At 42.5% G+C, this 71,030-nt stretch overlaps 7 protein-coding genes across 10 annotated transcripts in view; 6 read left to right on the plus strand and 1 right to left on the minus strand.

Moving 5' to 3' along the window:
- LOC308324067 (Na(+)/H(+) exchange regulatory cofactor NHE-RF2) overlaps positions 1 to 960 on the minus strand; it is a 49,948-nt gene extending 48,988 nt beyond the window's left edge. For 2 of the 3 annotated variants that reach the window (XR_013964872.1, XM_080775980.1), the window contains exon 1: positions 56 to 957. Coding sequence is in view for 2 of the 3 variants with exons in the window: in XM_080775980.1 (XP_080632106.1) it covers positions 56 to 262 (207 nt within the window). In the remaining variant the exon portion in view is untranslated. Of the gene's footprint in view, positions 1 to 55 lie in introns of all 3 variants that reach the window. The other variant, XM_080775981.1, reaches the window with a different exon arrangement.
- A 1,209-nt stretch (positions 961 to 2,169) lies between these two features.
- LOC308324059 (heat shock 70 kDa protein 1) lies at positions 2,170 to 6,050 on the plus strand. 2 transcript variants are annotated; one of them, XM_080775966.1, is made up of 2 exons: positions 2,170 to 2,360; positions 3,911 to 6,050. In XM_080775966.1, the coding sequence occupies exon 2, from the start codon at positions 3,924 to 3,926 to the stop codon at positions 5,841 to 5,843; it is 1,920 nt and encodes a 639-aa protein (XP_080632092.1). In that variant the 5' UTR covers positions 2,170 to 2,360; positions 3,911 to 3,923; the 3' UTR covers positions 5,844 to 6,050. The 2 variants fall into 2 exon arrangements, with proteins under 2 accessions (XP_080632092.1, XP_080632093.1); XM_080775967.1 differs by lacking the exon at positions 2,170 to 2,360 and adding an exon at positions 2,580 to 2,595.
- Positions 6,051 to 8,528: 2,478 nt separating this feature from the next.
- Positions 8,529 to 19,810, plus strand: arl6ip1 (ARL6 interacting reticulophagy regulator 1). The gene is made up of 6 exons (XM_080775990.1): positions 8,529 to 8,732; positions 11,136 to 11,269; positions 12,577 to 12,696; positions 14,334 to 14,451; positions 16,307 to 16,391; positions 18,392 to 19,810. Exons 1-6 carry the CDS (start codon positions 8,679 to 8,681, stop codon positions 18,508 to 18,510), a joined length of 630 nt encoding a protein of 209 aa, XP_080632116.1. The 5' UTR covers positions 8,529 to 8,678; the 3' UTR covers positions 18,511 to 19,810.
- Positions 19,811 to 36,895: 17,085 nt separating this feature from the next.
- rnf25 (ring finger protein 25) lies at positions 36,896 to 47,202 on the plus strand. The gene is made up of 10 exons (XM_080775973.1): positions 36,896 to 36,941; positions 37,549 to 37,620; positions 42,504 to 42,600; positions 43,187 to 43,254; positions 43,442 to 43,511; positions 44,063 to 44,134; positions 44,372 to 44,515; positions 44,643 to 44,732; positions 45,332 to 45,469; positions 45,553 to 47,202. The coding sequence occupies exons 1-10, from the start codon at positions 36,925 to 36,927 to the stop codon at positions 46,336 to 46,338; spliced, it is 1,554 nt and encodes a 517-aa protein (XP_080632099.1). The 5' UTR covers positions 36,896 to 36,924; the 3' UTR covers positions 46,339 to 47,202.
- A 326-nt stretch (positions 47,203 to 47,528) lies between these two features.
- kat8 (K(lysine) acetyltransferase 8) lies at positions 47,529 to 60,011 on the plus strand. Its single transcript, XM_080775978.1, has 11 exons — positions 47,529 to 47,933; positions 50,407 to 50,481; positions 51,106 to 51,284; positions 52,641 to 52,694; positions 54,006 to 54,170; positions 54,695 to 54,784; positions 55,322 to 55,462; positions 55,552 to 55,645; positions 56,113 to 56,263; positions 57,761 to 57,915; positions 59,220 to 60,011. The coding sequence occupies exons 1-11, from the start codon at positions 47,666 to 47,668 to the stop codon at positions 59,282 to 59,284; spliced, it is 1,437 nt and encodes a 478-aa protein (XP_080632104.1). The 5' UTR covers positions 47,529 to 47,665; the 3' UTR covers positions 59,285 to 60,011.
- A 1,056-nt stretch (positions 60,012 to 61,067) lies between these two features.
- Positions 61,068 to 64,934, plus strand: LOC308323313 (serine protease 27; the record flags this gene model as incomplete). The annotated part of the gene is made up of 6 exons (XM_080775034.1): positions 61,068 to 61,104; positions 61,227 to 61,250; positions 61,581 to 61,746; positions 62,035 to 62,306; positions 63,834 to 64,000; positions 64,298 to 64,934. The coding sequence occupies 6 exons, from the start codon at positions 61,068 to 61,070 to the stop codon at positions 64,544 to 64,546; spliced, it is 915 nt and encodes a 304-aa protein (XP_080631160.1). The 3' UTR covers positions 64,547 to 64,934.
- A 1,285-nt stretch (positions 64,935 to 66,219) lies between these two features.
- fus (FUS RNA binding protein) overlaps positions 66,220 to 71,030 on the plus strand; it is a gene marked incomplete at its 5' end in the record, with an annotated part of 23,692 nt that continues 18,881 nt past the window's right edge. Inside the window, 5 exons of the mRNA XM_080775035.1 lie at positions 66,220 to 66,272; positions 67,254 to 67,474; positions 67,951 to 68,125; positions 69,094 to 69,311; positions 69,662 to 69,863. Coding sequence (XP_080631161.1) covers positions 66,220 to 66,272; positions 67,254 to 67,474; positions 67,951 to 68,125; positions 69,094 to 69,311; positions 69,662 to 69,863 — 869 coding nt within the window. The remainder of the gene's footprint in view (positions 66,273 to 67,253; positions 67,475 to 67,950; positions 68,126 to 69,093; positions 69,312 to 69,661; positions 69,864 to 71,030) is intronic.

The following is a 71,030-nucleotide window of genomic DNA, read 5'->3' on the forward strand; positions in this document are numbered from 1 at the left end:
CACACACACACACACGCGCGCGCGCGCGCCATACACGCGCACGCGGTGCTCTCACCTGGTGGTGCGTCTCTTTCTCCACATTGTCCCCGTTCACCTCCACCACACGGTCCCCGGCGCGGAGCCCCGCCGCCTCTGCAGGACTGGCGGGCTCCACTTTACGGATATACTGTCCGCTCTTCCCCTTCTCGCCGTGCAAGTGAAACCCATACCCGTTGTCCCCTTTTGTCATGAGACAAAGCCGCGGTTTCAAGACGCTGGCCATTATATCCACGCTTGTTGTTGCGTTCAACTTTCCACAGCCGTGCAGGAAAAAAAGGAAGAAAAAAAAAGATAATCCAAATGCAGTGTTTTACAGGCGGTCGCACACTAAACTTTCACGCAGTGGAAACACCATATCGATTCGATGTGCGCACACTTTTTTCCCATGAAAGTCGGGATCACACGCACTACTCGCATAGAACCAGACGCAGTAGATATTCTCCAGGAGCGTAACTCCCAGCTCAGAGGTTAATGAAGGAAGAAAAAAATCAACAACCATTTAAAATAAATACGACGAGCAACAAGTCCCGCGCTCGTGCCTTTGTAGCCAAGCTGGATGGAGCGCTGTGCTCTGCTGTGCTGCTCTGTATGGAGGACTCTCCAAAGCGGATCCCTCGGGCGCGCAGAACTCAGTGCGTGCAACAGCCCATCCTTACAACGGGAGACCCCCCTCACAGTGCACTGGACTAGAGAAAGGCAACAGAGCGCTGGCTATATGCTATGGTCACGACGTTTATCCATTACAACCGGTTGGGGAATATGGATTCAATTACCATCGCATCGGAGCGGTGTTGGCGCTGGCTGTTGTGCGCAATAGCACCACCTCTCAGTTAGCCCTGGCTTTTCCCTGCAACTTCGAGGGAGTTGCTTGGTAAATGCTGCAGCACCGTCCCCAGGTGGTCATACATCGACGGTGACTTAAATGCATTTAAGTTATTTTTTGTGTGACATTTTCATACGTTTTTATTGTGCTTTTATTATGCTTTCTTCATTTTACATTGAGTTTTGATTGATTGATTGACGTGTATTAACAGTTTGCAGAATTACAGTACATTTCATTGATTTCAAGCACAACTCAATACAATGACTATTAACTGTGAGTGGACAACCCAATAAAGCATTACACTTGAGCAACTCACACTCACAACTCACACAATGGTTACAACTAAAAAGACGTTTTACAAAATTAACATATAACAACATAGGCTGTACATACATGGCTGACCACATAAATAGCAATAGAAATTGTAAGAGTAAAAAGATTATAATATTGTGCTTTGACCTTTTCTATACGTGTATGCATCAATAGATTGCCCTTTGGCCCCATTTTATTCCAACCCTAAAACATTCAGAAATGATAGTTTCCTTCTTCTTCTTGTTATATAACAGAAAGGAAGAGTGGTGGTTTCCATCTAGACACAAGGACATTTTTTCCCCAGTAATAATTCCAGCAAAGAATATACTTTAAAAAATATGGTAAGGAGAGTGTGGAGTCATCATTTAGCTACAAAATCTGATGAAGATTCTATTCTATTTTTGAATGAAATGAAGCCTATCTGACTGCTACCAACACAGTAACACTGCTACTCTCCTGGCTTTACTAGCCTATTTAAACACATCCCACAGGCTAACACTTTCTAATATTAAACCTTTTTACAGTCTATTGATGTAGTGTCACACGTAAACACAATCACATGCGTCCTTTTTATTGATTGAGAATCGTTGTGCATAGTGTTAAAATAAAATGTATAATGACAATGCACTAATAGCATTGGGCCTATAACACAATTTCAAATTGGGCTGCATTGTGACGTCCTTTGGTGGTCAATCAAAACACTACACAGTCACATAGCCTACACATCACATATACATACACTACTGCATATATTGTGTTAAGTATGCCTATTCATAGCCTATAAAGGAAACAATTCCAATGCCCTGTCAGAATAAGATCCTGTTTGTTGTACTTTGTTGTACTTTGTTGTACTTGCAGGTATCACTTCTTAAATTATTCAGCACTGTTCTCCATGTTTCTGGAACTTTTGAGAAAGAGCGGACGTTATGTACATACGTCATCACGCCGGAAGCTAAATGTACGCTGAATGCTCTCATTGGTCAATGATGTCTGAAACGACGAGAAACATCCACAGAGTTGTGGAAATATCCAGAAAGCTTTTTACAAATATATATATATGAGTAGTGCGTCAGACACACAGACATTATCTTCACCAGATCCGAGGAGCACAACACTTTAGGAACCAGTGAATAGCGAGGAGCGACCACTGTAGGCCTATACTTTTACACAGAAACTTCTCAGCACAGTAAGTACCAGCCTGTTTCGGTCACTTTTAATTTACAGGCTATCAACGGAATATGGGTGTATAACTGTACAGAGATAAAATCTGCATCAGTTCCGTGTGTATTCAATTTCAAGAAAGCCATTGAGTAGGATTGTAGTAGAAACTGTAGAACTATTTTAAGACATAATCTGAAACATATACATTATAAAATACCCAAATAGAATCAAATCAATATACACAGAAACTTCTCAGCACAGTAAGTACCACTAGCTTGTTTCTGATGCTACATTTACAGGCGGAAGGAAAGGTGTAAATGAATTAATTTGAATAAAGTGAAATAACTTCAAGGCTATTATCCACACTTTTCCTGGGCTGTGTGTGCTCCAGTTCCTGTTGATTTCATTGGATATCTGACCAGTTTCATTGGCTTTCATTGGATCAAATCGACAGGAACTGGAGCACACACAGCCCAGGAAAAGTGTGGACTGTGGATAGTACTAGCCGCAATTTGCAACTCTAGATTTTTTTTACAATTGGTTGAAATCTAGAGTTGCAATAACCTCCATCGACTTCCTATGCATTGTTTTGGTTTTGCATTGGTTTGTGACCTCCTGGTCTTAAATTACGTTAAACTCACCAACATTGCAGCTGTAGTCCAAGCTTGAATTATCCTCTTTCGATCTGGTGTCGCTTGTTTATCATAAAAGTCCCCCGTAAAGATGTTATGAGCTACTTTCTGTCCAAAATATTCCAAGAGTGACAATATCGAGCTGCCATTTTGATTTTTGCAACGTGCCATAAAACAAGATGTGAGGGGGAGTGCTTGTTTAATAGCGTCCCTCCCTCCCTAGGGCGTCGGCCTCTTCTTTGGGTGTCTTACCTGCGCAGGTAAGATTCTATTAAACAAGCGCTCCCCCTCACATCTTGTTTTATGGCACGTTGCAAAAATCAAAATGGCGGCTCGATATTGTCACTCTTGGAATATTTTGGACAGAAAGTAGCTCATAACATCTTTACGGGGGACTTTTATGATAAACAAGCGACACCAGATCGAAAGAGGATAATTCAAGCTTGGACTACAGCTGCAGTGTTGGTGAGTTTAACGTAATTTAAGACCAGGAGGTCACAAACCAATGCAAAACCAAAACAATGCATAGGAAGTCGATGGAGGTTATTGCAACTCTAGATTCAGCCAATTGTAAAAAAATCTAGAGTTGCAAATTGCGGCTAGGATAGTACATGCTTTTCCAGGAAACGAACAAATTAATTTAAATTACAGCATGTGATAAAATATGCATCATCAGTTATTCAATGTGAATGAAATACAGGAAGCCATTAGGAGGAACTGTTGAAAGACGTATTCTGAAACCTAAAAATTATAACATTCCCAGTAAATATAATATTGGTGTATTCAATTTTACATTATTTGATATAGATAATATAATCAATTAACTAATACTTATATTATATTTCTTATTATATTAGGCTACATATAAATTATAATTTCAACAATAATTTATACATATATTGTTTCATGTTTGTAAAATTTACCTTTGTTCATTTATTTCTAGGTAATTATTCAAAATGTCTGCAGTAAAAGGTGTCGCTATTGGCATTGACCTGGGAACCACCTATTCCTGTGTGGGGGTTTACCAGCATGGCAAAGTAGAAATCATTGCCAATGACCAGGGCAACAGAACCACCCCCAGCTACGTGGCTTTCACTGACACTGAGAGACTCATTGGAGACGCAGCCAAGAACCAGGTGGCTATGAACCCCTCCAACACTGTGTTTGATGCCAAGAGACTGATTGGTCGGAAGTTTGATGATGCAGTGGTGCAGTCAGACATGAAGCACTGGCCCTTTAGGGTGGTGAGTGATGGAGGAAAGCCCAAAGTTCAGGTGGAATACAAGGGGGAGAACAAATGCTTCAACCCAGAGGAGATCTCCTCCATGGTCCTGGTAAAGATGAAAGAGATTGCTGAGGCCTACCTTGGCCAGAAGGTGAACAATGCTGTCATCACAGTCCCAGCTTACTTCAATGACTCACAGAGGCAGGCTACAAAGGATGCTGGCACCATTGCAGGGCTGAATATACTGAGAATAGTCAATGAGCCAACTGCAGCCGCCATCGCCTACGGACTAGACAAAGGCAAGTCAGGAGAACACAACGTCCTAATCTTTGACCTGGGTGGGGGCACCTTTGATGTGTCAATCCTGACGATCGAGGACGGTATCTTTGAGGTGAAGGCTACAGCTGGAGACACTCACCTGGGTGGGGAGGACTTTGACAATCGCATGGTCAACCACTTTGTGGAGGAGTTTAAGAGGAAATGCAAGAAGGACATCAGCCAAAACAAGAGATCTCTGAGGAGGTTGCGCACAGCTTGTGAGAGAGCTAAGAGAACCCTGTCCTCCAGCACTCAGGCTAACATTGAAATTGACTCTCTTTTTGAGGGCATTGACTTCTACACCTCCATCACCAGGGCTCGCTTTGAGGAGATGTGCTCTGACCTCTTCAGGGGAACATTAGAGCCTGTGGAAAAAGCCCTTAGCGATGCCAAGATGGACAAGGCGCACATTAACGACATTGTCCTGGTTGGAGGCTCCACCAGAATCCCCAAAATCCAGAAACTCCTGCAGGATTTCTTCAACGGCAGGGAGCTAAACAAGAGTATCAACCCAGATGAGGCCGTGGCTTATGGAGCTGCTGTCCAGGCTGCCATTCTGTCAGGCGATACATCAGGAAACGTTCAAGACCTGCTGCTGCTGGATGTGGCACCTCTCTCTCTGGGTCTTGAGACAGCTGGAGGAGTTATGACAGCCCTCATTAAACGGAACACTACCATCCCCACTAAACAAACCCAGACCTTCAGCACTTACTCTGACAACCAGCCTGGGGTCCTCATCCAGGTGTTTGAAGGAGAGCGAGCCATGACCAAGGACAACAATCTGCTGGGCAAGTTTGAGCTGTCAGGAATCCCACCTGCTCCTAGAGGGGTTCCTCAGATCGAGGTCACCTTTGACATTGATGCTAATGGTATCTTGAAAGTGTCTGCAGTGGATAAAAGCACAGGCAAAGAGAACAAGATCACCATTACCAACGATAAGGGTCGGCTCAGCAAAGAAGAGATCGAGAGGATGGTGCAGGATGCTGACAAATACAAAGTTGAAGACGACCTTCAGAGGGACAGGATCACTGCCAAGAGCTCCCTGGAATCCTACGCCTTCAACATGAAGAGCAGTGTACAAGATGACAACATGAAGGGGAAGATCAGTGAAGAGGACCAGAAGAAGGTCATTGAGCAGTGTGATCAGGCCATAGCCTGGCTGGAGAACAACCAGTTGGCTGATAAAGAGGAATATCAGCATCAACAGAAAGAGCTGGAGAAAGTGTGTAGCTCCATCATCAGCAAGTTGTATCAGGGAGGAATGCCAGCAGGCAGCTGCAGACAGCAGGCACAAGGCAACTCCCAGGGCCCAACCATTGAGGAGGTTGACTAATTTAATATTTGTTAATGGACTTTAAAAAAGGAATAAAAAAGAGATGATAATGCTTACTGTACTTACACTTTAATCTATGTGTGACTATAGGTCATTTGTGTTTTTGTTGATCATGTACATAATGTACAGTGCATTCACTGTATATTCATTACTTTTATTTGTATTTTATTTACAGTATGCAGTGCTGGACATTGCAGTAAAATGTTGGTGGCTTTGTATCTTTTAAATAAAATAATATGTAAATATCATCATTCATCATAATAATCTGTCCCGAGTTATTCACATTTACAATTAGGTAGGTACATTGATGGCATTTTCTTTATTTGGAAAGTATCTGAAACCCATCTGAAGGAGTTCAAGAGTAACTCAACATTAACATTTGCCATTTGAAATTCACCACTGAATGTGATGACCACAAGATGAAGAGTGACTCTAGCAGACTTCATTCCAACATCTTAAGCGTACTGACAGAAACTGTGTTACATAAACAAACTTTCCATCCTTTTCCATTCAAGAGAAGTCTGCAAATATCCCAGTTTAAATTCCGCCACATCTGTATTTCTGATATAGATACATGTTATTATCAAAGTATCAACACTGGTTGACAGTCATACAACTGTGATGCAGTATTTCTAGTTCAGAAGTGGCACCTTGAACTAAGTAACCAGGTGGGGAGAGAAGATCTAGTATAGGCTAGATATATACCCACAACAATTAACTTATAATATACAAGACCAATACAATACCATGTCTTCATTCATTCAAACTGGTCCATTACACTGTCTATTAAATTGACCCTGAGGATTTTACTTGCAATGTTTTGGCAACGTGAGTTTATGTAAGACTGGGGAGACTACACAGTTTTAATGTGTCCATGTGTACTCTCAGGCCCCTTTTCCACTGGGGTTGAACCGGTTTGGTTATTTTTTCCCACGGCCGCTTATTTAACCAGTTCAGAGTGTTTCCACTGAACATGAGTTGGTTCAGAACCTTAAAAGTTGGTTTGGAACTGGAACGAAACAATGGCTGTCGGTTCTGTGGAAGCACCAAGGTTCCAAGAATCTAGAACGGAACCAGTTCTAGAACCAAAGTTATTTTGGTGGAAAAGGGGCCTCAGTGTTACATTTGCACAGATGGTTTTACTGTATAGTGAAAGTAATCATATCAAAGTGTCAGTTCAACTGTGATGTTTAAGTGGCAAGTGCTGTCTGAGAAAAGTCCATTATCATTCTCTAGTCTAAAGTGTCCTGGCCCACAGCTCAGACAGGAATGTGGTCTACTCTAGATACAAAATAATGATTTGTCAACACACAACAGCAAAGGCTCTTAACCTGGCTCTTAGATGAAGCCCTTTGGTAAATTGTGTTTGTGTGCTGTGTATGTGTATGAGTCTATGACTATGATATAATGTCTGCTCTGCCTCCATCCATCCATCTTCAATCACGTATCCGTAGTCGGGTCCCGGGGCAACAGCTCCACCATGCAGAGAGCTCCAGACTTTCCTCTCCAGAGCAACATTAGTAACCGAGGTGGTCCCGGCAGATATTGGAGATATAAACCCTCCAACTCATGGAGTTGGAGGGTCCAGCATAGAGGGTCTGCCTCGGGGTCTTCTTCCAGCAGACTGCATCGAGGACCTCCCTATAGGGAGACGCTCGAGAGGCTCCTTTCCAAGCGAAAGCTCTGCTCTGCCTGCTGTCTGCTCTGCCTGCTCTGCCTCTCAAACAAATATATACTATACTCTCAAATACATATACACTATACGGGACAAATATGTCGTTGTTGTTCAGATTAAGAGCATGATGAGACATTCATATTGTTGGTTTTATGGAGAGGGTTAAAAGATCCGCACACTGGTTTAAAGCTCCCCAAAACCTATTTCATTTAATGGTGCTTTACGTTTCGTCCTCATAGAAATGTTGCGCTTAAATAATATACATTTTGGGAGCTTTAAACAAGTGTGCAAATGTTTTACCCTTTTATCCATGATTCTTGTCTTGATGTCCAGCCCCTGGCCTTGATAGAGGCACTGGGCTGCCAACTTGCCAAGTCTCACGCTTAAGAGTCACGCAATTTGACCTTTTACCACGCACCACGCCACACCTCCCATTGGTATGACCAATAGGAGACTGACCATCTCTCTTCACCTGGTTCAACTCTTTCACTCATTTTGTTAAATGCTACTATTCAAAAGGTGGGTTATTATTCAGCATCATATGCTAGCTATCATTTTCTTTTGCAGTTTAAGCAAATATAATATATATAGACAGGTGTCATGTCAGGAAAGTAACATCATAATATGTATAATATGATAGTTGATTAGCTGACTTCCATAATTATAATATAATGGAAGTCAGCTAATCAACTATCCTTTTGTGACATAATGCAGTAACTAAAAACAACCACCAGGTGTCCTCATTCATCCATTGTGAGGATCTGAGGATTTCACATTTTACAATCACGTTCTTTTTCTTTTGTTTTCTAACCGTTTGAAATCATATGAACTTTATATATGAACGTTTTTTCTTCTTCATTTTACATAGTACTTTGTATTTCATTAAAGTAGGTCACTTGAGTCTGGACTTGAAGTTGACCAGTTGATTTCAATCTACGAAAGGAGCTGGGCCTACACTACCCATAATTCCGTCTGGGAGTTTTGACGCAAATTTTGAGATAAAAAAAAAACACCCGGACCAACCGTTAGTGACGCCGAAGGAAGGAAGAAGGAGGTGTGTGGCTGCTGCTGACTGTGCTTCTGGGTCGTTTCTTATTTTAAATAATAATAATAATCATCACCATTCTGAATAGATACAGACAACAAACAGCGTTCTAATTATGGCTGAGGGATCTGTGACCGCTGTTGTAGACAACAAAAGCGCCAATCTACTTGTGAGTATATTTCTCTGATGCTAGCAAACAGGTGAACTTTAACGTTAGCATGTTAGCCCTAGCTCTGGCCTGTCCTCGGCCCTAATGAGGATTAAAGCCTCTTTTTATATACCCAGTAGAGTCGACAGTAGTACGACGGTGTCGCTTCCCGAAATTAACTGATCTACAAGCTGCGACTCGTTGTTGGCTTGTATATACGTCTTGTACGAGCAATTCATATTAGCGCTGGTTAATATGTAGCTGATCGCTCTCTTCAGTCTCATCCTTGTGTAATACCTGACCCTGGGTTTGTATGCATATTACATTAGCCTACTGCTACGTATTTCTTAATGGTCTACATCTAGGTATTACCATTTTATTTTATTAGAATTGTTTATTGATTATTGCAGCTTCCCTGGTTTGTCTGTGTAAAGAAGTGGTGAAATTCAAGTTCTTCAGAAGGGGAGAATATAGGCGGGTGCGGGCCGGGGTAGCCCCTCTCGGAACCCAGTATAAATCTAGGCTAGCCTAAGATTATCTACGATAGTTTAAATCTTAGGCTAGTATATATTTTGTACCGTATTACCGCCATCCCAAATACAAAGATGTTTTTGGGGGGAGTGGGTGGAAGCTGTACAGGTGGTCTTGACTCTTGCCCCTTTCCTTTTATATTTAATTTAATGTGTGTGTGTGTGTGTGTGTGTGTGTGTGTGTGTGTGTGTGTGTGTGTGTGTGTATATGTGTATATATATTTGTGATTGTGTTTGTTTATTGTGTTTACCTATTTATTTTGCACTTTTATGCTGCTAATTGTAGTGGATTGATGCCAAACTAAGTTGTTGTTATGCAATGATGACGATAACTAATTCAATCTAATCCGAAATCTTTGGTTAATAATCTTTGGTTTTAATCGGGTAATTTAAACTAGAGCTCAGATTCCTCTCCAAGACCGTAAGTAGGGAAGTGTAAAAGGTCACATGTTGCAGAGAACAGCATGAAATGGCAAGTGGCGACATCACTCTTAAGGCCAGTCCCCACCAATGCAACCGTTATCTCCAATGGCAGTTGTAACAAAATGGTTTTAAGGTTTTAAGGCCAGTCAACACAAATTAAACTTGTTGCAACTATAGTTGTATTTGTGCGGTCTGTCCTTTACCCTTCAAATATTACGGTCCTGTTCCAATGACATCATCGATGGGGAATGCAAGCTAATAAAAACTGCGGGCTTTCTAGTCCTGAAAAGTGTGAAAATGGAAGCCATCTTTCTCACGATAATGAAAATCTAAAAAGAAATGTTTTGTTTAAAAAAGATTCTGCCTAATGATTATGTCACTGGAAGACTGTTTCTAAACTGCCCACAGCCCTCCTTTGAGACGCAGACTGAGTAGAAAGAAATTGTGCCATTTTTTCATGATTATTAGTGAGTACCTATTATATGAAGATACATTAAAGTGGTGAAGTGGTCTTTTAACAAGTGGTGCCTGTTGGCCTGCCGCCTGCATCAGTGGATCTCATAGTCCAGTTTTAGGTGATAAGGTGACCACCGAAATGGTGGTTAGTAAAAACAGATGTGTTCGGGTGAGCAGTGAGTCCCTATCACCGTGACGTCATGTTTTCCCAACCACACTGGTGTGACCACATCACAGTATGAATAGGCCTTTAAATGTTTCCATGTCAGGGACCAGTCACCCCCAAATTTATATTTGGCCCTCATCTGAAAATGTTTTGTTAGATGGTGTGCAATTTTAACGCTTTGCATCACTAACGCTTTGTGGGCTTGTAGATCAGCTATTCTCAAATAACAGAGGTATAGTGTTAAACTGATAATGGTGCCATTTTAACAAAATTTCCTGTGGACCAGTCACCCACTGCAACCCCCCGGACCCCACTTTGATAACCAGTGGCCTACAGAAAGCTATCCTACTACACGCCTGAGCTTCAGTCGTCATTTTGGCTGAGTCGCAATTATTTTCATGGATGACATGGTATTGTGGCTCATTATCAGATGTAACGAACAAGGCTACCATAGTCCTAGTAGTATTTATTCTGTAGTACATGATTCTCTTCAAAATGAGTACAGCCATAGAGAGGACTAGTAGAATTAGAGCCCCCCCAGCTGTTCATTTCAAGTTGGCAGTTGCTCACTGTCGCCTGAAGCTCCCGGAAGAACGTTCTACTTCTGCATTTTGTGCCCAAAATGCGGAAGTGGTAACTCTATGAACGTGCCTGAATTTATTCATGAACAAGCCGCGAACGCTCTGTTAAACCTGTGCTCCTTTGCTCGTGCATGCATTTCACCCGCCTTCAGTTCCAGCTTTGGCCAGTAGGGCAGTGTGGCTTCAGTTTCCCAGCCGCTCTGTGGGCCTGAGTGCAGGCCTGTCCACCTGTGCTTATGAGTTTTTCGTGTGTGTTTTGGGTGTCCAGGCACAGGAAACGGCCCAGCTGGAAGAGCAGCTGCAGGGTTGGGGAGAGGTGATCCTGGCTGGGGACCAGGTGCTGCGCTGGGAGAGGCCCTGGTTCCCTGGGGCGTTGATGGGTGCCACCACTCTGCTCTTCATGTGAGTTTCTGTTTTTGAACTTGGATGATGATGCCATCATCTGGATGGATGCTTTTGGTATTTGTTTTTAGGGGACCCATGTTTTACAGTTTGTTAACCCAGATTACATCACTAGGCACATATTTGGCATAGCCACATCAGCTGCCATTTGGTCAGGTCTGCATGTAGTGCACTAAACAAGATGGTTAAAAGCTATCGTATCAACACGAAATAAAATGTTTATGCATTATTATTATGCACTTTCATTTAAATTGCCACCTACCTGTATGTTTTTTTTTTTACTAGCTTAAAGATGATTAATATTCCATTAATAAGTTAAGCTAATATAACTCCAACACAAACATTAAACGCCATTAACAATAAAGAGACAATATGACGTGTTCCCTTCATTGTCCTGTTTATAGGAGGGGCTAGTACCCCTCAAAAACAGATGGGACTTTTTCATTTGTGATAGTTGGTGACAAATTCCGTGTGCTGTTTCTGGACACAAATTATATCAGAACCCAGAGGCTGTTTTTGATGGACGGTACTGGTGCAATAAAGATTTGTTTCCACTTTCCAGGCAATATGGCATTGTTCTTTAGTGCCCTCACTATGCAGAGGGTTGGCTACATTATCTGATTCTGAAGTGGAAAAGAAAGCATGTTGTACCAAAGCCAGTAGAGTGGTGTTGAGCTCTGTCTATGCAGTGAAAAGTGCCCTAAGCTGTTTTGGAAGATAATGTAATCATTGTACAACAAAATACTTTTGTGCAAGTGCCAGCCTTTGTCTAATGCAGTAGTTTTCAACCAGTGGTCCTTGATGGGGTTCCAGGTGGTCCCCAGCTAAGTGATGGAGAGGTGTAACCAAATGGACCCTTATTAGATCTTTAACTATTGAGAGTGTAAACTGAAACCAAATGGACCCTTACAGGTCCATTTGGTTTAATTTTATGCTTAAAGTTGGGAGTTAAATTGTTAAACATCTGCATTACTTAATTTACAAAAAGTCTACACTACTGTATTTAAATTTTGACAAAAGATAATAGTGAAATGTGATAACTGGCTGTGATAAGTGATATACTGCACTGGTTCTCATTATGGTGTTACCAGGTCCTTTGCGGAGTAGTTCCAGAGGGGCCCACTCCCCAACTGAATGATTGATGGTTAGGAACCAAAATAAGTTAAATTGATACAGGGGACACGGAGATAAAAAATGAGTGCTAAGTTAATCAATGGTGATCTGTGGCTTAATGCATATTAAATGGGGGATCATGTTGAGAATCACATACTGGATTGTTAAACGTGTCTCTCTCTCTATCCTGACAGGATGATTTACTACCTGGACCCCTCTGTGCTGACTGGACTCTCCTGCACAGTCATGCTGCTGTGTCTGTCTGACTACCTGGTGCCCACGCTTGCCCCGCGGATCTTCGGCGACAACAAGTGGTGAGACGCTGTCTTCTAAATAAAGAGTTGAATCGCTGTCAAGTCGGAGCCCAACCCCGATTTATCGGTCATTATTTGACAACATCAGTATATCGGCCCAATTTGTAACGTCTTCCATCCTGGTGTCCCTGGCTATCTACAAGCTCACAAATGTGTCACGATGAAATATGGTATCAGGAGTTAGTTGGTTACCATAGTTATCATATTTAGTAATCTATATTTCTGACAATTTATAAAGTTGACACCCGGGACTAGCACTACGTGTCCTGTTGGTGTACACACTTCACAGCCATAAGGTGCTCCAGGCAGTTCTCGTGTTGCCTCCTCTTGTAGAAGACATTTGGAGCAGGATTGAGTGACAGTCTCCAGGTGCTGCGTGTTGGGTGTCTGGCCATGACTGTGACAGTGCTGACTGTGTAACGTTACATCAGCAGAGCGTGACTCATCTGCCTTTTTTTTCCTCTTTGTCCTGTTCGCAGCACCTTCCATACATTTGGCCTTCCCTGCAAGAATATCGTTTTGTAAATGGCAACGCGTATGCCTTAACGGCAAATTCTGCAGTTTAGTTAAAATAGTTCATGGTGGTGGTCAGGATTTATCTAGATTAACATATTGCCATGGCATGGGAAGGCATCGCTGAAAATGTTATTTAAAAGCGGGAAAAGAGCTTTAGTGGGCGGGTGAACAAACTGGACATCGTGGAAACGACAATGTAGTCCTGTCTGTTATGTGCTAAGATTGCACCTGGCATTTGAATGCGGCAAGTCTATTCTTAGTTGAGCCAGTAAGGGTGTGGCTATTGATCCATGCAGTCTGCTCGCAACGCAGATGTGTCCTGCAGAAAGTGCTCGCTTAACCTGGATCCTCACAAGGCCAGTGATTGGGAGGAAAGTAAAAGCAGTGTGTGAGAGAGGCTATTTGGGTATCTGGTCTTGATGTCCTTTCAGGGCCGCTAATGGGAACAAGTCCCATGGCTTGAAATAGGGGGTGATGGTTAAGCCGAAGAGAACAGCACGTTCTGAAAGATACCCCCCCCCCGCACACGACTCCGAAGCGGTTTGCTTTACTCCCTGTCAGCACTATATAGCACCGTTTCAATGTATATGGGTGTGTGGTAATCATGTCCTTACTGAGGCAACTGCACTGTACAGATTGTGAGACTGATGTTTCTCGTTGAGAACAATGATGTATCTAATAATCTTGGCTCCTGTATCGATGTGCTTGCATCATGCACAACTGGTTTGCTTATTCATCATTAGTCACTGTGGCCTAGTTTGTCTTCACTTGGTGATTTGTAGTTTTGTACACACTGAGTGGCAGTTTGAAATTTGACAACACAAGATGATTAATGCCAATTTCCTACAGAAAACTGTGCCAAGCATGAGCAGACAGTACCGTATACTGTTGTGTTAAATGGACAAAGCACCAATTAGAATTCGGTTTTTTTGGGCTCGACACAGTCGACAGTAAAAAATCTCTTAAACGTTGCAGTTTGTTGCTTTCCAGCTTGCTTACTGTTCTTTGTGCTCCTGAATCAATCAAATGTTGCTTTCCAGCTTGCTTACTGTTCTTTGTGCTCCTGAATCAATCAATGCACCAATTGTTATAAAAATAATTCTCCCCTCCTTCCCCTCCAGGACCTCAGAGCAACAGCAACGCTTCCATGAGATCTGTGGCAACCTCGTGAAGACCCAGCGCCGTGTGTTTGGCTGGTGGACACGTCTTTTTACCCTCAAGGAGGAGAAACCTAAGATGGTATTCCATTTGATTTTTTGAGGGGCACTAGCTCCTCCTATTTCCAGCTTTGAGGGTGTGTGTAAACACAAACATTGTCCTAAAACAAACATTAAATGCCATTGATAAAGAATGGCCAGTTTTGAGTGTTTGTGTAAACACAAACCTTGTAGACGAAGGTGAGGACACAAATTGTCATTGGCCAGAAAATGTGTCTTATGTATACGAGCAAATCGGCTATTTTTGTCCTAAACAATTGACAATTCCCATTGACAATGAAAGGAGAATTTAGGTCAAATGTCTGCCAAAGCTTGTCCGCAAACGTCAATATTTGCCAATGAAAGGAGAAATTGGTAATGTCTGCCAAATATGACGTAAAGTTGTGGCCAGTATGAGATGATGCAAGATGATGTACGATGATAAGAGCGTCCCTCACTTCACACAGGTGTGATTTTTAAATATATATTTAACTGACCCACACTACTGCCAAAAATAAACTATGCATAATATACTACATATTCAATAAACAATACTTCTTGAGGTAAATTAGTAGTGCCAGTGGTTGTTCATTAGATTTGTGTCATGAGGAGAGAATGCTCTTTCTCTAGGCTACAGATAAATGTGTCCCCAGTCAGCTGATATGATTCTGCTGCCCCACTTTAGTAGGCCATTAACTTGGCTTCGTGCCGCCTAACAGCTCATAAAGGCACTTGCAGGCTTGTCTTTGATGATAGACACGCACATAATTAATTTGCACGGTCAATGAGGGCTTTGTCAGACGTTTGGCAAGGACACAGCCAGGCATGGACTCCGCTCATGTAAGGTTTAAAGCTCCAATCTGGAATTTATTTTAATGAATACAATTTTCAGTGTTTGGAGGGTTGCTGTTCCATTGATAGTAGGATACCTACCTACTGGTAGACATGTAGTACTGCCTGAAGTTCATAAGACTATCTCCTCTGGAATAGTGGGAGTTGCTCTTGCATGAGAGGGCTAGATCCCTGTCCGGATCCTGGGTAGGACATAAAAGTTGCGGACTGCAACTTGTTTTTCACCACCTGGGTGCAACCTAACACACACGCACATATTAACTGTATGATTTCTGGTGTGCCAGTACAGTGACAGTACAGTACAGTACACAGGTCTTAAAGTTCTCAGTCATGGGTTACGGATTTTGCACCACTCACTTCACACGGGTGTGATTGTTTTTTTTATATATATGATTATGGCAAAAAATCACAATGTGTTGAGAGACATGCAGTTGCTGTATACTCCTGCAGTTGCTCTATACATCTGCTTACAACAGTGTTTTACTGGATATTGCCGTTTGTGTTAAATAATACCATAAATCTGCCATTACCCTTTTCATGTCACGCACCCCCTAGACTCTAGGGGGTGCGTGACATGAAAAGGGTAATGGCTAGAGGATGTTCACGCACCACAAGGAACACTAGGGTACACTCTGAGTTAGATTTTACGATATAAAATAATAAACTAATGCAGGTCAAACTGGGGGTCCCTGAAATAAAAATGGTTGAGAATCACTGCACCCACACAGGCAGTGGGTCTGACCCAAAAGTGGGCCTGTGAAGCTGCGACAAAGACACGAGGACCATTTGAGCATGAGCACTGCTACCTATGCAGCCTGTGGCAAATGGGAGTAAAAAAAGAATCCTCCATGTTGATGTAACTCGAGAGTGCTTACATGGACCCGCCGGCATGGTCAATTTGGTTCCATTTGTGCACTCTTCGGAGTTTAAAGAACGCTGCAGGTTTTACTGCAGTGTGTAGTGTGGCTGTGGAACAGTTTGTACTGTGAAGGTCCTTATCAGTGCCGTCTCTTGTGGACCCTCCCTGTCCTGTGTTCTATCTGCAGTACTTTGCCTCGGTGATCAGCAGTCTGCTGGCGGTGGCCTGGATTGGACAGCAGGTCCACAACCTGTTTCTCACCTACCTGATTGGTGAGTACAAAACACACACAGCAATTTGTTTTCATAATTTTGTAACTTTGTTAACCAATGGGTTTTACGGAAACCTCATCAGTGATACTTGTCTATCCTCTGCTTGCCTTAGAGCAAGCAGAGGAATGACATTTCTTTAATGATTAAGATGCTAGGAAACGGGAAGTGGTGGCTGTTTGTCTAAACAACACCAGCTTCCTGTTTAGAAACTCACGCCTGTTGCCCTAGACTAGAGCATGCCGGACAAATCAGCAGCCCCGTTGGCTGCGTCTGGCCCAGGAGCAACAGCTGTGATCTAATTTAAATTGTATTTTATTAAAAGTATCCATCTTGATGGTAGCTGAGCATGGTCTAAAATCTGTAATCTGGAGCATCTTGTTTGCCAGCGAGAAACCAATTCTGCCAATCGCACCATCCTCAGTCTAGTTTAACTCTGAAAGCGTACAAAATAACTAAATGGACCCTACCAGCAGCTGGCAAGTCATCTGCACTGTGAAATTGTACACTCTAGTTGGCACCGTGATGCAATTCTCACCATGCTGTAAGGTAGAGACCATTGTCTTCAGTATGTTTGGATCAACATTCACAAGCTTTTGTGTACTATATACACAGTATAATACAAGATACCTCTCTCTAATCATAGACATATTTCGTTGGCTTTTTTTTGTCTTCGTGCTTTGAAGACATTTGTGTGTGTTACATGACTGCTCTGATGCAACGTATACTAACATGTTACTTCCTCTTAGTCTGATTCAGTACTACAGTAGAAGTCTGTCTTTTAACGGCAACGCACACTCGCGAAACACAGGCAAAACAATTCGCCTACTGCTGGAATAAAAATAAAAGTTGCCAAAATGTTACACACACACACACACACACACACACACACACTAGTATCAACCCTATAGATGTATAATTATCCCTTAGGGAGTGTTAGTGAATCATCATTCTTGGAAGATGAGTTGTCAACAGGGTGAGACTGACATGTCTGTTCCCATCCCTCACGTCACCCCTTCCCCACAGCAATGGATGACGGGGTACAAATCATGGCGAAATCCTTTGTTCTGAAGCATTCAGTGAAACGTGACCTTTCATGTATTCCTGTTTTGGGACATCGACTGTTATGAAATGGTCGCGATGAAACCATTTTAAGCTAGAGTATTTTTTTTGTCATTGTATGATACTCGTCACGCATGAAAATATCTGATCTGCAAGCTCACAACTCATTGCTTATGTGACGTGTTGAGTTTTAGATCTACTCTTTTCTGAGTGCAACGCCATTGTATGATGGAGCATAAATTAAGCATGCGATTTCGCATCGGTCTGAATTTTCCTCCTAGACTCGAGTCATGCCAGTAACTGTGGCATGTGTTCTTGTAATTAATTCCCCAAATGTATTCTTTTAAGCTTGGTTAGGTTGTCCAATTAAATACATTTCCACCATTATGCACCGTGCAATACTCATTGTGTGGCTCAGGAGGTAGAGCAGGTCGTCCAATGATCCGTCGGTTGGCGGTATGAATCCCGGCTCCTCCTGTCCACATGTCGAAGTGTCCTTCAGCAAGACACTGAACCCCACCTTGCCTCCAGTGGGCGTCACCATTGGTGTGTGAATGTGGGAGTGGGAAGTGAGGATGCTGGCGTTGACTGTTCGCCGCTTCACCGACCAATGTATGAATGGATGGACCATTGCAAAGAGCTTTGAGTAAGCACGTAGTGCATAGAAAAGGTAATCTATTATTGTTAAAGGGAAACTTCTCCTGACACTCTGATGTGAAACACGTTTGGTATGTTGGCAATGTAAATGTTTAGTGGAAAATGCATAGAACATAGGGAGGGTATTTCTTTAGCCATGTTATAGTATATTATTTATCTTCTCATAATAACAATGGGATTTAATTTAGGTTTGTAGCACTGACTGACAATATACATAATTATAATGTAACCAAAGGTACAGGAAAACATTGTCAGGAACACTTTTCTTTTTCTGCCCCCTGCAGTGAGCTTCCTGCTGCTTCTTCCTGGCCTCAACCAGCATGGTATCATCACCAAGTACGCTGGTATGGCCAAGAGGGAGATCAACAAACTGCTGAAACAGAAGGAGAAGAAGAATGAGTAGGAATGGAAAGCACTGCACAGTGCAATCCTCAATGTTCATTTAACTTGTAGAGCTTGCAACCAAATGGACCTATTGGGTCTATTTGCACACTCTGAGTTAAATTAACACTGGGGGTTTTACTTGTGTCGAGAGCGACTCTGAAAGACGGACTGCGGAACAAAGTTGAAGATGGAAATATTTACAAGAGAAGAAACCAGTAGAGCGACTGGGAAGAGAGAAGAAAATAAATAAGCACCCTGGGCTCCCTCAATTTCTCTCTCTGTCACAGAGATAAGACCAATTTGTCACACGTGGAAGAACGTGTCATCGCTCCTTCCCTCCCGACCGCCCCTTGACATTTCAGGCCCAGTCAAATAGTGGGATTATTATTAATTTTTTTCTATTGTGTTTTTGTTATTCATTTAAGTGCATGCAGTCACCACATGGATTTTGATTGTTGCTTTTCCTCACCATGTCATTAAGTCATGTTCATGAACCAAATGGCAGATATACAAGCTCATTGTGAGCTTAGAATTAGTAATAGGGCTTAGGTGGTTAATTAAAATTGTTCTGTGCACTGAAATGTTCACCATAATTCACTCATACACACGCCTCCTATTGTTTCTTAGTTTGATGAAAACAATTAAGATGCCAGTAAAGCTTGTTAAAGCCATTCCCTATTTATTTTCCACAGAATTGGCGACTACTGAGTGTTTAGTTTTTCTCTGGCATTGTAGCATCAATTCTTTCAGCCACACGTAGATCGCTCACAGGCAAGATGTCACAGGAGAAATTGTTTACTTTTTTCGTTTAGTTACTACTCTTTGCTTTAGATGTATTTAAATGGAGTACTGAATGAAACTGGAGTCATACACAGGAAATCCTTTTAATTTAACTCATGTGACACTGAGTGTACAAATGGAACCAGATACTTAGACGGGTACATCTGTTTTCTTTTTGTACACTTTCTGGGTTAAATTAACCCTCAGGATTTTGTCAGTGTACGCTGTGCTGTGTGTTTGTGTACATGTTTGGAAAGAGAACAGAGCCGTCTCTTTAGAAGCAAGCCTGCTGCTGCTAGGCTGAGCATCGCCGGTCCCTGTAGCTCTTGCTCCTACCCCCACAATACACTTTTTGTTTATCGTCTGGGGTGCCTGTCTGTAAATAGGCCTGTCCCTTTATTATATGTGTCTACCCTGCTGTCTCCCATCTACTGTGATGTCTTATTCTGTCCCCTCTTTAGTCTGTTTGACCCCTGTCCTGAATTTATCCTCCCCGATGGAGGTCTGTAAAAAGAATAAATAAGTCTGATTTAAATTAAGTTGGTATTTTTCCTTTCTTGGGGCAAGGTTCCTGTGATATGTCTTTTATAATCTTGTTGGATTAAGGCTTCATTCATACTTTTTTACATGGGGGTGTCGTATCGAAAATAGCCGATGCAAGGGGGGGTGGGGGGGCACACAACTTAAAAATCAGGAAATGCTGAGCCAGGCAGCAGCATCATCCCTTGGAAGTCTCACTTTTGTCAACGTTTCCAGCAAAGGTGGTTGAGTTGCTACATTACAACATTCAAGTTAGTACCATGGAAGTTCTAAGATGAACTTGACAAACTTGAATGTTGTAATGTAGCACCTAAGCCACGTGGTATCTTTCTGCGCCTGTGTGATTGCTCAGACAGCCGTGCAGATGTAAAGTATAGGAACATTTTCATTCCCATACTTGAGAGCTCTGGAATCTCTTGCACTCCCTTTGAGTTATGTCAAGTATGAAGCTCATATCTCCAACAAGGTTCATAGCACACATGACTGACCAACCATTTGCCTGCAGGGCACCTCCCCAGATTTATTTGATGCCGTCAATGAGAAGTCTGTCTGGTAGCATACCATGCATTCCCTGTACTCTGGTGTCATCTGCACCTTTAACCATTTTCAACCTATTTTGGGCATCATACGGGGCGGCCAATCAATTTGGGGGACCTTGAGATGAAAAGGTTTGAGAACCACTGGTTTATGGTCTGTGCTCAGCTGTAGGTGTGATTGCAGATGACAGTACTGTACATGTACAGTATGTTGTGTAGCTAGCTAGTACAGTCTGAGAGCACAGCAGTCAGTCTCCCTGCGTCGTGTGGCCCATAGCACCCTGTCCCCCGACTGCCTCCTTGGATCCTGTGGACCAGCTGCATTTGACTTCTGCTCACCTGTAGCCCACAACACACACACACAAAAACATGAACCTAGCGGCCCTATATAATTATATTTTGGGCCTTTTTCTGCCTTTATTGATAGGTTGAAAGTAGATTGACAGGAAATGGGGAGAGAGATGAGGGGGAAGACACGTGGCAAGGGCCGTTGGGATCGGGAGTTGAGCCTGCGGCACACCGTCAGGCTGGCTCAGCAGCTCAGACGGTTGAGCTAACCGTCCGGGCCCTACAAGCTGTTTTTGGTAAAGGTATTTGGTGTAGAGAATTTATGGGTTTGGTGGTAAGGAACTCTAAAACATTTTAATTTTGATTATCCAGTTTGATATGCATTAGGCCACAGACCCCCATTGGATTATTTTTATACAGTATCCCTCTATAACTGGGACCCCAATCTGCACTGTAAAATCCACTGTTTTGTTGAACTCTGAGAGTGAACAAATGATTTACGGGGCCATTTGGTTCCAATTGTACACTCTGAGATACAGGATCGTAAGGTCAATTATTTAGCTCAGGAGTAGGCTACACCTGCCCCCCCCCGACCCCACATAAACCAGTGCTGTATGTATAGGATTAGCTGTTTTCAAGATTATTTTTGTAGGCCTACTTATGTGATTGTTGAGTGGTACATTTTGATTATTGGGGTTTTTTAGAACATCAAATAAATTTTATACTGTTGTTTGGTTTGCGTAATTTGCATAATTAGATAATTATTGGCCAAAAACTAGAAATCGCTATAATTTTGCTTCTATTAAACTTAGAAAAGCAATCCAAGAGACTAAGACCATGTTTGTGATGTCCAGAAATTAATCTATTACCATGGTGCAGTCTTGCAAAGTCTCCTCATTAACTATACAAATCAGGAAATTACTGCATTCTTCACATTTTCCAATTTAGAGATTATCTCAGACTCTCATAGACTAAGTCTATGTTACATGTCCAGACATAATTACCTTGACATGACGATATTATGCAACCATGTCATTAGTATATTGGTATACATGATGTAATAAATTAGCTGAAACCAGGAAATAGCTACAGTATATTGCCAGCACACGCTGGAGTCCAATCTGAAATAAACTATTGGCCCTATAGTTCACCATCACCACCCACCTACGTGTAACGTGCCCTCTTCATAGTCCAATCTGAAATAAACTATTGGCTCTAGTTCACCACCCACCTACGTGTAACGTGCCCTCTTCATAGTCCAATCTGAAATAAACTATTGGCCCTAGTTCACCACCCACCTACGTGTAACGTGCCCTCTTCATAGTCCAATCTGAAATAAACTATTGGCTCTAGTTCACCACCCACCTACGTGTAACGTGCCCTCTTCATAGTCCAATCTGAAATAAACTATTGGCTCTAGTTCACCACCCACCTACGTGTAACGTGCCCTCTTCATAGTCCAATCTGAAATAAACTATTGGCTCTAGTTCACCACCCACCTACGTGTAACGTGCCCTCTTCATAGTCCAATCTGAAATAAACTATTGGCTCTAGTTCACCACCCACCTACGTGTAACGTGCCCTCTTCATAGTCCAATCTGAAATAAACTATTGGCCCTAGTTCACCACCCACCTACGTGTAACGTGCCCTCTTCATAGTCCAATCTGAAATAAACTATTGGCCCTAGTTCACCACCCACCTACGTGTAACGTGCCCTCTTCATAGTCCAATCTGAAATAAACTATTGGCTCTAGTTCACCACCCACCTACGTGTAACGTGCCCTCTTCATAGTCCAATCTGAAATAAACTATTGGCTCTAGTTCACCACCCACCTACGTGTAACGTGCCCTCTTCATAGTCCAATCTGAAATAAACTATTGGCTCTAGTTCACCACCCACCTACGTGTAACGTGCCCTCTTCATAGTCCAATCTGAAATAAACTATTGGCTCTAGTTCACCACCCACCTACGTGTAACGTGCCCTCTTCATAGTCCAATCTGAAATAAACTATTGGCCCTAGTTCACCACCCACCTACGTGTAACGTGCCCTCTTCATAGTCCAATCTGAAATAAACTATTGGCCCTAGTTCACCACCCACCTACCTGTAACGTGCCCTCTTCATAACCTGCTATGCACAGACAAGATCAGCTCATGACTATCTACTCAAGAAACTGCCTGACCAGGAGAGGATTATTGATGGCTTTGGCGATGCTGATCAGCAACCACAAAATACTACCTATCCCCTGTAAACTAAGAAGGTAACTCTCATGGATGGAATGGTAGTTCTACAGGGAATTGGAATTAAGCCATCATGTGCCCAGCAGACTGAACACTTCACAGCCACACTGGACAGCAAGTCCAAATAGTATAGGGAAATCAATGTGGTGTATGACCTCTTCAATCTGACAATCTCCCATCCATACTGAAGGAGGCCACGGAAGAGATTCCAGGGTGGAAAACACCGGAACGTTTCAGCAAAACAGTTCCCGTCAAACATGACTTAAATTAAAAGGAGCTGACTGTCTATCTCATTAAGGAGGCCACACGGAAGAGATTCCAGGGTGGCAAGCCTGCAACAAGGGGAAGGTTTCAGCTAAACAGTTAGATCAAACATGATCTAAAAGGAGCTGACTGTCTATGACTCTATCTCATCAAGGAGGCCACAGGAAGAGATTCCAGAGTGGCAAGCTGCCAACTACTTACCATATTGTTGACTGCACACCATTCAGGAAAGTATCAGCAAAACAGTTCCTGTCAAACAGCATCAAACATGTCTATCTTGCCAAGAAAGCCCTATAGTATACTCTATACGGTGGACACTCTAACCAACCACAAGGCCACTGAGAGGGGAAACTAATCTCTGGATTGAGTTCACACTCTTTTGTCTTGCAACCCGATGGGGTTATGAAAGCACGTGCACCGACATACTGTACTTCATCAGCAACAAGAAACCTTTATGTGCACTACCCGTATGCAGTTTAAAATAAACTTAATCTAGGAAGTATGTGACCATTTCTTATATTCTTTATTTTTACTTGATATTTTTTCCATAATGTATGCAAATGATACTAAAATGGACAATCTGCATAACTTAGTAATTAGAAGAGATTAATTGATGAACATCCGAACAGACTCTCAGATCACCTATATCCATTATTATCAAAAATACTAATTCTAATGATGAAAGGTTACATGACTGCAGATTTTTCTGGACATCACAAACATGGATTTAGACTCATCGATTACCTTAATTAATAAAAGTAAACTAATATCGGCAAATATATAATATATACAGTAGCTAATTATGCAAACTAAAAATACAACGTTAGAAAATGGAAATATCTTTATTTGACTTTCTAAGAGAACCAACAAAATATACCGCTCAACAAGGATAAATTGTGACAATTACGGGCCAACACAACTCCTGTTGTCTATTGGCGAGTGCAAAGCCTTTTTTGAGTGACATGAGGACGAGGAGCCTGCCAGGGAGTAGTAGAATATATGCTATACGTTTCATGTGGTTAAGTTAAAACATCATTTAGGCCAAATTGTGATATCTTAGGGCCCATGTCATCCAGTGTCCCTTGGGTTTTGGTCCCTATTTAATGCCTGCAACTGAAAAATTCAGCGCTGATCCAGTTTCCTCACTGAATGTCAGGTTACACCAGACATATTAATATTGATGCAATGGTTCCAACATCCAACTGTATGGATCTACCTGTGAGAACGTTGTGCTGGTGCCACTGTGTGGGTCTGCCACTGGGGCAGGGTGCTGCTGAGCAGGCAGCCACCGGCGGTAGGTGTGTGGGTCTGCCACTGGGGCAGGGTGCTGCTGAGCAGGCAGCCACCGGCGGTAGGTGTGTGGGTCTGCCACTGGGGCAGGGTGCTGATGAGCAGGCAGCCATCGGTGGTAGGTGTGTGGGTCTGCCACTGGGGCAGGGTGCTGCTGAGCAGGCAGCCATCGGTGGTAGGTGCTCTCTCTGGTAGGTTGTCCAGTACGAGCTGAGCTCATGCGGGTTCAGGACCTCTTGTAGTGCCTGACCCCCGCGGCAGCGTTTCCAGTTTTCCTGACTCATGTCAGCTCTCTGGAGAGAATACAGAAGAGATGGAAGGAGAGAGGATGCTTCTTGGCTGCCTCAATCTATGTGTATTATTATTATTATTATTATTATTATTATTATGTGAGAACTGGTGCTTTCTGAATAGTCATCTGATTGCACTGAAAATGGAGCTACAGTGCCATCTATTGTGGATATAGAGTAGGGGCCTACTGTAGACAGCTACAGGAAAGCTACACAGCTTTCCTAATTCATCATGCACCACCGCCAGCATTAATTGTGATTTATAAAGGAAAAATCTAATATATGCATAAACAAAAATAGAAAAAAATAGACTTAGTAAAGTTAAAAATATTATTATATGACATTTTAATTATAGTTATAAGCAATCATACATAATCATAATGCTTTATAGCAATAGTTATACCACTTTATAAAGTGGTATATTAAGCACTGTCTAATGCTTTATAAACTGAATTATAATCTATGCACGGTATAATGCTGTTGTCACTCTTTATACCAATAATCATATCTTATAGCTATCTTACCCCCTCCATCCTACTACTCCTGTTTTCCTTACTGACAAGCATGTATTAATAATCAAAATATCATACCCTTTTGGTCAGCATCTCAGCAATTCATTAAACCAACATGTTTCGACATACTGGTCTACATCAGGGCTGATGAAGACGTATAGGTCGAAACATGTTGGTTTAATAAAGATTCTAAAGTTGGGGAGTGACACGTGGAAGGGGCCGTCGGCCTCAGGAGTCAAACCCGCGGCACGCCATCCGGCTGGCTTGGCAGCCTAGGTGCCCAGGCGGTTGAGCTAACCGTCCGGGCCGATTCTTCTCCTTTTTAACTACTTTGTGTGCCCGGATCTCCACCTTTTTTCATTCTACACATGGATGAAGGTGGCATTGACTTACTGGGGTGACATATTTGGGTCCGTGCACCTCTTTGGTGTGTGACTGGAACAGGCAAGATGCACCATTACTCAGATCCAACTGGCTGAGATGCTGGGACTGGAAACTGGAATGCGGCAGATGGAACATGAGCGGCTGTCCATTGGCCAGCCTGCTGGAATAACTCTACAATGCATTGATAGGAAAGCAATATTGAAAAAGAGAGCACCATGTTATGCCTGATTTGTGCTTTGATGCGTGCTGGTGTCACACATCAAAAATAGCAGATCTACAAGCTTACAATGCGTATAAATGAAGGCGAACCTGGGTGTGTGTGGTGGTGTAGCAGTCCATGGAGCTTTGGTCGCCGAAGGTCAGCGTACTCTGGTGCATTGGACGTACCGACCTTGAAGCCTGGGGCAGGCCCCGGTGCTCTCTGGTCTGGACCCTTCTGCTGCCACTGACTACCGACCTACTGTTCATCTGGCTAGCAGGTTCCAAGGTCAAGGGCTCTCCAACAGGCATCCTGGTTGTATCTAGTCAAGCACCTAATCACAAAGAAAGAAAGAAACAATATAAATCCAAGTTAGTTATAAATCCGGTAGTTTGGAACCAAATTGACCCTAAAAGGTCAGTGTACAAATGTAGTTAAACAGTGTACAATAATGTACACTCATGTCATGTGGGTCTATGACCAAAATTTGCATATCAAACTGGGGTTCCTTGAATATAAAAAAGTTTGAGAACCTCTGGGCTATATATGTCCAAATAGAGAATCTACAGTAAGTACCCACCTGAATAATTCCTTTATCCATGTTCAGAGTGAATAACAGGCATTTGTTTCATATCTAATAAGAGACCTTGAGCTCTATACTATGAAAGAGTGTTTATCTTCATTTGAAAGGGAGTCTGTCTGTCTCCAGATATTCCTTTTGAACCTTTTAATGAACTAAATATCGCCTTTGTACAACATTCAAGGATGAGGCCAGCACAAAATTACCCCACGCATACCGATTTGCACCTGTAACAGTTACGATTACACACACAGTTATATAAGTACTGTATGTCGTTTTTTTCTTACTTTTATAACAACAGCATTTGCATAAGATGGTCAGTCAAAGTTCCAGTTCTTAATTAACTATTGATTATGTTCTGACCCACAATCTAATGTCTTAATAAAACTGTCCTGACGCCTTTTAAGCAGTGACGTCATGTGGTAGCCACAGCAGGCGCCCCTCACTTCACACGAGTGTGATTTAGTTGTTGGGAAATGGGAATAATATTGTATTTATTACATAATAATATTAATAAATGTATGGAACCTACATACGTTCTTGATTGTGTAATCATAAAGCATAAAAGAGATAAAATAAAAATGGTATTCAGACATAATAAGCTAAGACTTCAGCATACACATCTGTCTTGTGTCACACATGAAGTGTCATTGTGATTAATTTAATTTAATTCATTATTTTATGTTTTATTTATTTGTAGGCCTACAACCAAACTAAACAGGCAAAAAACTGATTTAAATTAAGAGGTTGCAAGTGTAGTCAAAGCTATAGTGTGACTTACCCAAGCTAAAGCCAGACATGCATGAAAGACAGAGTGCAGTCTAATCCATTGCTGAGCATGTGTTGTTATGGTAACACGCAAACAATCACAGTTGTACAGCATAAATGTAGAATTATAAAATGTATATTTCCGATGTTAGTTATACACTGACTGCAGATGTGTGGGTTAACCTGGTTATTTGTTCACGTTTTTCTCATTTTGTTGTTCTTAAGATTTGTTCTGCTTGACCACAAAAGTTCCGTAATTTAAATAGATTTGTTTTGTATATTTCTTCCTCAATGCGAAAATATACCTTGTTGTTTGTTGACTGGTTCATGCATACTCTGATCCAGCATGTCGCTCTGAAAAAGAACATCTGCCAAATGCCTATTTTGACTATTATTGACAGGTTTTTAAAGAATGTTTGCTCAAAATGGAGACGCAAGGGTTAATGGGGTTGGGGTTGAAAAAGTCTAGGACAAAATCTAGGTGAAGGGAAAAACTATTCGCTCATATCCAGGTGGACTGGAAAATATACTGAGGCATGCACTGTACTGAGTGGTAGGTTACCAATCTATTTGTCCGAACATGCATTTTGCCATAGCCATGTCCCTTTCAAAACAGTCAAACTCTTCATGTCAAGGACCCCCAAATTGTCACTAATTAGCCCGCAGACCCCCATTTGAAAAGATATGCCAGGGACCCCCATAAGAGAAGATTTTTACAGTTCTAGCAGTGATTCTCAACCCGTTTAATTTCAAGGACCCCCAGTTTGACATGGATTAGTCTACGGACCCCCATTTAATGGCATTTCTATCTCTGGGACCCCCAATGTTGATTGTAAAATCAATGTTAATTTAACTCTGAGTTCATTTAACTCTGAGAACAAAATGTACACTCTCAGAGTTACAGACCCATAAGGGTCCAAACTATCATTTAGCTGGGGACCACCTGGACCCCACTTTGGGAACCACTGTTGTACAGGACACAGGATGCTGTACGTCCGTCCTACACAGAATCCGACAGAGACACTGAGGAGTCATTATGAACAGAGTGGTCTGCAGTGAATGTTGTAGACTTGCGACACTGTCATTAATTTACACATAATCTTCTTGGTTGAACATCTAGGCATATATGGGAACTTTCTATATGGAATGTGATGCTTGTAATCCGGAAATGATGATTTCAATCACTGCTCTGTCATACCACGTCCCTCTGAGAATGTCTCAACCTCACTGGGGCTGCTGCTGTCATCCATGGCTGTCTCTCCCTCAGCACTGTAATTCCTCTAATGTTTGGAGCATCTGTATTTATCACTTCATCTGATTCAACCCTTTAAGACCTGATTCTACAAATGCCTTCTCACAGTTCTCACAGTTAAGATGTTTCAAAATTTGTATTTGTTATTTTGGTTGGACATCTGGCAATTTGACATTACTGTGTCAGACAAATTTGTCTATTTTACAAATCTTCGCTTATAAGGCACAACATTGACATCTGGGGGTCCTTGACATAAACATGTTACCACTGGTGAAAATATTATTGGGGCGTGCCTCTTCGCTGAGATTTGTGCTCGACTGAGCAGGTACGTAGTTAGTTATTCAGTTAACATTCAGGCTTCAAGAAAGTGTCACATGTTCTGCAAATAATATATAGGCCGCCTAATATACAAGGGGTAATACAAGTAAACATCACACTCGTGTGAAGTCACATCATCATATATCATCATACATCACATTCCGTTCTCAGCCAATAAAATCATCACAAACTGGCCAATCACTTTTGGCGTCTTCACTTTTCTGCCCTCACTTTTTATCCTCAATATGTACTTTGCTCAGCCAATCAAATCATTGCTATCATCGTGTTTGTGTTCACACAAGCAGAGAAAGCTGTGCATAGGAGGGGGCTAGCGCCTCTCAAAAACCAAGCAGCAATAATAATAAAGTAATTAAGTGGAGAGTCTATCAACCATGTAGATTGTAGAATGAGTAGAGAAAATGATAAAACACTGGTGTGCAAAAAAACGATACAATTTGTTTGGAATTGCAATATCTTTACAGCAACCAGGATATACAGACTATACACAAACAATATACTGTATATTACACTACATGTGGCAGCAACATACATAAGAATATTATGTCCAGGAGGTTTAAAAAAAATGTTACAGTTGAAGATGAAATTTGACAGGGCTTTGATAGCCTGAGGTAAAAAAAAGACTCTCTGTTGAGACTTTGTGACATCACAGGCATTTGCCTGACTGTATACAAACAACTTAAGGGGGCGTGAGGTGCAACTCCACAGCAGAGTGGATTTCTACAACACAATATTTTGGCTATAGGGATGGCGCTTGAGAAAGTTTGGTCACAAAAATGTGTTGACTTGAACCAAATGTTCGTAACGTCCCCAGTTTGATTCAAGCTGTTAAGTGTTACATGTCTTATAACCTCTGACCTCAGTTTCCTTACTTGCTAAACTCGCCTATATCTAAATAAAGAAAAACTACTGGGGGCATCTGGATTGTGTTGACTTAAAGCAGTCACCCACTACTAGAGTTCCATGCATTCGGTAGAGTGCAACTGGATGGGATTTCTTGATTGGTAGCTGAAATTGCATACAGCAGTGACCTAAGTACACTAAGACTTAAGGTCACCCATTTGTCATAACTAGAAAAACTGCCACCACTGGAGTCACGGACTTAAGTAGATAACCTATGTCAGTGAAAGTAGCAACCAATACCGCACTGGTCATTTAAACTTTGGTTGTAGGCCATACATACAATGAACTAACAATTTCATCAATCCATCCATCTTCAACTGCTTATCCGTAGTCGGGTCACGGGGGCAACAACTCCACCAGAGAGCTCTAGTCTTCCCTCTCCAGAGCAACATTTGTAACTTCATTGTGGGGGATCCTGAATGCGTTCCCAGACCATTTGAGATATGATCCTTCCATCTGATCCTTGGACTGCCGGGGGGTCTCCTTCCAGTGGGATTTGAATCGATGACCTACCTAGCGTGACGTGAGAGGCATCCTTACCAGATGCCCAAACCACCTAAGCTGGCTCCTTTGCAATCGAAGCAGCATGGTCTACTTCGAGTCTCTCTCGCGTGACCGAACCTCTCAATCTATCTCTAAGAGAGATGCCAGCCGGCCGTCTGAGAACTCGATTGTATCCACAACCTTATTCTTTCGGTCTTGACCCACACTTAATGACCATAGATGAATTTCAATTGAGACTAAATTGGAACACAGAAAAAAGCAACAAAAATCCCAACAAAAACCCTTAAAAATACTAGTCTATCACATCTTCACGTGGATTGCAACCTTCCAATCCACGTGGAACCTTCCATGTGGATCTCCGACTTCATGTAGCCTGTCTCTATTGCAGCTTTCCAGCTGTTTGTGGAGGTCATTAATCTGGTATAGTAGGTTTCTGATGTTGGAGGTCTTTAATCTCTGTGAACTGTTACTGTTCCACTCTCTGTTTCAAGAAACTTTCAATCAGGTTCATCTGCTCTCTCAAGTCTTTCTCTCCTTCAGATTCCAAATCTGAGCAAGGGTTCAGCTCGATCCGGCACCTACAACTTCTATATTATGAAATTAAAGTCAAATATATATATATATATAAAAAAGCTGTATGTGACAAGCGGTACTTCTTTGGCTTACTTAGCATGTGCACTAGATAGTAAATGCTGATCGGACCAACAGTTTGCGAGATGTATCTCCAGACAAACACAGACACAGACCCGTGGATGGCTAGCCTCCTACAGAGCCACGCTGTAAAAAAAACACTGGTCTTGGTAATTTCATGTAGTTCCCGTGCATAGTACCTAGCCTAAAACCAGCTAAACTTATCAAAAATGCTGCAATCAAAGAAGCAATCAAACCAACAGTTTGGATGCTGCTTTGTTTGCAGTATTGAAGATAACAATGGAAGCCGATTCTTTCAATTTCTAACATTTTTACACCATAGACTCTCCTCATATGTCTTGCCTGTAGCTCCGTAGTGACTTTGAACCATATCTGGGACTCGCATCTGTCCATCTGTCTTTTGCGGATTTCCTGATGAGGCGCTCCTCAAAGTTTTTCCTCTCCTTGGCCCAAAGCCGCTCTTGCTCTCGCCTGTCTCTATTGGAGCTTTCCAGCTGTTTGTGGAGGTCATTAATCTGGTATAGTAGGTTTCTATTCTGATGTTGGAGGTCTTTAATCTCTGTGAACTGCTCCACTCTTTGTTTCAAGAAACTTTCAATCAGGTTCATCTGCTCTCTCAAGTCTTTCTCTCCTTCAGATGTCACGGTCTTAGCCCTCGGTACGTAGAGAAGACTGCTTCTGAAGTCGCTTTTCGTTCTCATTTGTGGCTTTATCTTTTCCTCCATATCCATGATCTTATGCTGTGCAGATAGGAGCTTTCCATTCAAAGACTCCTTTTCTTCAAGCAGTTTGTTAATCTTTTTTCTGTCCTCTTGCATGGTCTCCTCTAGTCTCCGGTTCCACACTTCTTCAAGCAAATCCATCTTCTCTTTCCAGGCTTTCTCTCTCTCATTCATAAACTTCTCTACGCATTCTTGCTCATGGAAGATTCTTTCTCGCAGTGCAGTGTGTGCCTGTGCTTTATATCTTTTCTCTTCCAGCAAGCGCTCTTGGATGAACATCAGTTCGTTTTCATAATTCTGGACCCTGGTCCTTAACCACTCATTCTCCTGCCTGTTCCTGTTTATCATGGGTTCCATTTCCTGGAGAGTTATGGCTTGGCTGTGATCCTTTTTGCTGAGTTTGTTGTTCTCCACTCTCAGGCTGTTCTTCTCAGCCTCTAATTGCGTTACTGTCAGAAATACCTGTCTCAGACCTGTGCTTAACTGCTCCATGTCTGAGAACTTCTGCTGGTCAACAACATGCTTGAGCCTGTTGACTAACTCTTCCTCCGACTCGGCTTCAGACGTGTCTTTCACTCTCCTGCCAAAGACACCCTTTCTAGCACTTTTGCCGAGGCGCTCCTCCAAAGCATACCTCTCTTTGGCCCAAAGAATTTCTTTGTTGGTCCAAATAGCCACTTGGTCTTTCCATTCATTGTTGATGCGGTTCAGCTTTCGTTGGAGATCGCTATTATGGAATTGGAGATCTTTCAACTGTTCCTCCAAGGCCTCACGCTTGTTCCTATCTTCATGCATTGTCAAAGTAAGTACATTATACTAACAAGTGCCAACACAGATATTTATACAAGTACATTTGTACGTCATCATAGCTGCCCACTGATTGGACAGAGTATTTTGACGTCATCACGATTGCTATTGTAACAGGGATGAGGGGAGTGAGATATTGTAAGTAAATCCAAGCCTTTTATAGAGATACAGTATACGGTAGAGGGCGGCCCCCGTTATTTATTTCAATAGAAGTTGCTCAGTGGCATTTTGAAGGATCCGGAAGACTGACAAAGTCCTCCGGGTAGTACCCCTCATCCGTCGAGCATCGATATGATTGGTTGGCTCCTATGAGAGTGCACCTTGCGCTGTTCTTGTGTTGCCTCTACGTCATGTCACCTCACGCGTTCACAAGACCCATCGGCTCACCCTCTTGCTCATGTATGTATTTTGCTCACCTGCAATTCTAGCTTTGACCAGTAGGGCCGAAGACTTCAAAGTTGGCATGTCGTTCTGGGGGCTTGAAGCCTAAGGACGCGCTGTGATTGGCCAGTGTGCTTGTGCAAGGACACGCTGTGATTGGTCAGTAGCCACTTTGAGTGGCAGTGTGGGAAAAGACGCTCTCGCCAGAACATTATCTATACTATTCTCTGCCTATCGGGTCACACCTCGAACGGCCCTGAGTCGGCTCAATCGAACATCGCAACGTTTGGCACAGCAACTCGCTCACTTTAGCTTGCTCGGTGATTCCTCATGTGGCTCAAGTTTGTTTGAGACGGCGTGGCGGCGTTTCTGACCGTCGCGGTCAGAAACTATACTTTAGGCAAGAGGCATTTCCGTGTTGGCCACAGAAGCAGGGTGTGGTTATAAGCACAACCGCTATAGACATTCAAATGTCGCAAATAAATAGAATCACTCATATAGTAATCTAAAATACTGGTTCTCAATGTTGGGTTCAGAACAAATGGAAATGGAACCATAAGGCAGTTTTTTGAGGGGTGGTAGACCCAAACATTGGCTGATCACCCCATAGCGATGATTTCATTGGCTGAGAAAAGTACCAAGTCCAATCCGGCTAATCATTTAGGATTTTTTTGTCCTCACTTTCAATACGCACTTTGGTCAGCCAATCATATCATCACTATCGGGTGCTCAGCCAATCAAATAATTTCTTTGAGGTACACACAAACACACAAAGCTTGGCATAGGAGGGCCCTCAAACATCCTGGCATATCCGAACAAGCCAATAATAAACCAATGGAGTTTATCCAGGCACTGCTTCCGAAACACTCTCATAGGCCTATAACAAACCGTCATTACACCTAGGAAAAACTGAATCCATTACTTATCGGTCTAAAATCAACCTCAGTAAAGTCCAATGACTTACCGACTATGGTTAGAGTTTGTGACCATGTAATCTCTGTAAGTAAGGTAAGGTAAGTATAAGGTAACCTACACCATTTGGGTTGTACTTGGGATAACAAACTTGCCAAAAAAAAATGCCATCAAAGGTGATTATGAAAGTCAACCAAAAAACAATATTTTTGAGCAGGATCAGTGGATCAGTGCTCCGATATGGGGGGTATACATTAGTCCGACATACAAATAATCTGACATACATGGCTGGTTAAGACTCACCCACCCATGGCTATGACATGCGTTTAAGCCACATACATGGCTGTTTAAGACTAACCCGTGGATCCGACATGTGTTGCCGCCGGTTGAGACTTTGGCTTCTACGTGTGGTTAGGGTTAGATTAGGGTTTGGGGTATAGGGTGTCGGACTATTGCATGTTGGACTGTTTTCTACAGTTAGCTCATGGGCATAACACCCGAAGGAGATCAACTGACCTCGTTCCCCAAAACTTCAGGTCAAACTAGGGGGGAAATGCATTCTGCTATGCTGCCACCATAATGTGGAATGAACAACCAAAACTAAAAGAATGGCTGACCTCGAAATAGTGAGCATATAGTTTAACTCCTTGAACCCCTTGCTTACCATCCTCTGCCCCCACCCCTCCTTTCTCTGTAAATATACTACTGCGTTGTCTACCAATATGCAAGTGTTTGTTGTATAATTGTATTGTATTACTGATGAATTGAGTACATCAGACCACAATCTTTTCATGTTATCCTTTTAGCATAACCTTTGACTGTACTACTTATACTGTTAACAAACATGCTAATAAAGTATTCAATCAATCAACAAATAGTTTGATTGAATACTTTATTAACAGGTATGTTCCAATCATCTGTGATTATATCGACCAGGTGTACCATGGTGTCTCCCTGTGTATTGGAGGAGACGGGCCAACACAACAGTGGAGGTTAACAACTAGAAATGATGAGCTGACAATGATTGACAATGACTAAATGGAAAATAATAACAAAAACTCAAACAAAAAAACAAACAAAAAACAGTCAGCTTCATGCAGATTGCAGCCTCTCATATGCTCCATCATGGACATCCGGCACGATTCCCACCTGCCGTGCGTGTCTTGTTGCAGCTGCAATCTGCCTTTACGATTTATATTTTAAACATTTCAGGAATATTTGTGTATCTGGTCTTGTCTGTCTGTCTGCCTGGTTGGCTGGCTGGGGCTCCAGCACTATGTTCACGTCCATGATGGAGGATTTAAGGATTTAAGCCATTCTTCCACCAATCTGAAACCTTTTCTGCCTCTGTCTAGGATTCACGTATTTCTTTTTATTTCGCAGGGCCTGTCTATCCTTCAACTCCATCAACTAATGCGTTCCGTGGTGAGGTATTTATTCTGGTATTTGAGGTATTTTATCTCCATGAACTTCTCCAATTCTCTATAGGGGCCTATCAGGTTCATCTGCTCTCAAGTATTCTCTCTTCCTCAGAATCCATCCCTCTTGCTTCTCGATTGGAAGAGAATGTCTTAAACTTTTTCTCCATGTCTGTGTCGTGAGCTTTCCAGGCAAAGCCTCCTTTCTTCAAGCAGTGTGCTTATCTTCTGTCTGTCTCTCCTTTTCCACTTCTCTAGTTTCTTGTTACTAACATTCACAGGTCAGGCTTTCTCTCTGACACAAACAGCCCTGTGCTTTCTGACTCACGGCAGATTCTCCTCTCTCAGGGTGGTGTTTGTCTTCTCTTCATACAGCCTTTCTTGGGAGGAAAAGCTGGTTATTTTGGGGTTTTGGTTTTTGAATTGCCTGGTGGGAGTTGATGCAATCCTTGTTGGTAAGTTTGGCATTTCTTCTCTCTGAGCATTCTTCTCAGACACTATGTGTGCTGCTATCAGACAGACCATGTCTCAGGTCTATGCAGTTGATCATATATGTCTGAGACAAGGTCTGCTGTGCAATTCATTTATTTGGGTAACTGCCCTCTTCCTCTGCCTCCAGGGGTACAATGCTAGTAGTTCTTTTGATCTAGACATTATTTTTAGCATTTTCTGTTAATGCGCTCCTCCAAAGAATTCCTCTCTTTGGCCCAAATTATGTATTTGTTGGTCCAACAGTCTCTTACTCTCTCCAGTTTCTTTCTTTCTCATTCTAGGGATTGTTAATTTCTCAGTTTATTTCTGTAAAATATGCTGGATTTAGACCATAGGTATAAAGCTGCCAGCCAAAATCTTATACTCCAAATATTCCAAACAACAAGCCGAGCAAACCAACACAAATAGCCATGGCAGTCGATTCTTTCCATCTCAACAACCATTCTTTCATGACACGACTCTTAACCCTCTCCCATAACGTCAACTTCGGACTTTCCTCCTGCATGGCCCAACTAACTAAACACTCTATAGTGCAGACAGAATTTATATCGAAAAACTCAATGTGTACGTCACAACTGCATGTTGACTACATTCATTTATTAGTAATTTGACGACGTCATAGTTGCTATGGTAGCAGAGATAAGTGTGTGTGACAGGCTGGAAGGGCCCTGACGGTTGACAATGCCCAACCAAGATGTATTTTTATATATTGGCCACATCTCACACAATATCATTTAGTGCCCTAAACAAACATTAACATTATTAAAAGTCAATAGACATGGCTGGCAAAGTTATTTTTTTGCTATTTCAAAAGCCATGCATTAGAGGCTAGAGGGGCCACTTAATTGGCACAGGCCCAGTCAATTGAGATCTTGTCTAACTTCTGAAATACTGGGGCGAAAAAACAAGAAAAGCAACAAAATATAGCCTACATTAGCAGTAATCTCTCGTCACCAGACTTTCTAGTGACATTGGCAGCCAGCCCCACACACCCTGTGCTGTGTATGCACATTTCTGTTCGTAGCCAACGTGTCCAAAATTAAATCACACAACGGTGACCAACCACAGCAAGCCGCCTTTGAGTTCTGCAGAACCACGGGATAAAAAGAATACCCTATGGACTTATGCCCATTCCAGACCAGAGCCATAGCGTACAGTTGTTGCGATATTGATGGGGCAGAAAACAGCCCGGTCACGTGGCTCATCGACTCCGATCATGCACATTCCGTAAACTTACGGTTGTCCCTGAAGTAGAAGAGCCTGGCCCAATGAAGTGAACGGAGTTGTCGTACCTCTGTCTTCTATGGCTCTGGCTGCTGTGTCTGGCCGTTTCTGTTTAGGGGTTAAAAAGTACCCTATGCGTCAGTGGATCGTTGGACATCATGGCTGCGGAGTGCGAGTGAGTTGTTGACACTGACAGCGTGTGAAATCATTGAAATCAAGATTCTCTGTTAATTTCTGAATGACACATCTCGGCCATTTGTTGTACAGCTTTACACAAACGGTGGCTATGTTGTTTTGAGCAAATCATATTGATCTTGCTTTAGTTTGTGTGTAGCAACAGCAGGACTCAGCTAAGCTAGCGACTGCTAACACCGATAGCTGATGTGTGTGATTATTTTCTGATAAAGGGTTTCATATTGTGAGCTGGTTGTATAAATGCTGTTTTCGGTAACTAGTCTAGGACACCAGTGCACTAATCAGGCTGGCTGCTTTTATGTAAAAACTGGCCTTGCATCATAAGCATAGGGTTAGCCCTGAAACATGACTGCCATGATGACTCTCGTCATGAATCATGGCTAGCATAGGGTATTATAACTACATAACGAGTACGTTGTCACTGACTTGGAGGCCACTCTGACGCCTGCACTCATCGATGACGTCATTAATGGCATCTCCATATTTGGACAAAAAGCGATGACCGACACAGATTACGTGAATATTGTACGGTGATGCTGATGGATAAGTTGAATGAACACTGGGCACTTTTCTACTACTCCGTATAGTGTGCTGGGTGAAATTGAGGTGCTCCAGTCCATCTACCTGGATGAGCTGCATGTCACCAGGACAGGTGACGGGTGAGAAACTGCTTTTTGCACCATAAACAAAGCCATAATTGAACTCCCAAGAGTGTACGTAAGGGAACCAATAGCCCCGCAAGCAGAACCCGAATGTAGTAAAGTTTCTGATACTTTTAGGACTTTACTGCATTGGGTCCTGCTTCACGCTGGGCTGTCGCCAGTTACGCACAAACAAATACAATGTAAACACGCCATGAGACGGACTTCTGCGCGCTTTTACCATGTTTATTCATGTATTGACTTACGAATGTGCGAACTATAAGTACATACCATACCGACACATCTCCTGTGTCGCGGAAGCCGTTAAGTATTTTTAATCCATGATTGATTAAAAATGTCGCTTCTTCCTACCTTGTTTATTGACACCTCATTGTACCGCCTATCTGGCTAGCTAGTGGTGCTACAGCTATGACGGAGCAGATCAAAGGCAGGGACGTAGCCCGCAAAGCCAACCGCACATCGGGAGGCGGTACAATAAACGGTAAATAAACAAGAAGAAATCAAAGCGACATTTTTAATCAAACATGGATTAAAAATACTTAAAGGAGAACTGACACGCCCCTCGGGAGCTAATAACTGCTATCAAACAATGCTATCATGATTCTGACGTCAGGGTGGCGAAAGCTTTCCCCAACGACTTCTATGCGGGCTCGCCGGGCTTGGTGGCCGTGGTAGCATAGCAACTTATGCTACTATTTTGGTGTCACATTTAGCTTGAATACTGGGTGAAAGTCTCATTCAAAAAAATAATTTTTCGCAACATTGTTCAGGTGAACTGTGTGTTTATGCTTGTTCATTGTAATAATCAATATCGCTATGATTATTTTATTTATCGCCGCGTCGCTCCGCATGACAACATACAGTCTAGCCCGTCTCAGATGCAGGCTGCACACACACGGACGGACGGACGGACGGACACACACACACACACACACACACACACACACGCAATGGCACGGAATCTGCCTCGGGCGTCTGTAGCTCTCTTCCCCGCTGTCATGCACTATAGCCGTGTGTGTGTGTGTGCGTACACACATGCCCAGTTCAATGCGGGGACCTGACCAGAGACTATACGTCCGTCCGTCCGTCCGTGTGTGTGCAGCCTGCATCTGAGACGGGCTAGACTGTATGTTGTCATGCGGAGCGACGCGGCGATAAATAAAATAATCATAGCGATATTGATTATTACAATGAACAAGCATAAACACACAGTTCACCTGAACAATGTTGCGAAAAATTAATTTTTTGAATGAGACTTTCACCCAGTATTCAAGCTAAATGTGACACCAAAATAGTAGCATAAGTTGCTATGCTGTGTGTGTACACACATGCCCAGTCCCCCGTAGAGGCTCATGATCTCGTCCGCAAGACTATGCCTCGGCATAGCGATATTTATTATTACAATGAATACAAACATAAACACACTATAGTTCACTTGAACAATGTTGTGGTAACTAACTACGGTATTACAGAGTGAGAGCGAGGGTGTACATGTCAGCCTGCGGCTGAGAGGGGAAAAGAACAGTAGTCGCGCTGCTCTCACAGCGGCCAGACAACAGCAGACCGTCCGTAGTCGCGACTGTCGCGCTGCGGGGCTGAGAGGTCTCAGAGCGGGCAGACAGGGGTGTTGGCGACCGGGGGAACATGGGACTCCAGTCCAAAATTTGCGCTTGTGCTGCAGTTCCCCTAAAAAACCCCACGCCAACCTCAATTGCATTCAAACTAAGCATTTCTGGCGAAAAAATAATTTTTTTCAATTACATTTATAGCCAATATGACGCTAAATGTACCGTCAAAAACGCTAGCCTGACCTATAGCCACTTGTTGCTAGCGCCGTAGCCCCGTTTCAAACTGTTTCAAACTGTTTTCAGTCAGACCACGTGATGTGCTGTACCACCCATATTAATTTCGGGGCATGTCAGCGGACCTTTAACGGCTTCCGCGACACAGGAGATTTTATCAGAGGTATGTAAGGTACTTATAGTTCGCACATCCGTAATCAAACACAATACAAAGCGCGGTAATAGCGAGCAGATCGAAGAAAGGTTGAGTTTTTTATATCCGCGTTCCAACAATCGCATTGGAAAATCTTAGCATGACCAGGGACCCTACGGGTCAGCCCGGTTCGGTTCGGATTGGGCTGACCCAGGGGGTTCCGAGAGGGGCTAGGGAACCAAATGAGCCTGTAACTTATGGGCCCATTTGGTTCCTATTTGTACACAAGCTGAAGTTGATGGCTTTGGACGAAGGTTGTCGATACTTTTAGGCCCCATTTACACTGGCAGTCTGGCAGCTAGCCCCACAAGCAGAACCCAAATGTAGTAAAGTTTCTGACACTTTGATTACTTTACCCATTGGGTCCTGGTTCACGCTGGGCTGCCACCAGTTACGCACACACAAATACAATGTAAACACGTAAGGAGAAAAGATTCGGCGCGGCTTTACGCCATTTTTACCTGTGTTTGCTTACGAATGTGCGAACTATAAGTACCTTACATACCTCTGAGAAAATCTCCTGTGTCGCGGAAGCCGTTAAGTATTTTTAATCTATGTTTGATTAAAAATGTCGCTTCTTCCTACCTTGTTTATTGACACCTCATTGTACCGCCTATCTGGCTAGCTAGTGCCTAGTGGTGCTATAGCTATGACGAAGCCGGCACAAGCCAACCGCACATCGGGAGGCGGTACAATAAACGGTAAATAAACAAGAGGAAATCAAAGCGACATTTTTAATCAAACATGGATTAAAAATACTTAACGGCTTCCGCGACACAGGAGATTTTATCAGAGGTATGTAAGGTACTTATAGTTCGCACATTCGTAAGTCAACACAGGTAAAAATGGCGTAATAACGCGCTGATCGACTAAACGATGAGTTTGTTTATATCCGCGTTCCAACAATCGCATTAGAAAATCTTATCATGACCAGGAACCCTATATAAAGCGACAATCAAATTTCATAAAAGCTTTATGTAGGGTTCCGACTCCGAGAGGGGCTATCTGGCAGCCTGAATCAGATCTGAGCCACATCCAGATTGGAATCTGATGTATTAGTCATGTGACATGTTGGACTCATTTAAACCAATCTGATTTCAATCTCGATGTGGCACAGATCTGATTTAGGCAGATTTGTCTGCCAGTGTAAATGTGTGTCCCCAATTAGTTTGTGTAATTCTGTGTTCAATGCCCTTATTTCTCCATTCAAATTATAAAGTGCTTACCCTAAAGCCACGGCTGTCACCTGACCATACCAGACTTTTGTGTTCTGTAATATTAAATAATAAAGAGGTTGGTTGGTTTAATGTTTAGTTGTACAGTGTACAGGATGTGAAAGCAGGTACCAGACGTGATGGAAACGAGGAAAGTCTGTGGCATTCAGGCACAGACGGGATTAAGGCCTGGGCTATACGTACTCAATCTTTAATAAAACGGATATTTTCGTACTCCGTTGTCGTATGGGCAGGGGCCCATACGACAAAGATATCTGTGTCCACACATACAACCCAAAACGATCATTTTTCACTCCAACAAGCATGCCATGCCAGTAGGTGGCGATAAGAAATATGTAACGCAATAGAAAAATGTTCTGAGCATGCGCGGTGAGCTGGTTTCCCAATAAATCCCCCCACGTAACCCGGTAGTACGTGCAGACAGGGCTCCGTCTAGTGAGCAACTTTAGGACTCACCTTCTAATATAAGCACAAACCCAATTTTGCCAGCTGCCTCGCGGACTACTACGCACACTTGTAATATATGCTTTGCTTCGCTTCGCTGGTTCGCGCCCCACTGGCGCCACTGTTTTTACAACCGCAGACTTTTTAATAGTTTTTGGATTAAGGTTGCATTAAAAAGACTGGATTAAGGTTGGTGAAGGATGTGTTGCTCCCCTGCTTGCATACATAACCGCAAGCAGGGGAGCAACGCATCCTTCACCAACCTTAATCCAAAAACTATTAAAAAGTATGCGGTTGTAAAAACAGTGGTGGCAGTGGGGCGCGAACCAGCGAAGCAAATATAAATATTACTAGTCGGGGAAGTACTCCGCTAGGCTAGCAAGGCAGCTATGCTTGTCTTTCTTCATGACTCCGCTAGATGGCATTAACATCCAAGCTATTTCTCATAATTGATTGAAATTAGGCCTATTCATTTTAGATACATGATTTCAGCAGAATGGGGTTTGTGTTTATATTAGAAGGTGAGGCTGCGCTGCCATCGTGTTTGTTGTCGTTTCTATGGTAACCTCGCGTTCACCCTGGAAGTTGTTCGTTTTTCAATCCATGAACTGATGCGCATGCTCAGTGTTAAAAGCAACAACGAACATGCACGACTAGGGAGGTGACGTCATCCTTCCTCAAAAACTCCGGTTTGCATGACTACACAGCTCCACCATCCGGATCTTTTCGAAAATCTCCACTTATTTATCCGTTGCCAAAAACCTCCGTTTGAGTGGCCGAAAACGCCGTTTGCGTCTGGCTGAAAGGCCCAAACGCACATAGAAATGTGCGTTTGCAAAAACACCCAGAGTCGTGTAGCTGTACTCTAAAACACTTATTTGAAACAATAAAGAATATTACGGAACCTATGGTCAAGTAACATCCGTGGCTTTACGATAAGACCTTTAATCTGTACATGTTTGCCAAACTATCAGAGTCTGAGATTCTGCATGCAGAATTAATCAAATGTATCTCCGACAGTCTTGGTATAAGGCTAGGAAGTTGAATGGTTTTAATCATAAGCTACTGTAGACTTAGTTTGGTCAGGTGTCACTGTGTGTGTGGGCCTGGTGACTTTCAATTACTTTAATTTCAATGTAATTGTATTGCAAAACGGTTATCTCAAGACAATACAATGGTATCAGTTTGTGTTGTGCTTCTCTCCAGGGGCTGGGAGGTGAGCCTGGTGCTGTATCCGTCTACGGCGGAGGACTCTGTCTCCCAGTTCGTCCGACTCACCCTGACTATGACCCTTGACCGGGAGGTAGGCTTATTCAGTATCTTATCCCATCTGCTGTTGGTCTCTAGTATCTCAGTTAAAGCTGCAAGCCAAATGTTTCATACTCAGAATTTGAACTCTGTTCCCCCATGCGGGAGACCAAATTTCTACCTCTCTTCTGAAGGGGGAATCACTGCTTGGGGAAATATTGTGCATATGCACAGCTTCAACCACTACTACTTGTCAACCTGTAGGTGTCCTACATGACACAAGGGTCTAAATGTCTCAATGGAAGAGCAGGGAGACCACCTCCAACCACTGAATATGTTATAGTTATATACAAGGGTGCACACTATTATTTTGGTTCTAGTACTCAAAGGAGCACCTGCCCATGTAGTTTGGTGCGCACAGCGGGGTGGGTGGGGGGTTACAGATGTCTGTATCCTGCCACAACGTTATGCTGCTTTCACACGGGCAGATGCAACAGATGCAAAGCTACACTAGTACACCTATTCACAGACAGTGTCGTCGTTAAGCAGTTGGTTACATCGATTTGTGAGTTATCTGACTGAAATGGTTTTAATGGTGCTCAATGCAAGGAGTAATATGTGTTTCTCTGTCCCTCTCACAGTACCCATTCTCCCCTCCAACCATCTCCATTCATAACCCCCGAGGACTTTCTGATGAGAAGCTCAACAGGTAAAGATTTTGAATCCTTGTTGTTGGACCCATTTGGCTTGGTTTAAGCACTTGAACCATATTTAAAAAAAACAACGAAAATAAAATAGAAATATTAAGTTTTTGATCAATTTCCAAAATATGCTTACTATATTGAGTTTCAAACAGTCCAAATGATGTGTCTCTCTTTCTCTCTGCTCTCATCAAGTGTTAAGAGGTGTCTGCAAACCGAGGCAGAGGCCAGTCTTGGTTCACCAGTTTTATATCAGCTTATCGAGGTCTGTTATCTCTCCAGCATAATACTGAATTACTGATCTTCTTATAATACACAGTTGTGTACTATGTGTAGTAGTTCTGCTATCCAATTATTTGGTGCCTCATTTTAAAGCGGCACTCATGTCCTGTCGGATTTTAAGTTGACCTGAGACCACCATGCAAATGCTACCCTGAGCCAAATAGCCAATAGAGCGTACCTGTTTTAATTTTTACCTTCAGGCAGTACCACTTGTCAACCAGTAGTGGTCAGACCCTACAGAGGGATCTAGATTTCTCGATAGATCATGCAAACCAAATACAACGACTTGCAGCTGTGTTAGTTGTATCGTATTGAAAGAATACCGGAAGACTTCAAAGTCCAGCCGTCTGCTGTCCAGCCTCTCCCACCCCTCACTGGGGAAAATTCTGGGAGGAAAACAGAAACGGGGCGAGTCTTCTTGTTACCTGAAATACTAATAATAATGACCATGCAAATTGGTTACAATGACATTTTATTCAAGTTACATAGTGTAGCTTTAAACTTCTACTCCTCTGTCTCACTTTCCACCATCAGAAAGCCAAAGAGATGCTGACAGAGAGCAATATTCCCCATGGGAACTGTGTCATTTGCCTTTATGACTTTAAGGTTGGTTTTGCTGTCTTTTATGTTGATGAAAATGCGTACAATTTGTGGACCCAAAGATTCCACTGCAGATAAATATGAATTCTTACAGCCGTTATACTAGAGGCCATTGTTTATCCAACATCCATTTGACCCTCTTTGTGTCACACTCTTGTGTACTTGACTGATGCTGGCCAGTGGCCACGGTCTCCCTTTAAAATCACTTTTATATGCTTAACAACCCTCTATCCCTCTCTTCAGGAGGATGAAGTATTCACCAAGACAAGCTGCTATCACTACTTTCACTCCCACTGCCTGGGCCGCTACGTTACACATTCTGAGAGGGGGCTGAGGGAGCGTGAAAGGGAACTGGAGGAGGACAAGACCAGGGCGAGGACAGAAGAGGTCAGATGTCTTGTTCTGCACATTGACACAAATGCACCTGAGATGCAGTGTGTATATTGTCACTGGCACAAACCTTGTATACATAGTTTCACCCTTAAAATCTCACCCTTTTGTTTGTTTTGTATAGGAGCTGACTGTTGTGTGTCCGGTGTGCAGAGAGCCTCTGGTGTATGATGTTGAACAGCTCCTGTCTTCCCCTGCTCCTTGTTTTCCTGAGGTAAAATAAACACATTCTGCATTTTACACTCAGCTCCAGTATAGCTATCGGCTAACAGCAGATAACACTTTTAGGCCCATCTATTCAAGGTTTTTAAAGTCAAGAGTTTTGACTTTTGACTTTAGAAGATTAGATTTCGCATTAGAAAATTAAAAGTAAAATAACCATAAAGGTTGTATGGACATAGGTAGATAATATATCCTTCTATCTTACAAGCTTGTAATTTTTAGTATGCACCTGTGCTACTGTAACACTGTATGTTTGGTATAATTTGTAATATATCATGATGAATAGCAATTTGTTAATTCTAGAGCGTGTGTGTGTGTGTGTGTGTGTGTGTGTGTGTGTGTGTGTGTGTGTGTGTGTGTGTGTGTGTGCGCCCCCCCCCCCCCCCCCCCCACACACACACACACACACACACACTCATTCCACAATTGTGGCCCCCTGCAGTTTAATTGTATTTAAAGATGCCAACATGCATCATGCCAACACTGGACAGTTCAATTCAATTCTTGCACCATGACTTGTCTGGTGACTCTCTGGAGCACCTGAAGCCGTGAGTTATACGAAAGGGTAATGAACCTGTTTGTGTAACCCAGATGCAAGGAGTGGAGATCGGGGCAGACTTCAGACGGAAGTGGCGTAAACTCCAGGGCATTTTAGAACGACAGAAGGCCAAAGGAGGACTCATTGACCCTGAAGTGGAATCGAATCGTTTCTTCATACATATCAATGAGGTGAGCAACAATAAATGACCCTACAACAAAGTAGAGTAGAAAGTCTATTTTGCTCAAATGTTTGTCAATGTCAACCTCTGCAGACACCCGCTGACGGTGAAAATATGAACCTGGATGTAGATGCCTCTACTACCCAATCGGTGCCCTTCACTTATCCTGTGTCATCCAATGAAGTTCGTGTCCAGGGGGAGCAGTTGCACACTGGCCAGTCACATCACAGAGGCTGGCCAGGTCACAGAAGGTTTATCCATTCAAAGTACACAAGAAGAGGAGGCAGGGGAAGGCCACAACATGGAAGAACTGCACCACCTTCAGAGCAGTTTGTCAAACTCAGCCTGTCTTCAGCCAGCACCAATTGCCAAGCTTCTGAATCCAGACTTCAGAAAGTAGGAAATGCAGAGAAAGTAGGAAATGTAGAGCTAAACCAAACCAAGATGACAGAGGATGAGTGCTCCACAGTCCAGAATGATAAAGAGCTTCTGGTTTCTGACAAACAGCCAATTTGCCAGCCAAATTTGGATGGACTGAAAACCGACTGCCCAAAGGATGTCGGGGAATCTGTTCATAGCCGAACAAACCGAGGAAGGAGAAGAGTCCCTCGTGGATCTGGACAACAACCTAGCCGCTGGCAGGATAGGCATGTCAGAGGACCGGAGGATAGGCATGTCAGAGGACCGGAGGACAGGCATGTCAGAGGGCCGGACCAATGGGATTCTCCACAATCTGCTCACCATAACTGGGATGGTCCAAGAAGCAGGGGAGGGGCCTATAATCCCTGTGACAGAGGAGGTGGGCCTCGACGGGGTCATGGGAGAGGATTCCACCAAAAAGTGGTAGAGAGAGAAGTGGGTAAGGAGGGGGTGCTATGACAAAGGGCCATGCGAGGGCAAAAGAACAAATGTGTGTGTGCCTCCATTATCAACATGTATAACATAAAGCCCTGCACCAGAACTGTCCTGTATAGTATCTTACCATCCTTTGCATTGGTGTTGTCCTGGTCTATGATATGCACATTCATGCAGGCTTATATCCGATGCAGATGGTCATTGTTGGTCTCTGTTGTGCTGCCATATGAATTGAAAGAGCAAAATATTAAAGTAATCTTTCTCTGGGAGTTTCTGTGTTTTGTAAGATATCTGAAATGATGTGCAGGCATCTTATGATGTATGTTTCTCCAGTCAACAATTATGTTACATACCGGGTATATATTACTACCTGTATATACACATACCAGGCCTGGCAAGCCAAATGTGAGGGAACGGTATATGCAAATCATAAGCGATTCTGGGGATTCAAAACGTCTGTCAGAAACTTTGCCTGAAATACTCATTAACAATTTGATGACAAGATTTGTCATTGTCTTATATCCTACAAAAGGGCAGGATTTATCCTGTGGCCATCGTCGCCTTGATGCAGCACCAGTGCAGTCGTGGATATCACAGTTTTCGGCCTATTTTCTGTCAATTTGTTTTTTTTTAGACACCTGTGACATGATCTGACATCAGTGTTTTGTTGAGATTCTGAATTCTTAACTCGCCATCTACAAACAAGCCCAGTGACTGATTAGTCCAAGGCTGACCGTGTATAAACATGACTCAGGAGTTTGAATAAATATTGGTGATTTGAAATGTATTTACATGACTGTCATTGTTTTATTTGAATAATTTGATGGCCTTTAGTCGCCCTGTTGTGCCTTCATATGTGGGCCTTCGACTTCGCACAGACCAGGTACAGAGTACTACAACAAGTGGAACGTGCGTGCACAGTCACACCCCCTGACCAGCCCCTGAACCCTACTCTAAACTCTATTATTATTAAAAAGCGGTCATGTGACAACAAACCTAGCCCGCCCCCCCGCCCATCACATACATTTCCGACCATTCCTCCGAGGCTGTGGGACCCCACAGTCCAGAGCCGAAAATAGCAGCTTTACAAGCTCACAGTGCGTGGCGGACGGTACCAACTGTATGGGTAACTGGCGCGTTGTGAGCTTGTAGATCTGACGCGCGACACCGTAGTCCGACGACGCTAATCTTCTGGGCGGGGCTAAACACAGTAAGCAAGCGCACTAGCGCAGGGTTTGTTTTCAGATTGTGAGCGGCGTATGTACGTTACGTTTCACTTTAGCTTGTTGTTAGCCAAATATTACAAATAACCATTTATATTACACAAAAGGACTACCGTCAACGACATAAAATGGACATGGTGGACATGGATTCACGACACGGCATAGCGGACCGAGCGGATCTGGACGGCGGCGGGATGCAGATCCAGGCCGCCTGCTCCTCGAACGGCAGTGGCGGGGAGGACGACGAGTCGGAGGCCTTGGAGCGTTCTCGAGAATCCGGGGACTCTAGTTGCCTGCACGGCGGGGATGGAGAGGACATGTCGGGCTGCAGGGAGCAGGAGGTGACTGTGGACATCGGAGAGACGTACTTGTGTCAGCGAGCCGATAAAACATGGCGTGAGTATTATTTATATTGTATTTGTTTAAATTGAAATATTATTGCTTTATCGGTCGCGTTGCAATTAAACTTGTAACGTAGAACAACAATCTAGAAGACTGGAATCAATGCACGTCGCAGATTGCATGGTGCTTATCCGGTCTAGAATTCTGGATTCTAGAGGTACATGTAACATGAAATGAATACTGGCAGTTTCAAAGCATTAATAGATATCATATCGTTCATGTTGGTAGAATATGCACCATTATGTCATAGCTTATGGCTGTATTCTACAATAAATGTAGAACGTTCCCTAGAGTCACATAGGTCTACATTCGATGGGCTACAAAAGACTATAACAACCATTCATTAAGACTTCAGCACAGATGCATTTAGTACCGCATTGGCGGTGTGGCCCGGCTCATGTGATATCATCACCTGTGCATCGAGACACAACTCTGTTATCATATCATATTTGTTATCTCAGATTATCTGTGCATTGAGACACAGCTCTGATATAAACAACAAACCCCAGAGCCGAGCATAACATGTCATCAACAACATAACTTCCAAGTTTCAATGCATTCCATATACCACATAAATACTGAACATATCACATTTAGTGTTGCATTCAATTAATCGATATGGCAATATATCGGATAGGTGTATCGATCGAGAGGCTGCTGGCGCTGCTGCCTGCTGTTTAACGTTATCAAAGCCCCCCTTACAAGTTGCAATGCACTCCCTTCTCAGACCCTTTGTTAGGATGTTTTTAATTTTAATTTAAAGTTCTCTGTGGGCCTGCCCTGAAAGTGCTTTATTGTATTGCAACTCTAGATTCATCCCATTATAAAAAAAATCTAGAGTTGCAAATTGCGGCTAAGATACCCCTAACAGAACTAGATACTACATATAGTACAATCCATAAATCACATTTATAATCATAGAATCACCCATTACAGAACTAATGCCACAGGGAGGAGGCCGGGGAGATGGAGGGAATTTGAACGCTGACATCTGAACACCCACAGAGTCAGCTAGCATGTAGACTGAGGACAGTGTATCCAGAAAGTAGATTCACAAAGACGCCAAATGCCGTGAGCAGCAGGAGTCTCTTCCTGGTTTTTAGACAGCTGGTGGATGGAAAATGAAGCTTGCTCGCAGCTTCCACTTGTCGCGGAGGCAAGCTTTTCCAGTTTTCTGGCCGACACTGCAAGTTGCAGAGTGGGTGGAGCTTCATTTCCATCCACCAGGAAGAGACGCCTGCTGCTCGCGGCATTTGGCATCTTCGTGAATCTACTGTCTGGATGCAGTCTAGTGACTGCTTAAAAGGAACACCTGATTGAATGTGGGCTTGCTTGAGTTAGGGCTCGTACACACTGCATGATATTTACTCCGGTTATGCTGTCAGGAAGCATTTTTGGCACTCGCCAACAACCCCCCCCCCCCGAGCGTTTCTGAATATCTATCAGGTTTGATATTTGGCTGTCTCGCCGACTGGACATCATACAGTATGAACTGGGTTGCGACCGCGTCCCGAGAAGGCCTGTAATACAGCCAATGAGAGCACAGGAAAGCTGTGCTCAAAGACAGAAAGTCTGTATGTCACTGTTTCCACACAACAGCGCAAAACAGCCGCGGACAGAAGAAGCTGTGACGTAAATCATTTCCGAGTTTTTAGACAGCTGGTGGATGGAAATTAAGTTCCACCAGGAGAGCGTTTCCGGGAATCTGGCCGTCGCGCAAGTCGTCCGCGGAAGTGGAGCTTTTTTTCCATCCACCAGCTGTCTAAAAACTCATAAAAAGAAGCTGTGCACAGCCGAGAACGTGCTGACTATCTTTAGATAGTGTGGCAGCACCTTGTCTGTGTCTGTCTGTCTGTCTGTATCGATAGATGATAATATATATTATATAACCTTTATTCTGTAGGTAAATCCAGGTGTCATAGGTAGCTACCGGTATATTAACCTAATATTGCTGTTAAATAGTCTATAAAACCAACGCATCTCACTTGAATAATGTTGATATGTTGATATTAAAACGCTGTGTGTGTGTCTGTCTGTCAGAGAATTATGTAATGAAAATCAAGATTTTAGCGTCCTGACTCCTGTCTCGCTCTATTTCGCCCTGTATGTTGTTCCTGTGTGTGTGTGCACTGTGCAGAGAGAGTGTGTGATCCCTAGTCAGCGATTGTTTAGTGTGACAATCACAAAGCCGATTAAAAAAAAAAAAGACTCCTGTAGTCAAATACATAACGATCTGATGACTCGCCGACAACTTTAAAGTCCTGTAATGTGTAGCTGGCAGCAAATGAGAGTGAAGGGAGTTGACATGCAGAGAGACAGCTGATTTAAAGGAGCAGAATGAATTATTGCTAGAGAATGAAGGGGGTATTACATGATAAACCTTCTGACTTCCGTGTCTCAATGAACTATCGCTGCGCTGGATTTGTTTTTATTGAGGTTGCTAACTATTCTCCTTTCTCCCTTTCAGATTCAGCTGAGGTGATCCAGACACGGTTGAACGAACAAGAGGGCAGAGAGGAGTTTTATGTCCACTATGTGGGATGTGAGTTAACTTAACACACATAATAGCTAAAATAACGATTGTATATGACTATGATCATGCTTTGCTAGATATTATGACACTTCAGGTCCATAGGGTTTATCTATTTTGTTTCACACACTGACTCATTTAATATCGTAAAATGATATCCATTCAACACGTTTGTATTTTAAGCGTCTGGCTTTTGGAATTACGTCAGATGGCAGCAGCCAGGTCTATAGTTTTTTTATGTTTGTTAGAGCACTAAACGTGAACATCATGTGGCAACCAAGTCTATGGACTTTTAATGTTTGTTTACAGCACCTTAAACAAACATTACAGGTGCCCCTAACTTCACACGAGTGATTGTTTTATATTATACTGTTAAACTGATGATAGGTTCTTGGTTTATCTATGATCCTAGATTACCATTTCTATGCATTTGATGTATTATCCTTGCTTCATGTAAATCGCTCTGGATTAAGGGTATTTGCTAATGCTTAAATTAAATTGTAAATTGATGGCATTAAAAACGATTTTGTGTAGTCTGTCAGTATCAAAGTGTCTACACTGTGAAATGTTTACAGAAACATGAAATAGAGTTCCATTAAAATTCTACCATCATCCATTGCTTTTTGGCTCATGCAGTCAACAGGCGCCTGGATGAATGGGTGGGCAAGATCCGCTTGGCACTCACCAAGACAGTGAAGGATGCAGTGAGGAAGAGTGCAGAGATCGGCGGCATCGGCGAGCTAGGGGAGCAGCCGGAGAGAAAAATCACCCGAAACCAGAAGAGGAAGCATGATGAGATCAACCATGTGCAGAAGGTGTGTAATCTTGTCCAGGTTGTCTAAACACTAATGGCACTTTCACACTGGACATGTTTGGTTCGTTTAACCAAAGGGGTAAGCGGACCATGGTTCGTTTAAAACGAACCATGGTCCGCTTAAAACGAACCATGGTCCGCTTACCCCTTTGGTTCTGATGGTGTGAACGTGCATCCGAATTCTGGTGCGGATCAAAGAAACGAACCACGGACTCTATTCGCTTCCAAACGAACCACGGTGCGGTTCGTTACTGGTGTGAATGCATTTGGACTTTATAGAGGACCAAATACAGGACGATAGCCAAAATAGCCGTCGGGCATCGGCAGTTGTGAGGCTGCATTAACCCATTTTGACCTGAGATCAGATTCTAAAAATGTCTTCTACATCCTGACAGTTTTCTGAAAAAGCTATGTTTCTATGTCAGTCGTTCTTCGATTTTTCAAAAATAGCAGACCTACAAGCTCGTAGCGCGCCACTCAGTGGCGCGCTACCGTTACCGTTCCATTCCGCAGTTATCAACACAGAATGTTATGTACGGTATGGTACACGATGTACGCTTGTAGATCTGTTTATTTTAAGCATGCGCCGCCGCCACCATGCAAAGTTATGACGAAGCCTGCGATGCGATTGAAATTGTTGGAATTTTGGGTGTGAAAACGCTCAAAACGGCCTAAAGCAGTCAGAGCCAAAACTAGAGATTTTCTTCCGTGACTGCTCATGACTGGGATTTGTGTCATAAACCGTGAGCCTTGTTTTGTTCGATTGCAGTCAAAGTTCTGTTTTGCAGACCAAGGCTTGCTTTGAGCTTCTTGATTTTCCCCCAATTACACTGTTGCGGTCAGTTTTATTTTATATACCGTAGTTGGTTGTATAATTGGCATTGCCTAGGACAGTTTTTGTTTGTTCAAGCTTTCTTGCAGGCTTGCAAGGTTATCTTCTTCACATGACTTCTACTAATATAATTTACTTATTGATGGAATTATACAAGTAATGCTCTCGAGAACATATTCAATTGATCAAAAATGTCTCCATCCCCTATTCGCGCATTTCCTTTTTCTATAAAGCTGGCAAGATCCACCTCCTTCAAATGTAAAACTTTGTAGTATTATTATTGTGCCAAATATCAAGTTTTGGGACATTTTCTGACAGTTTCCACTCAGGGCTTTATGCAAAAAAATGGAAAGTTCTGTGCACAAAATACAAACTAGTTGATGGAATCCCACTTCCGACCAGAGAAGCTTTTTACTTGGGGTCAGGGTTCAATGTAAATACAAAAAGAACAAGCATTGTGTACCTGACCTGTGGCAGTTTGTTGGTTTATGATTCTGACAGGATTTCATTCATCTCTCTCTATAGACTTATGCAGAGATGGACCCCACAACAGCAGCCTTGGAGAAGGAGCATGAGGCGGTAAGGAATGTGTGGAGGTGTGAGTTGGAGACAAATGCTCAGATACACCATGTACTCAACTGTATGCAAGCAAAACAAAACCCTGCAAGGTGGCGTAAAGGCTGTCCGACACAAAATGGAGGTCCTACTTCACCGCCGAAATTAATAACTTGACATTCAAATATTACTTTATTTTCTATTTTTTGCAAACTTTCACTGCAGAATGATCAGAATGTCTTTTACAAATTTTCATGGAAAAACATGATTAGGTTCTTCATTACACCGAAAATAAAAAGCCTACAGAGTGGGACACCGGAAGCAGGGAACTGTTGGAGGAAATGTAATAATACAATGGCTGACCACTTCCACGTATTCTGGGACTGCCCAAGAATACAACAATTTTGGCTAGAAATAGTATCAGACATTAATGCAATAATGGGCTTTGAGATTGAATTTGAATTTACAAGTGTCTATCTGTGTAACATACCAGAGGTCCTTAATACCCCAGACAAATACCTTCTTAAAATACTGCTAGTGGCAGCAAAAAAGGCAATAACCAAAAAGTGGCTAGATAAAAGCCCGCCTAAGAAGAGAGAGTGGACAGCCATTGTACGAAACATATACGAAATGGAGGAACTTACTTTCGCCGTTAGGATAAGCACAGAAAAGTTTTACAGATACTGGCTGAAATGGATATTATGGGAATAGATATTTTGTAAAGGATTTTTGTATGAAAGAATAAGAGGTGAACACTGTCATTTCTTCTGTCATTTAATGATGTCATAAATGTATCTGTTGCGCTCATGTTTTTGCTTTGTCTTTTGTTTACCCTTCATTTTGTTTCGTATTTATTTTATTTTTTATGTAATTTACTTACTTTATTTATTGTCTTATTCTACCGATGTGTGATTACCATGAAACCTATACCTGGAAACGAACGAACTAAGACATTCTGAAACTACTCAAAGAGGGTTCCCTTACTCTCCTGGAACTGTAAAGACCTGTTACACTGTGAAAGTTAATGACAAGAAATGTAACAAAAGACTTGTAACAATTACGATATGTACTGTGATTCCCAATGTGACCCATCCGTTTAATGAAAAAAAAAAAAAGGTTAAAAAAAAGAATGTCTTTTACAATTACACATCAGAATCGAGTAAGCTGTATTTATAAGCCAAGATAGGCTGCAGCCTATTACAACAAATCCACATAAAGCGTTTTGCCATTCTAGTTAGCTCTACATGAAAATATATATTTTTTATGCATTCTCAGTATGTATGTTTCCAGCACAGACAAAGAGAAAGTAATTCTTGTTGCGTCTCCTTCCCCCAGATAACCAAAGTGAAATATGTGGACAAGATCCAGATAGGGAACTTTGAGATCGATGCCTGGTACTTCTCGCCGTTTCCAGAAGACTACGGCAAGCAGCCCAAGCTGTGGATCTGCGAGTACTGCCTCAAGTACATGAAGTACGAGAAGACCTTCCGATATCACTTGGTCAGTTCAACACCCTGCATGTAGGCTGCAAAAGGGGATGGACTAGTTCTGTTTTCAAGCTAAAATATTGTGGCTGTCAGGTGAAAATCTCATCTGTCCAAATTATTATTATGAAAAAGATTATTGATTAACAAAATAAAAAACATATAAGCTCACAATGCGACGCGTTGTAATCTAGTAGATCTGCTATTTTGTATGAAGAAGTAGGACATTAATTTACGAAAAAAGTTGAAATATGGAGATACAATGTTTCTGCCCGACAGCAACGATATGGTATCGGGATAACGCAGAACACAGGATGTACTGTATCTCTGTTTATTTGTCACTCACCCCATTTAAAGGGAAATGGGATGGGATCAGTTTTTAACATAAATCCCATTCTTCTCATTGCTAGGAAATCATAGTGTGGCAAAAAATAAATCCCCTTGTCTTCTGTGGCCTTGCTTAGTGGTTTAGAAAATGTGATTATTGCAACTGTGGAGCTTGAACGTCAGGAAGATTAACTGTTGACTTCCTGTCTCTAGTCCAACTGCCAATGGAAACAGCCGCCCGGTAAAGAGATCTACAGAAGAAGCAACATCTCAGTGTACGAGGTGGATGGGCGAGATCACAAGGTAAGCAGAGCTGGGGAAGTCCAAATACACGCTGTAAATCCTAAGTATTTAACCCATTCTGACCTGAGATCAGATTCTAAAAATGTCTTCTACATCCTGACAGTTTTCTGAAAAAGCTGTTTCTATGTCAGTCAATTTTTCAAAAATAGCAGACCTACAAGCTCCACCGAGTGGCGCGCTATGAGAGCTTGTAGATCTGCTATTTTTCAATAGCTAAAGCATGACATAATGCTAACACCAAAAGGGGTTCTCGCCCAAAATGGGTTAAATCGACACTGAGGAAAGTGAGATTGGATGAGGCAAGATGAGAGAATGATTCAGTTTCATGTAGAGCCGCAACTATTAATTATTTTCTTGGTGGTGATTATTATGCTAATTGCTTTTTTGATTAATCGAAAATACTGAAAAGAACTGATCTACAAGCTCACAATTGCAACACATGATGTGAGCTTGTAGATCTTCAACTATTTTAACTGTTGCACCCCTAGTTCATACTTCTCTTAATGATCATGGTTGTTTGTTGGTTTCTGTGGTCAGATCTATTGTCAGAACCTGTGTCTACTAGCCAAGCTCTTTCTGGATCACAAGACGCTGTACTTTGACGTGGAGCCTTTCATCTTCTATATTCTCACTGAAGTCAACAGACACGGCGCACACATAGTCGGTTACTTCTCCAAAGTAAGTTCTGCTGTCCTTGTTTTGTTTTTTGTTTTTTGTTAACTGGCTTAGCGGTTAATGAATAGGATCTTATGATTTTTTTTGTACAGGAGAAAGAGTCTCCCGATGGGAACAATGTGGCGTGCATCCTCACACTGCCGCCCTACCAACGCAGAGGCTATGGAAAGTTCCTCATAGCATTCAGTGAGTAGGAGATAAGACTCATATTAAAGGTAGAGTAAGTGATGTTTTCTGGTTAAAACAAAACGTTTTTTGTCAAAAGACTAAAGTACTATTTTCTGATATTAATCATTGATATAGACTGTTCAGTAACGGGAGTCTCCTGTATCCTGTCTGAGTCCTAATTGGTATCCTGATTCCTGACAAGATTCTCCTGTTACTGACCACACAACATAACAATGATCAGAATATAGAGCTATGTAACACTTATTTTAACCAAAGAAAATCACTTCACAGCGGGAACACAATCTATCAAATGGTCAGATGGTGAGAGTCTTTTGAGATGTTCAAGTGGCCCTTGATCCAGAAAAGGTTGGGAACGCCTGGTCTAGGTCAGTGGCCTGAGGGTCCTGATCCACAGGTTGAGAAGCACTAGTCTAGCTAGCATTCTCTGACTGTGTCTGTCTGTCTGTCTGTCTGTCTGTCTGTAGGTTACGAGCTGTCTAAGCTGGAAAGTGCTGTGGGCTCCCCAGAGAAACCGCTGTCGGACCTTGGCAAGTTGAGTTACCGCAGCTACTGGTCCTGGGTGCTCCTGGAGATCCTGAGAGACTTTAGGGGTACACTCTCCATCAAGGACCTCAGGTAGACGATGTTAATGACTGTCATTTATCAGTGTCAGTTCTAGAGAGCATACTTAAAAAGGTTATCTTTCAAAAACAAAGGTCCCGCACACTGTCAGAAACTTGCCAAGAATGTTGCTCTTTATTCAACGTTGTCCATCAGGACAGACAAGACTTTTGCTAAAAAGTTCTAGAGAGCAGACACGCATGCACACACGTGCGCACTCACAACCACTGAGAGTTTGTCACGAGATTACAATGATGTATTAGTGATTCATAAAATGAGGTTATTTGGTGAATAATGTTATTGAGTGGTGCAACCACTCCAAGGAACAGCAATGTCCGTGTTCACCTATGAGCACCAGTATAATGAGCACCAGTAGGGGCGCTGTTTGCCAGAAACGGAGAGAGAGACAGTGTTGCCTGCTAGAGAGAGAGAGAGAGAGAGAGGTTGCACCACTCAGTTCACACAGGTGTGATTTTACTAATCTGTGTAGTAGATTATGTTGATACAATGAAACTACCACAACTGCTAATTTCCAATCCACTTCATTTATATAGCACATTTAAAATGACAGTGTTGAACCAAAGTGCTGTACAGTACTGTAGGTGTCCTACCTGTGGTTGGGTAGGACTGGTTGAAAGACGTATTACATTAAAGTCAAATGGAAACGAATTGCGAAGAAACTCGGTTTAAAAATGTCAGTAACATCAGTACATTCCCCCTCTGCCTTTAATGTTCACTTAAGCTTTTTCATATCAAGTTCCATTATTTATTTGGTATTTGATCCACGGACCACCATCTGATGAGATTTAGCCTTGCAGACCCAAAACTGAAGAATATTTTGTTATCGTTGGCTAAGATTTTGTTCCACAATTCAATGCTGTTGGCAAACATAGCCAGACAGTCGGAGATCTCCCCCTACTGTTTTACTGAATCTAAGGGCATTTCGACTAGGGTCCTGGGTTTGCAGTCGCACCCAGGTCCACTTGCCAGACGTTGTGATTGGTGTGAATGCTGCGTACCGTACTGGAGTACCATTCCGTACCCTGGTATGTCTGGAAGAGCTTGTCTTGTCTGAGTACAATGCATGCATGCATACTCTGGTATGGCATGCAGCATATTCAATATAGAGGCAAAAAAATAATAATCTGAGATTAAAAAATTGCATTGCAGAGCAGCAGAACCATATAGAAACCAAAAAAATATCATTATGAGATTTAAAAATTTGCATTGCAGAACCAATGCAAAGACCTTAGGGTGGTCCTTCATATTGTGATGTTGATATGATTTGTTTTCAATGAAGGTGTAGGTTTGTCAGGGCCAGGGGCTATTATCACTGCTGTTCCAGCCCATACTTTGGGTTTAGATGCCACCAGACATATCAGTAGGCGGCGATCTCGGATCGTCGAGCTACACTAGACTATTAACCCACCACACACCTTTTTAGTTTTTCTACTGCTATAGATTTTGTACTATATATACACTGTGTCAAACTCGCTACTTTACCCCTTTCAGCGCAATGACCAGCATCACCCAGGGTGACATCATCAGCACACTGCAGTCCCTCAACATGGTCAAGTATTGGAAAGGCCAGCATGTCATCTGTGTCACACCTAAACTGGTGGAGGAACACCTCAAGAGCGCACAGTACAAGAAGCCACCAATCACAGGTATACACCAGTTCACTCATACTATGTTCAGACTGGCAGCCCAAATCCGATTGGAATCAGATTGGTATTTGATCCAAGTCTAAACTGTAAGAAACAACAACATGGAAACCATGTTCCTACCACCTAGATGGTTTTAAATGCTAGTTCAAAACTGATTCCTAAAGTGTCAGTCTGGACACTCAGACACTGAAACCCGAGTTTGACTTTGTCGCTTGATGATGGTGTCACACTGCGAAAATAGCTGATCTACACAGCTAGATCTAGCTCACACACATTGAGCTTGTAGGCCTTCAGTGAGTGACACCATCGTACGTCATTGCACCATTACCAACATTATTGTTTTTATTTTGTTGCTATTCCTCTGCCTCCCAAACTGATAAGATTTGAGAAACTAATACGCACTACGGCGCAGCTCATATGAATATAGCCTCGTGTCCCTGCCCTGCCAGGCGCAGCTGATTTTATGGTGCTCTCGGACGTGGGAATAGGACTGTCAAATTATTATATCGTCTATAAAAAAATCTGCCCACGGGCCTCTGCAAACCTCTGTCCTCAGAATCTGTCTGTTCTGACTGGTTCCCCTCTGTGGATGGTGTAATTGATCTGCATTTTGCACACGGGCATTGATCAATGGCATATGCACAAAATAAAGATGCCCATTTTTCACTTCCCAAAATCTAAACAGTTTATTAGTGTTTTTATGTAAACACTGGACATTCAGTGGTCGGGCTATGGGTTTTGTCATCACCATGGTTACAGCCACTGCTGCTTACTGCCTGCGACCACTGCCAGACAGAGAACGCTTCAAACTTATAAAGGACTTTTATTTACAGCCCCTGTCCATACACTGTGTTTTATGAGCGGGAGGGTGCTTTGGATATCGTCATCATAGCACGCAGTCGCAGATTCACATGCGCAATGTTCTAATCCAGCCAGGTTGTGTTATTAGCATAGCCTCTTTCAACAGCTTAGGCATCAATTCATCATGGTTGTGGGAGCGACAGCTGTACAAACGCACACACACACACACACACACACACGTGTGTTCGATATGGGTCCGCGACGCTCAATGTTCTAATCCAGGTTGTGTTATTGGCACACATGGGTTCGCTCAAACATCAACTTCTCATGGTTGTGGGAGTGACGGTTCAGCGTAGCACGTTTACGTCTGTCTGTGTGTGAGTGTGTGTGTTCGCTGTGGGTCTGCCTGGACCTGTTGCAGCTGGACAGACACCGAACACTGTGATGGTGACAGCCGTAGTGATGAACACGTGTGACTCTCTTTCTCGCTCTCTCCTCCACAGTGGACACCATGTGTCTGAAGTGGGCACCGCCCAAACACAAGCAGGTCAAGCTGTCGAAGAAATAAGAATGTGGATTGGGCCTGTTCATTGACCCTTCACCAAGTTCCCCCTCCTTACCACAAATCTGTCTTGAATTGTGGAGCTCCATTCTTAACCACATTAACCCTATATAGGCTCTGTGGGGTGAAAACCTTGTATGTCCAAAAGCTTTCTTTTATTATTGTTATATATATATATATATATAAAAAAAAGGTCAAAGTGAAAATAGCTGATCTACAATCTCACATCACGTCCCATCGCGACACACTGTGAGCTTGTAGATCTGCATGTACATGTATGACATGCCCAGAATAGAGCACCGAAGTCTGACGTAATTTACGCATCCTACCTGGGTCACCATAGATAGTTTAATATCGTATCATATAAGAACTGTGTTCCAAAAATAAACAATCGAGCACGGTGGTTTGACTCATATTGATATGAAGCATCAAGTGACGGTGAGAAAACGCTAATGTTACCGCCGCCAAATTTATTTCATTTTTGCCATAAATATGAGTGATTGATACAGAACCACTGTAAGTTTGCCACTACAATATTGACAATTTCGACAATTTCTTTATTTTTGTACAACAATGCTTATGATGACTCGGGATGAACAAGTGACTTCAGGATGTCTGTACTCTATAGGGATTAGGGAAGCTATCGGTTCATGTGGTTAAGAAGAACCAATGTACATTACTAGACTGTTAATATTTTGTTCTTTTTTTTTAAGTAAAACATTTTCAATTCAGATATTTGTCTGTGTATTTAATTATGTGACATCAGTGTTTTGCATTTATGACATAGTTGTGTATATTACATTTTGTATCAATGATGAGAGAAACCGCTGAATAATAGTTCTAAAGCAGAGGTTTAAGAAGTTCATGAAGAATTACACAATTTATTTTATAGGAGAAACTAAATTAACCAGATTTCTGGTCAAAAACCAACAAGAAATAACCATGTAATGTCATTAAACGCAATACACACACTACACAGTTATACCAGAATTATATGTTATTATTATATATTATTATAAGTGTTTTAGAGCCTGGTAAATTAACAAGCTTATTGTATAATTCGGTGAGATGCACCAGTAGAAGCAAGTCGTTTTTCGGTAATCTATCCTCAACAAAGGGCACTACCGGTACTTACTTACATAAGGAGCCGATTAAACCGGTGTTTTCATGAAGGAGATTGTAATTATCGTAATTGTACGACAATCAGCCTATCCAGGTACTATTTCGGTGCTTCAATAGCAGGCATTGTGTCACCAAATACTATTGATCAACACTAATTACACCCCTACTGGTTTTGAAGCAAATCATTTGACAATGGAACCCCCATCTGTGGAGTAAAATCCGCTGTGGTATGTAACAAAATGGTTCCTTTTGTACACATTCAGTTAAATGAACACTTAGGTCTTAGGATTTTATTGTGTAGTGGGAGGTTGTGTTGGAGGCAAGGTCTCTGGTGTAGAATAACCTACAGGTAAAACTGCTCCTCCCTCTTTCTGTTCTGTTTATTTGCAGCTTGCAGATTGAACGGTACGTTTCATTTAAATTTGTCGAGCTATCTGACTAACATTAATGAAATACCGGTGTATATATATTCTTTTATTATCTATTTTGTGTGGATGCCAAGAGCCACAGTTCCTTGCATAATGCAGTGTTAAATAACCACATCTGTTTGAAACGCATAACGTCGGTGTGCGTGCATCTAACCAGGGATGTGAAAGCTTTATTTTAAAAGTAACGTTTCGGAAACCCAAGCAAATGTCAACATTTTTGTGTTCTACAAGTTTTAAATATGCTGAACCTCATCACACTTATCGTTGCAGTATCAAGTAAGTCCTCTATTTATTGGCTTAGTTTATAATATTAATTAATAATAAGCTACTCTACTTGGATATTGATATTGTATATTTTTGGTTTAACTAATTTAATTTTCCTTCTATGTGCTCAACAGGTTTGAGGGTATGCAAGGCTCAAGGTAATTGAAAACGATGTGCAAATGCAAAGAATTAAAACCATTCTGTATTATTTTCCATATAGAAGACCTAATGCCCTGCAGGCAGTAAAGATTTAGGAACAGGTGGCCTCATTGTGAAACATAATTTTCAGTCCTTTGTGAGAGCCTTGGGCTGTTATTGTATTCTAGGGCTACCATTCTACTATTCCTATGTGTGTGTGTGTGCGCAGGGGGGGTTGGGGTATAATTGTCAGTGAATGCAGGGTTGGCAGTGTTTGTGTGGCTCTATGCCACTTCATCCTACATGAGTTTCACCAACACACTACACTCATCCATCTAATGTTCCTTCAGCCTGTGGCCGTGTTCCTGTGGAGAACCGTGTAGTGGGAGGGAACGCAGCCCGGCAGGGGGCGTGGCCCTGGCAGGTGCAGATCCAGTTGGATTCCAGTGGACATGTGTGTGGGGGCTCCCTCATCGCCAGTGATTGGGTGCTTTCTGCTGCCCATTGCTTTCCAAAGTAAAAATGGCATTTAAAAATATATAGATATATTTTGCAGCATACAGCATGGGCTGAAATAGTTGCCACTGTTCCGATCTACAAGTTCACATTGCATTGTGACACATGAAGTTGTAGATCGGTTATTTTTTAAAGGTTTTAGACGCCAGGTTGAATGTGGTTAATGGATACACTGTGAATCTTTGCTGTTTTCTCGTTGCATACTCACTAACCCAAGGCAACATTGTGATTGTTTTGTATTGATCTGCTCTGATCAATAATTTCCATTCTCTCCTCCCTGCCTTTCAGCCCGTCAGACGTTTCCTCCTACAGTCTGTACATCGGCCGTCAGCACCTCAATAATGACAACCAATACGAGAGCCACCGGCGGGTGCTGCGGGTGCTCGTGCCTGCCGACTACCAGGGCCCTCAGAGCGGCTACGATGTGGCTCTGGTACAGCTGACAGAGCCAGTGGCCTGGAGCGAGTATGTTCAGCCTGTCTGCCTTCCTGAAGCCGGTGTCGCGTTCGCCAGTGGCACCCTGTGCTACGTCACTGGCTGGGGGGACACACAGGAGGGGGGTGAGTGGAGAAAATACATTTTTCTTCTTCTTTTCCTTTCGGCTTTTCCCTTCAGGGATCACCACAGCGAATCATCTGCCTCCATCTCACCCTGTCCTCTGCCTCCTCTTCTCTCACACCAACTAACTTCAGTCCTCTTTCACTACATCCATAAATCTTCTCTTTGGTCTTCCTCTAGGCCTCCTGCCTGGCAGTTCCAACTACAACATCCTTCTACCGATATGCTCACTATATCCCTCCTCTGTACGTTTCCAAACCATCTCAGTCTGACCTCTGGCTTTATCTCCAAAACATATGACATGTGCTGTCCGTCTGATGTACTCGTTCCTGATCCTATCCAAGTAAATTGAAAGGCTGAATTCTGGTCATGTCATTATTGCCGAAGATTTATGATTTTTTTTTGAAGAATGTGGACAAATAGGCAATCTACAAGCTCATAACATAAAAAGATGCAACACGTTGTGGATTTTTAGATCAGCAAATCTTTCTCTTGTTTTCTCTTTTTCTCCCCAATTTAGTCGTTATGCCAATGAATTCCTCCCCACACACATTTCTGTGGTGTCACTGCTGTTGTATCCTACTGACTCACCTGCCAGTGAGGAGCCTCCACGCTCCACCAGGAGGATGTCATAGAGCCTTTGTCCTACTCCTCCCACCCAACACTCCCTGCTGACAGGTGCCGCCCAAGCCAGTAGGAATACATGCAGTGACAAATATCACCCTCCCTGCCCGGCTTCCCTCCCGCGAACATGTGCCCATTGTGTTGCATTCAAACCCACAACATCTGTGGTGGTTGGCAGGGACTTTCCACTGCGCCACAATAGCGCAGCGCAGCAATTTATGAAAATTTCTGAGTAGGCCGTTTATATTAATGGGTATATATATAAATTGGTGGTCTAGGATTCATAGGTATAGGTATCGGCATCGAGCACAAAACTCGGTCACAGTTGGGATCTAGTGCTTTAAAAGATTTTCACCAAGTTAAACTGTCCAGTTCCTGTGAGACTCAGAGGCAGCTAAGATTGTTGAGTGTTATTATAGATGACTGACCCCTTCTGTGCCACGCAGGAAAAAAGCAATGTCTCTTTGCCCTTATAGTAAGTGTTTTTATCATTCTAGTCATTGAAGTGTTCAATTGTGCCTTGTGTTCCATGGCCTATCGCTCTTCAAATTTGTCAGTCATAGAAGATAGAAATGAATACCACAGAACAGGGCTGAATTAGCTGGAGGTAAATCTATATCTCTGCTTTTGATGTCCTCCATGTCCTTTCTTCCCTTTGGGAAATGTAGACTGTCTGATGTATTTGATGTATGTTTGAAAATATCACAATTAAAAATTGGTTGTGGTTTTCATGTAGATGTAACATTTACTGTGTGATCTAGGGCTAGGCCTACTGTTTTTTTCCTTTGCAATTTATGATGGTCTCAACTCAACCATGATGAGCCCCTATTTTCACCTATTCTACACACTTTGATATAGAATCCTGACACTGATCTACTTCTCCTTGACACCACCTTTGAACACAGTGCCTCTGTCTGGGGCGGGAACTCTGCAGGAGGTTAAGGTGCCAATCATCGAGCAGACATCTTGTCACAGGATGTACCAGACCCTGTCTTACAATTCTGAGGAGGTGGACATCCGTTTTGACATGATCTGTGCAGGCTTCCCAGAGGGGGGCAAGGACTCATGTCAGGTGGGTTCAATCCAATACGATTTTCGGATTTTGTCAGTTTACTCTCAAATTCATTTTGTATCCAGTTCCATTCAAGAGATTCACACACAGATGAAACATACAATTGCACATATGACACTTTCCATAGATGTACACAACACAACGAATTGACATTTTTCTTGTGCCCATACTAACAATAGCATTTATAGAAGTGGTCACACAATACATTTATTAGAAAGGGTTCTTGTGAAAAGTGGAACACATTACTCCGTGTTAACATTCAGGTATATCTGTCTACTTATCTGATCATTGAACCAGGGGGATTCTGGAGGACCGCTGGTCTGCCCCATAGACAACCAGACATGGATCCAGGCTGGTGTGGTGAGCTTTGGACAGGGCTGTGCTCAGCGCAACAGGCCTGGAGTTTATGCCAAGGTGTCGGCCTTCACCCATTTCATCAGATCTAGAGTGCCAGAGGCTCATTTCATCAGCGGGGCCTCACCTAGCAGGGCAATGTGGGGTCTATTACTAATATTTACTCTGACTCCACTGCTAATGGAAAGTTAAGGACACATATCCATGCTGGGATGTTTTATTTTGAGTGTAAATGTTTAGAGTGTCATGTTGTGATTGAAACTGCCACAGAAGAAGTTTGTCGTGTAAGGACATTTGTAGTTCACGAGCGTTTACAGTTAACATAAATGTTGATTGCGGAATCTGAAGGAAAGGGGTTGTAGTGATAGTTGATCGATGCTTCCAACCAATAGAGGGCAACATCGACTAGCCTACCTGACGCTTTGATTGATTGAATAATTTATTAAAACTGTGCATGCGCCTGGCAGGCAATGAGTTATTCGTTTGCAAAAATGGCACGGTGGCACAGATTTATAATGCTAAAAGGATAACCCAATAAGCCCAGCGCTTGTTTCCATTGAGGTCCTGTATATTCAATTAATCAAGACATTAATATACAATATACAATTATATGCAAAACATCATACATACGAGTAGTAGTAAAAAAGAGATATGTACAGTGTCAGTAAACAGTTGGGGGGGTGGGGGTCATTTCCGTTAATAAGCTTAGATTTATTTTACAGCTACCTGTAGAGACAAGAGACAACTTCAGACAGTGTGACTGAGAGATGCTGGCGCTGCACGTTTTTAATAAAAAGTTATTGAACACAACCAGTTTATTCATTACAAGAAAGAAACATTACACACACACCTGTAGGAAGTTACGTATGTTCAACCAGTGGCTCTGTGGCTGTTCTGCAAACCTGTTGAGGGAAATGGTGCCATATTGGAAAACTACTCAATTGCTTTGGAGTGTGGGTTGAAATGAGTGCAAATTGTGAACAGTCCAGTCATCGATGTCCAGGTGTCCAACAGTGGTATTCAAACAAAGATCTGCAGCTGCATATTGTTGTAGCTGATTTCAGTTTATGAGTTTTGGTGTGAGTGAGTCACTGACTCACATTCCCTCAACATATTTCCAATGCTTTCCCCCCCTGGTTTTCGATGGTATGCAGGCCGTCCACACCAAGAACTATACTGATACCTTAACGTTGTTTTCAAATGGACGGCAGAGTTCACACCAAGATACAGTGATTTGTGCTCGATTTCGATTTTGTTTCCACAGATCACTGCCCCCAAAATCACAGTAGGTATGTATAACGGGTAAATACAGTAGTCCTGTGTACTGTACAGACTCGTCTCAAAATCAACTATAACAATATGTGCTGTGAAAAAGAGAAAGGAAGGTCAATTAGACCTTTAAATTGGGATACTATGCTTTAACAACTAATGAGAGTGTATAGTAATATTAAGGTCCCCAGTCTTTTTGGGGGGGTCATATGTGAAGTGCTATGTGGTGGAGTCTTCTGAAAGCCTTGATGAGCTAGTTCATTTATAGGCCTATAGTATATACACATAATTTGTGTATTATGTGTATATGTATATATATTAGTGTATATTATACACTTCACATATACATACATACAGTATTCAACCACTGGAGGGCAGCAATGCACTCAGACATGGATGTACTGTAAATGTAAGTGTGCAGCCAGCGTCACCAGGCTTTCGACAGTACCTGTGGAAAGCCTGGCTTCTATTTACTGTTCAGTTCTGACATCTGGTCTACAGCCTGACTTCTGTATCCGTTCATTTCCTCACACATACGTGCACTGACACGAAACGTTTCCGTATCCGCTCCAGACTGGATGTTTGGGTCAAACGGCATGTCCCAGGCTGCCACTGCCCCCATTCAGCCAGCTGGTGCGAGCGCTAGGCGGTGCGCTTGTTTCCCCGTCGGCAGCTAAGCTTGCAGGCTTTATTTGGTTTGCAGGAATGGCATCTAACGGTAAGGAGGAGGATCGTATTATACGATTAATCTTGTGACTGGATTATTTGACACATGATATGATCGTATAACGTTTGATAGGAGCAAAACGCATTCATTTCAGTTGAGGTTAAACACTAGCTATCTTTAGATTATACGAATACGAACGTAAGCGCATCTAGGACAGTACAAAAATCTTTATTTTGGTATAGACAATAAAATAGGGTCACGGACGCAAAGCAAGCATATATATCAACCTGCCAAGCATCACGATACTGGTCTAATCTCTTATAATATCGTATCAATCAATACCTGACCTAAAGCATTATACTGTCTATATGTGGGCCAGTCTCACCCACAGTAGGCCTGTCATTTACTGCAGAAAACACACACAGGCTATAGGCGGCTACACTTGACAGGGCGCATAACCCGCATATCATAATACGCACTGGCCATTTGGTTCCATTTGTATACACTCGTCTCGAGTTATAGAGAAGGGTCCATATTTGGTTCCATTTGTACTATAACAACAAATAAGATGGTACCGTATTACTCACTGAATAAAACATATAATGTTACATCCTGGCAGTCGGGAGGTTGACGTTGACCTCCTACAATGTATTAATTGTGATGCAGCTAACATAGTGTGGCAAGACTGATTGATATGCTCTGACAAAAATAATAAATATGCTCTAATGTTTATATTCTAGATTATTCCCAAACACCTGCCCAAGGGTAAGTCCGAAATCCTTATTATTCCCCATCAACACTGTCCTGTGTAGGGTGTAGGCTAATATAATCATTACTACATGATTCTACATCACTAAAGTGTCCAATTATATAAGTAAAATGTTTTGGTATGCAGAACCACATGTTTGTCATCTAGAACTTTTAATATCTCTCCTGTGTGGGTGGGGTTCATTTTCTGTGCAGCTATGGGTCCTATGGTGGTGGCGGTGGAGGTGGTGGTGGCGGTGGTGGTGGCGGCGGTGGTGGTAGTGGTGGTGGTGGTACCCAGAACCAGAGCTATGGGCAGCAGTCCTCTGGTCAGAGCTATGGCCAGCAAGGCTATGGAGGCTACAGTCAGAACGCAGACAGCAGTCCACCTTCCTACAACCAAGGAGGCTATGGGAGCTATGGCCAACCCCAGTCAGGTAAGGGCAGTGTACATCACATTCATTCTTCTTATTTTACCTGGTCAAATCCAATGTTGTATGTCTTATCCAATGTCTCATAATATTTTTGTACATAGCCATTTAATGTCAGCAGCTGTCCTATTTGTAAATGGTAAATGGTGCATTTATATAGCGCCTTTATCCAAGGCGCTTTACATAGATTGTGCATTACATTCACCCATTCATACACCGATGGCAGCGGAAACCATGCAAGGCACCAACTAGCACATCGGGAGCAATTAGGGGTTCAGTGTCTTGCTCAAGGACACTTCGACAGTAACTCTGGGGGAGCCCGGGAGTGGAGTTGATGTGTTAGTGTAGTCTAATAAGACCCAGATATAGACAAAATAAACATTTTCTTCCTTCATATTTCATATGTTTTGGTGTGACACCCCCACACAAGTAAGTATAAATCAGAACATAGTGATCATAAACATACTGTCTCCTCCACTCAGGAGGATACGATTCTGCGCCCCCTAACCAGGGTGGAGGTGGCTACAGCCAGTCCAGTCAGTCCTACAGCTCTGGGGGCTACAGCAGCAGTAGCCAGCCTCCTCCTAGCAGCTACAACCAGCAGTCATCCTACTCCAGCTATGGCCAGCAGCAGCCTCCTTCATCTCCCCCCTCAGGGTAAGACCCCCGGTGTCTGTGTGTGTGCGTGCTAAACGTTAAACTGAAGGAACTAGGAACGGCTTACGCTGAGCAAAAATCAGGTATGCCACATTTTTATGAAATTACCCTGCTGTTGTGTCCATGTATTGTGTTCACACCACCACCTGAGAGCTGATGCTTTTGAAAAAAGACAAAAATCCTTCGTCTTTAACAAAGCATTTTCCTAGCTAGCTAGCTGTATTGGTTTTTGGTATTGGCTTGATGCCTTTGTGTGATTTTATTTTTAATGAATTGTTCTGGTAGTTGTGTACACTGTACAGTTGTGTGTTGCATTGTTTTTATGCAAATGTTTACTCTGAGATTTTATTTAATGTATAGTGTACAGAAACTATAGTAAAATACGCACATCACTTCGTGGAGGTGCTGGTTTCAAAAAGTAACATATGAAAAGAGAAGGGAACCCGCACACTCATATGCTCCAAAAGATAAATTTATTGACTGGTGTGTGCGGGTTCCCTTCTCTTTTCATTTAATGTAAAGTGCAATACAAATAATAATGTAATATTTAAAATTTTACAAAAGTAATGGAAATAGTCGTTAGACAAGCTCACAATGTAGTATGAGCTATTGTTGCTGCTATTTGTAGTACAACAAAGTATATAGGGCTTAAAGGAGTTGTTCACCCAAAACATGACTTATTGTCTATCACACCCCATGAAGTATTGCTTTTTTTCTTTTAGATTTGTTTGTTTTTAGGTCGCATTCCTAAGCCAATCATTTTATGACCAGCAATGACCGTCCGAGCTGGTATTCAGAGCTGCCATCCGGTCATCTAATTATCGTCGTAGAAATGCAACAAAAACAAAATAAATCTCCATGAATTCAAGGCTTCATGGCATGTGTAATTGATGGAAAATACATAATTGTTTTGTTTGAACTACTCCTTTAAGCGGTTAACCCTTCCATTGATTCACCCTCCTCGGCAGTTACAGCAGTAACTCCCAGCAGGCGTCTGGTTATGGGCAGCAGCAGCAGAGTGGAGGTGGTTATGGGAGCAGCGGGGGTCAGACTGCTGGCTATGGAGGCAGTGGAAGTCACCAACAGCCCTCTCCACTTGGGGGTGCTCCCTACAGCCAATCATCTGGCTATAACAGCCCCCCTTCACAGAGCTATGGCCAGCAGAGCCAGTATGGTCAGAGTACTGGTAAGTCAAAAGATTGTCCACCATCTATATCTGTTGCTTCCGTGCTCTGGTCGAGAAAACATAAGTAGTGATTCCATTCACTCTCCTTTATGGAGAAACCGCTCTCAAAATCACAATTTATAGCATATGAGCAAACAAAGCAGTTTCTGTCAGTCAATATATTTTTCAAATAATTTTGTTATATACTTTTTGGAAGGTGGAATGGCTGAATTCATGTTATATTAACTTAGACGTTATCTATCTAATGCTACAAAAGTCGAGGACACCGACACCGATTCTGGTAAAAAGTGTCCGCTGCCCGGCGCCCGCCAAAAATGTGAGTTCCAGGACTTCCTCTTCTTTCTCCTCAGGATACGGACCTGACAGCCCACCGTTGAGTGGAGGAGGTGGAGGATACGGTGGTGAGGAGGGAGGTTACGGTGGCCAGGATGGTCGTGGCGGGAGGGGCAGAGGAGGTGGCGGAGGTGGATATGGGAGTCGCGGCGCAGGCGGTTACGACCGTGGTTTTGACCGCGGTGGCAGAGGAGGACCACGAGGCAGAGGCAGTATGGGGTGAGTGTCCTCTACTTCCGGTCTACACATCCCTGGTCCTGCATCCCATTCCGTCTGTCTTATGACGGCAGACGAATTCTGTACAGAGATGCATAGGCTATACATTATGTTATGAACTGTCGTCGGTGCTTAATGTGGACCACAAACATTTTAAAAGCGAAAAAGTGCAGGATTATCACAAAGAATTGTCGGTTTCTGTGATATGCTTTCATTTCATGACTTGAACTGCCCTGCTGCTTTTGTAGGGAAGTGTGAGCCCAGGAACTTGATGAGGACATTTCGATAAAAAAGTACAAAGTACCTCATTTTGGCTGTTGTTTGCAGCAGTTATTGTCATTTGTAATTATGCAATGACTAAAATTAGCTTATATTTACAATTAGGCATTTAGCAGATAATCTTAATCCACTTAAAGTATTTATAACAAAGACTACTGTTTATGATCACTGCCATGCTTTAATGTTGAGTTTAAAACCACAACCCAATGGTGATGGAACAGGTCCATTTGAGTGATGAAATCATGAATAATACTATGTCTGCAATCCATGTAAAAGTTGTTTGCATACGATGCACTAAAATGAAGAATGGCTTCCTTTGTTCCTGTTGGTGTTGTCATAGATATATGGCTACTGTGGTTTCAATTATCTCAGGAAGCTTATGAATGTAATCAGACAACAATCTAGGAGTTTTATGTTTTTACATTTACAGTTAGACTTATTAAAGGATAACTTTATAGTAGCTGATGCATAATTGATGAATGGTGCTCTTGCACAATCTTACTGACCAATACCTCTAACAATGTTATGATGACCCATGAAATAGTCTGCATTCACATACTGTAAGTGCATAAGGTACTTGCAATGCAGTAGCTGAATTTAAATATAAAATCAACTGGAATATGTAGAACAAAGGCAAACACACTGACTTATAAAAGTGAATGCAATTAATAAAAAAAAGAGGCCATTTATAGATGAATGATTGTCAATGGACAAAATGAATGGCAATGGGGAAACTTCACCCTCTGCCAATTGGTCACTTTACTTCTTTCACTTTACAAAATACCCCTAAAAATATAAATTGTTATCAGTGACTGTCAACATTATGACAAAATAGACCTAGCTGTGTGGACTGTACTAGGTTGTATACTTGAAAATAATTAAACAAAAAAC

This window comes from Protomyctophum bolini (assembly GCF_963924005.1).
Source record: "Protomyctophum bolini genome assembly, chromosome: 11".
NCBI lineage: Eukaryota > Metazoa > Chordata > Actinopteri > Myctophiformes > Myctophidae > Protomyctophum > Protomyctophum bolini.

Excerpts from the sequence above, each read along its gene's own strand:
- arl6ip1 (XM_080775990.1), top strand. The coding sequence starts at position 8,679 with ATGGCTGAGGGATCTGTGACCGCTGTTGTAGACAACAAAAGCGCCAAT. Across the intron at positions 12,697-14,333 it reads ATCTTCGGCGACAACAAGTG|GACCTCAGAGCAACAGCAAC; the intron begins GTGAGACGCTGT and ends CTTCCCCTCCAG. Across the intron at positions 16,392-18,391 it reads GTTTCTCACCTACCTGATTG|TGAGCTTCCTGCTGCTTCTT; the intron begins GTGAGTACAAAA and ends TGCCCCCTGCAG.
- kat8 (XM_080775978.1), top strand. The coding sequence starts at position 47,666 with ATGGACATGGTGGACATGGATTCACGACACGGCATAGCGGACCGAGCG. Across the intron at positions 51,285-52,640 it reads AGATCAACCATGTGCAGAAG|ACTTATGCAGAGATGGACCC; the intron begins GTGTGTAATCTT and ends CTCTCTCTATAG. Across the intron at positions 57,916-59,219 it reads CAAGAAGCCACCAATCACAG|TGGACACCATGTGTCTGAAG; the intron begins GTATACACCAGT and ends TCTCCTCCACAG.
- rnf25 (XM_080775973.1), top strand. Across the intron at positions 43,255-43,441 it reads TCTGATGAGAAGCTCAACAG|TGTTAAGAGGTGTCTGCAAA; the intron begins GTAAAGATTTTG and ends GCTCTCATCAAG. Across the intron at positions 44,135-44,371 it reads TTTGCCTTTATGACTTTAAG|GAGGATGAAGTATTCACCAA; the intron begins GTTGGTTTTGCT and ends CCCTCTCTTCAG.
- LOC308324059 (XM_080775966.1), top strand. The coding sequence starts at position 3,924 with ATGTCTGCAGTAAAAGGTGTCGCTATTGGCATTGACCTGGGAACCACC.